Source organism: Haemorhous mexicanus, chromosome 2 (assembly GCF_027477595.1).
Source record: "Haemorhous mexicanus isolate bHaeMex1 chromosome 2, bHaeMex1.pri, whole genome shotgun sequence".
In the NCBI taxonomy this organism is placed as follows: domain Eukaryota; kingdom Metazoa; phylum Chordata; class Aves; order Passeriformes; family Fringillidae; genus Haemorhous; species Haemorhous mexicanus.
In genome coordinates, this window is record NC_082342.1 from 111,274,936 (window position 1) to 111,329,600 (window position 54,665).

Consider the following 54,665-nt stretch of genomic DNA (forward strand, 5'->3'; position numbering starts at 1 on the left):
CTAAAGCTTTAAAAGATAAAAGAAGCCACTTTGGGGATGTATCATAAATACGTAGAACATATCTCGGTCATGTATGATCACTCAGCCTTGCACAGTTCCTCGGCAGCAGTCGCCCTGAACAAGACTTCCACGGATACCCAGGCTTGGCACTTCCCCAGCGGGGTCCCGCCTCAGAGAGCGTGGGGTTTCTTTCCCCCCTCCACGATAACAAGCGGGACACGTTTCGCTCCATGGAACGCCGCCTCAAGGCACAAGTGACCCCAAAAATGTTCCCGCTGCTCTCCCGGAGCGGCCAGCGCTGCCCTCAGCACCCCCAGGGCTCTCCCGCCTCCCCTCCCGCCGCCCGCGCGCCGCCGCCTCGGGGGCTCGGGGGCGGGGCTCGGAAGGGGGCGCGCCGCGCGCCGCTCGTCACGTGACACGCCCCTCTCTCGCCCCTCCGCGAGCCGGGCCCCGCCCCCGGCGCTCCGCCCCCGCCGCGCCCCGGTCTCTGATTGGCTAAGAGCTGACAATGCGCGAGGCAGCGCCCCCCGCCCCGCCCCCCCCGCCGGCTTCACCCCGGCAGCCACGCGCCGCCGGCCGCGAGCTGCCCGCGCGGCGCCGGCGCGGCCGTTACGGGAGCGCAGCGGGCGCTGAGGGAGCCCCATGGCCGCGTCGCTGGGGCCGCTGGTGGGAGCCATCGATCAGGGCACCAGCTCCACCCGCTTCCTGGTGAGCATAGCGCGGTAATCGGGGCGGCACCGGGGGCAGGCGGCGCCCCCGCGGCCTGAGGGGAGCCGCGGCTTCCGCGCCTTCATTCCCTTCCATCCCGGCGGGGGCCTCTGCCGTGCCCTTGGGGAAGGGCAGGGGAACGGGCCCGCAGGGCCGGGCTGCGCTGCCCGGCTGCAGTCTCCTGTCTCCCGGAGAAGCGACGCCGCTCGGCCCAGGGCTGCCGGATCCGGCGCTGTCCCTCAGTCGCGTTCCCGCCGCGGCGCGGGGGGCAGCGCCCGTCCCGCGGGGAGCGGTCCCGGGGCGAGCCCGACACCAGCGGCTTTGCTGCTGCTCCAGGGCACTGCGGGATCCCGCGGCTCCGAGCAGGCTGCGTTTGCAATCTGTCAGGCTTTCAATCTGTCGGCTGTCTCGCCCGGAATGGAATCAAATGGACGAGGTCCTGAGGCACTGGGGAAATAGATCCGTGCGAGTTCGGTGACTGTGATTAGCTGGTGTTCAAACAATACGATGACTGCGCTGTGTTCCCCACTGAAACCTGCCCGGGGCCTGCTGGAGTGACTTTTGCAGCTCCAGCCCTAATGTCAGTGCCTCTTGTGCACTGAAGGTATTCAGGCGGCTGAACCTGCACGCCTTGTTAAACACTGATTTGTTTAAACACTAGAGGAGGATAAGTTTAAGGATTGGAGAATGAATATATTAATCATACATTTGACCCTTTAGTTGAAGGATCTAGTTATTTCTGTATTATGCAATAGGCTGTAAGTAATGTTGTTATGTATGAAACTTACTATAGATACTTCTGGCTTGCAAATCTCTACAAATGTACTGTCCTCTAGTCAGTTAAGTCATGGTAATTTGATTTAATTAAAGCCCTATGACAGTTTCCTCCATGAAAGTGGAATAGAGATATTTACTAGATATAAAACATTATCAAATGTGCAAAGTATGAATTGGGAAGATGAATGTTTTGGTTTACCCATGCTACTTTTTTTTTTTCTAATGCTTCTTCTCCCATGTGAAATGTTCCTTCATGAAGCAGGAGGCTAGAGTATCTTCTTGACCTATGTTACCATTATTACTCAATATCACGACCTTCATGTGATTGTCAAATGAGAAAACACAGCTCTGGGGGTGGAGAGAAACTCCAAACTGACAAATGACACCAGTGGGCTGTCTTGGATACCAGTCAGGAGTCCTTTTTGGGAACGAACTTGAAGAAGGTCCCTGTAATGCATTGAGATAAAGTCTATCTGCTTTTATGTAAATGCCAAGTTAACTTTTTTCTTATCCTCAAAGGATAACAGTAGAAGTTTTTACTATTTACTAGTAGAAGTAAAACTTAAGCTTTTTTTACAAGTGTTTTTACAAGTTCCTCTTAGGAGGAGTTTCTTATACTACATACATTCATCAATGGTTTTTATGCAGCCAGGGAGATTTTGCCTGCCTACAAGAGAATTAAGATGCTTCCTAATTTTTTCAATAAGTATATTGTGTCTGCCACTTTTAAATTCTTGTATTCGTCTCAGTTTCTCTCAATTCATGTCAACATACAGCATTGTCTTAAACTTGGCAATGTGATCATGTCATTATGATAATAAAGTTGCATGGGCTTGAGCAAATAAGATGCATGATCACGGAGTTAAATCAGAACACAGGGGAGAAGAGGGAGAGAAGTGGGCAAAATGTGCAGAGTTATGTTTCAGCTCACCTCAGTCATTCAGATGACAACACCTGTAAATGGAGAATTCTGTGCTGTAAAGGGATTGCTGCAGTTGGAAGAGAGATTTTGCCTTGAAATATTTTAAGCCAGAATATAATGTATTGTTGTCTTTGCTTAAATTATTTCCTTGGCTCTGTTGATCTTTTGCTTTTAGTTGTTTTTGTTACATTTCCCAGTGATTTCTCTACATTTTTTTTTAAACTTAGTGTTTCCAACAGTTTTTGTCTTCACCAAGTCACAAGTCAAAATCAACTTGCTGCTTACTTTGCACTTGTGTATTCAGTAGTTCAGTGCAACTGTTGTCTAACTTTTTTATGTAAAACATATGATTTTGAGCAGGTTAAAGAGTTCTTGGTGAAAAACTGTCTGGTCTAATGGGGCCGAAGAGTAGAGTCAGCAGTCCAGAGTGTAAATTTACAATTTCGGGTGGCAGATTTACGAGTGGTGTCCATAACAGTCAGTAGTGAGGGCTGATACCCCACAGTATTTTCCTGGATAGCCATGGGGATGGGTTGGGATGCTCTTTCTGATGGAGGCGACCAGTTGACTGAAGTTCCAGTTGGAGATGGGGCTGCCAGAATATTCATACAGTTAAGCCAAGTTTAGCACTTGAGACAGAATGCTAAGAAGCTGCTTAGTAAAAAAAGACACATTCCTGCTGGGCATCGAGTTGGATATATGTGAGCAATGCATCCTTGTGGAGGTGCACATTAGGAAATGTTCAGAAAGTAATTGTTGCCATCTGTGTAGCACTTAGGAAGCAGCATCTGGAACACTGGGTCTGATATTGGACCCTGCACAGAATGAGAGTTGGAAGAACTGGATTTCATCTCCAGCCAGAGGAATCCCTGTGCTGCAGCACAAGGCCATGGAAGGAAGGTTGGGAGATCAGGGGCTCTTTCTTCACAAGAGATGCTTAAGGGGTGTGCTCAGTCCACAGTTTGTGGAGAACACAGAAGCAGCCTTTTCTCAGACATGCACCGGAAAAGACAGTGGGCAGTGAACACAAGCTTCAGCAAATGGAATATCCAATAGTTGTAAAGAAACAGTGTTTCACTATGAGGGCTCCACATCTGGCGATGAGAAAGGTGTGTGGAATTTCCTTCTTTGCACATGCTCAGTGCCTGATTAAAAAAGGCCCTGAACAGCCTGGTTTTAAATTCAGGCTTACCTGAGTGGTGAGTTAGGCTAGGTGACCTCCTGAGATTTGAATTATACTGTGTCCAGACACAAGTTTTGTTTCTCCTGCTTGTGAATGAGGAGGCTGTATGAGCACAGAAGCTAAAGAAGCAGCAAAACTCAGGTGCATTTCTGTTACTGTTACTCCTTCTTTAGCCTTGCCTCTCACACAGCACACATACAGGGGTAGTTTTATGCTGTAGCTTTATCCTCCACAAACCCTATTTTGGATCTTTACCTTTATTAGCTAATTTTGCAAAATGAACTGCAATTATTTTTGAGATTGTAACTTTTCTGATAAGTTGGGTTGAACATGGGTAACAGATTCAGAGTTACGAGGGAGAGCACAGTGCTCACAAGACAATTGTTTAAGGCTCATTTTCTTAAAAATATCAAGCAGGAATATAAATTGGATAGGCTAAATAAGTGTACCCAGATGACTGAATTCTGGCCAAGATGTTTCATTGAATATTTTTGTCAAATACTTTCATCTCTTTTGTTCCATCTTGTATTAGTCAAGAATCATAAAAATACACTATAACTTCTTTTGTGAAAAGTCTTAGGATCAGGAGGTAATGGCCAGCTGAACCATTGTTTGATCTCTTGAAAGGTATTTGCTGGATAGTGTTTCTGTCATTTTATCCAGGAACAGCAAGAATTGAAGGACACAGTGAAGTACCTACACAGTACTTTAAGTTATAAGTTTGTCAGTCAGATGCAGGACAGTTTTTTTCTACCTCTGCAAAATATTTATTTTTTCCTTTACTTTGTCTCCAGAAGAAACAATCAAATAAAACTATATTACACTGTAAGCATTCTTTTCAATAAACAAAACCTGATTTTAGGTAAGAAAAACCTTCCTATCCATTGAGCTTTCTCTTCAGAGGGGCGTTCACTTTACCCCTCTTCTGAAGTAACATGACCTTTTGGGAAAAACTTGATTGTATAACTAGCAAGAAGGGTTAAAAATACTGTAAATACAGTTTCCCCCCTAGCTCTTACCACTTAAAATACAGCGTAGTTTTACTTTTAAATCCCATAATTGTAAACACCTCCTAGATGGCGAGGGAAATCTGTTCATCACAAGCCTTCCAAGAAAGATAATTTCTAGGAGGCTTGTTAAACTTGGACTTATTCGTAAATTCTGACTGTGCAACTCCTAGTTAAATACTGGAGAGGGAAATGATTGTTTTCGTCTTTTCCTTGCCCCAGCAGGGTTGATTTCAATGCAATTTCAGAACTTCATCTCTGAGCTTGTTTGCCTACAAAGGCATGGCTGTTCCTGCTTGGCAGAAACTGATGAAGATACAGCATAGAGTAACAGAAATAGCTTTTCTGCAGGCAGAGTTACATGACAAAGCTTGAGAGATGTTAAAAGTTACTTCTAAAATCTGTTTTTATTATTGTCTTTTCAGCTGTGCAGCTTCTTTCATCACTTCCATGAGCCTCATATTTCTGTTAATTCCTTGAAAATTGTTACAACTCATTGATATGAATTCTTTTCCACTAAGATAACAAAGCATAAACGTAATACACAATAATATGTAATAATATGTAACTGTACCCCTTTATGTGATGTATTATATTAAAGACCCTATAAAAAGCTTGAATTAAGTGATCAGCCCCTGTGCCTCTGTGCTTGTTCACATACAAGACACCTATGCACGCCTTTCTTCTCTGAGACTCAAGGCTCATGCTCTGATTTTCTGTTGGGAGTAGAGGGAGAATGTTATTTATTCCTTTTCTTTAATCTCTCACTAGAGAATTCAGTACATATCTGGTGGCTTTCACTTTCATCTCTGTTCAAGACAGCTGTACAAGTCCAAATAGCCTAGACAATTCTTCATTACTACTACTGATAAAATTAGGGCAAAATTGAATTTGGCTTTCCCCCACACACAACTGACAGATCAGTAGCATAAACTTGAATCAGTTCTTAAGGAATATGAAAGGATTGAAAGCCTCTAGTCCTAGCAAATTACGGAAATAATACACTTCAAACCTGTTTCAACAGGGATGTATTGACCTTATCTGACTTATTTGTACTTACTTTCGCTTATTTTTTAATCTCTCCACTGTCAAACAGGGACTGCATAGGGAATATTTTTTTTACAACAGTAGTGTTTTTTTGGAGGGAGTGGGAAAGGAAGGCTTTGAGGTCCCATATTTTCTATTTATTCCCTATGTTATTTATAATTTTGTAGGTTTAAATTTAGTGACTCATTCATCTTTCCACATATCAGAATTCTGTCTATCAGTGTAGATGTCATAGAATCATAGAATAATTTGGGTCAGAAGGGACCTTAAAGATTACCTGGTTCCACCCTCTCACCGTAGGCAGGAACAGTTTCCACTAGACCAGGGTGCATAGGGCCCTGTCCAACCTGGCCTCAAACAGGGATTGCTCCCAGTGAAGCTTTTTAATCCCTTGCCCTGAATGATGGGGAGTGTCTGTTGCTTTTGTTGAGAATGTCAGAAGCTTGCAGGTTTGTTTGCGATGGATTAGCAAAATGTTTGCCTAGTTCTTCTCTATGGATATGCAAAAATCTGTGCATTCATAGTGTTATTGCTTCCATTGAAAATGTATTCCTGTCACAGTTTATTGCTGTGTCTGCAACCCACGCACTCCACATTCACTTGATGGCTTTGTCTAATTGAATCTGTGCTTTCTGCTACCAGTAGGAATCCTTAGCATTACCTTCTGTTTCAAGAAGTACTGAATGATTAGTGGTGAATGATTGCCACATGATATTTAAATTTGCTAGTATGTCAGATACATAACATATTAACATACAGGTTAAATAAAAAGTCTTCTATCTCTCTGTCTTTATTCTAAAAACCTAGTAAATTTGAATATGCTTTTGGCAGAAAGGCAATTTCAAGTAAAGAAATCTTAATGCATACAGGCAAAACAACCTCTCCATTAAGTATGTTGTGTAGCATTTTGAGATCCATATCCCATTATGCAAGTTGCTTCCAAATGTGTAGTACTGACACAGAGCTTTCTCTTTAATAGGATAGATTCCTGTCAAGCCTGAGCTGATAGATGAAACGCAGATAAGTAAATAAAGTACAAATAATTGAGTGGTGCTCTTTCTATGTAATCTTTTGAGCTGATAGCAGAAAAGAGTGACCATGCAACTTTTTGAGACTTCTTTTCTGGGCAATGGAGCTTTCAATGTTTTCCAGAGTTTGTGTTGTTTTCATCCTTGGAGGTTTTCAAGACTTGCTTAGAAAAGTTCTTGAGCAACCTGATCTAATCTCATTGCTGATCCTGCTTTGAGCAGGAGTTTGTACTAGAGATCTCTCAAGGTCCCTTTCAGCCTGAATTATTCTGCAGCTCTAATATATAAGTCAGATGTTTCTAAACTTCAAAGTTTCGTTCTCAAGATGCTCTTTAAGGTTCCGAAGAAATTGGAGAATCAGAATTTTATCTCCTTTTTGTCAGAGTTGTTCTAGTAGTTTCAGGGTAAAGTGTACTGTGTAGATGATACCAAGAGTTTATGGATTAAAAACTTTAAGAGAAACTCCTAAAATTTGTGGTATGAAAAGAGAGCATTAACAAGTGTAGAATAGGTTCAGCTGTATCCTAGAGGGAGGACGGATATGATATAGCTGAATTTTGTTTCTTTAGCATGCGAGTGGTTTCTAAATCTGGCTCAGCTCTGCTTGCCATGAAAAGGTAGGATGGTGTCCTACTGACATGTTCTGCAGTTCACCTGAACCTGCTGCTAGATTTTACTTTCTAGGTCCCAGAAGGTTCTTCACACAAAAGATTCTGCATGGTGCTGTGGAGAAAGAGCCCTTCCCCCAGGATTGCCACCACTGCCCAGCTAGGCACTCTGGCTCACTCACTGTACATTTCAGTTGAATGTTTCACTGGGTGTCCCTCAGCTTGGCCTCGGCAGAGATCCCTTTTGGGAACAGGCCACTGCTGGTTAATGAGGGTTGTTGTGCATTCTCCATGGGCTTCTACTGCAAGGCAGAGCCTCTAACTTGGGATTCCTTGAGAACACCCATTGATAGAGTCCTCGTGATTCTCTACGCTGCTGGTTTTTATTGTAGAGTATCCAAATTTAAGTTACTTTTCTGCATGTTCTCTTTTTTGATGGTTAGTGTTGCTGCAGTGGCATTCTTTTCTTGTCAGATTGCTCATGAGCTCTGTACTTGTAGTTTGTTTTGAAACAAAATGTGTTTTGCCTAGGTACTTTCTTGTTCTTTAGTTTGATCCCTTCTATGTTTTGTCATAGATTTTCACTCTTCCTAAAGTGTGCTAACCCAAGAAAACACACAGATAACTCTGCCAGTAGAGTGACACAACAAGAGCTAAAGAAATGCTATTATCAACAATAGTGGGTATTTTACTGAGTAATGTTCTAATATGCATCAGGAGTTTAACTTCAACAACCACCACAAGAAAAAAATCTGGCTCTTTTCCAACCCATTAAGGAAAAAAAAAAAACCAGTTAAAATTGACAGAGTGACAGCAAAGTTTGCTAAAATAATCCTTACCTACCTTAATTTTAAAAGTGCATATATCCGAGTCCTTGTTATATAGATATTGGGGTTGACGATAGAAAATTATTATTTGTTGTCACAGCACTGCATTTGTTCCAAATAATAAATGTTAATTATTGTTGTTTAAACTTCTGTGTTCGTAGAAAATTCAATTGTGTAATTTATTTGCAGGTTTTTAATGCAGCAACAGCAGAGCTCTTGAGTCACCATCAAGTGGAACTAAAGCAAGAATTCCCTAAAGAAGGGTATGATTTTTTTGTATTTTTTCATTTGTGTAGAGTTTGGTAGAGCTTATAAATTTTTATCTATGAGTCGTCAAAACTGAAGCTGATTAATAATTCTTAGTAGCACAGCAACTGCTATAAAAGGCTGGGCAAAAAAAATGGCATGAAATAGCTCCCACTGGGTGTCCGGAATGTGCCTGAGTTACGGAAACTAAAAGTACTTGGTGTTTGGCTCTGGTCACTCATTTACATATTTAACTTCTAAACTTTAACATCTAAACGTTGAAGTTTAAAACTAAAGTTTAAATGAGACTTAGCATCTCATTTAAGGTAATAAACCAGATAATTTTTACATTCGAATCACAGTCTTCAGCTTGATCGAAGAAATATCTTCCTTTGTTTTCTGAGGTTTTGTTTGTTTGTTCCTAAATGACCTACCATTTGCTGCCAATGCCCTCTGCATAGAACAAAACAAAACTCTTTGTTCGTAGGTATGTAAAACATGTTTTGTAGCAATATTTGTATTAAAATGCTCAGCTTGTTTTTCAGACTAGTATTATTTTTTCTTTTTATGTATGTTTTTATTTACTGGTGTTTACTGTTTCTTAAAGATGGGTGGAACAAGATCCAAAGGAAATATTAAACTCTGTCTATGAATGTGTGGAAAAGACCTGTGAGAAAATGAAAGAACTGAACATAGACATCACTAACATAAGAGGTACTTACGGGTAGAGGGCTTTAACATGCTATGGTTGAGCAATTCGGATACCATAGTTTTTAAGTGAATAAACAGAAAGGTGGCAGCATGTGCCAAGCTCAAACAAAATGTTAAATTGTATTTGAAAGTAGTTTTTTGGGAAGAGTAATGAGAAATTAAGTGTGTGTATCAGCAATGCAGAATCTACAAAGTAGACTTAACCTAATCTTGTAAAATCACAGTGACAAGTGATGAAGAAAATCTGAAATTACGTTTAGGGCTTAAGTTTAGGAAAGCTGTTTTCCCCTGTCAGTGTTGTTGCTGTCTCAGTTTGTGGCTGAAAAAGAGAGAGGTTTAGAGCATATAGGTTAATCAGCAAAGATGAGTTCTTAGAAGTAATATTTCTAGATTATGCCTTGAAAAAATTGGAAGCTTTTTATTTCCCATTTACTTTCCTCTTCTGCTTACCTGTTCCTCCCTCCTCTCCACCTCTCCATTCCCTCCTTCACCCCCCCAAAAGGGGAAAACAAACCTTCTGAAAAGGATGCTTTCTGTTTTGTTCTGAAGCCATTGGAGTCACCAATCAGAGAGAAACAACAGTGGTTTGGGACAAGACAACTGGAGAACCTCTTTATAATGCTATTGGTAACTATGCTTTCTGAATATGTAATATCATAATATGATCATGTTGTGGAAAAAAATGCTTTTGCAATTTCCTGTGCAAATCTGGTTGTGACCTAGCCTAGTAATTTCTTGGATTTTTTTGATATCTGTGTTGTAAGATGTGTATTTGCATACGTACCAGTGCACTTTAAAAAAGCCCATTTCATAAAAATTGTTACTTAATAAATCATTTTATTGGTTTTCAAAAAACCCCACTATGTTCCTGATGGGTTCCTGGCACAAAATGCTCCAAGTTGCACCCAATCACTTTCTCTGAAATTTTCAGGATGCTGGTGATTTATCTTTAAAGAAAAATCATGTTAAGTAGGTTTAATTATTGATGACTTAATGAAGGCTTATTAATACTCAGAGTTTTTTTTTTAACTTACCTTAGCTTTTCAGATATTGTCAGCTGAAAAATGGTAATTGTCTAGAATTTTTTTTTAGGTCAAGTGCCAGATATAATTTGACATAGTATGACTGTAAAACCAGGACTCTTCTATAGTCAAACAAATGTAGTTAACAGCTTTATCTTAAACCCAGCTATACCTTGATAACTACAACACAGTCTTTTAGTAGAAAGTTTACATAGAAATAGTAAATAATCAACTTGCTATTTGTTTTAACCTTTTTGTTTAATCACAGTCATCTGCTGTGAAGTAGCATTAGTCACTGGCTTATATTCTGATAAAGTAAATACCATACTTGTGGAAAATGCTGGTTCATTCTCAAATCATTTGATCTTCTAAATCAAATTAATTTATCTGACCATTTTAATTTTTACAACAGTGCCTTTACAATACAATGGCAATATGATATTCTTTCAACTACATGAAAAGATAAAAATAGACAGGAATTCATTGGCAAGAGCTGTGGGTTCATAGAAGCAGGCTGAACATGTCACTTTTTGTGTATTAAATCACATGATCAATTAATTTTATTCATGGTTTTAGTGTGGCTTGACCTGAGAACCCAGTCAACAGTTGATCATCTTCTTAAAAGAATTCCTGGGAAAAACAAAACTTTTTCAAAGGTAGGAGACATTCCAGAGCATTTAAATTTTACCTGCTTCAGTGCATAACGTTTTGAATATATGTGTTTAAAATTCTCCTAAACAAAGTCACTTGTAGTTTCTAGTCTCTTCTTAGCTTGTTAAATAATAGAAAATGAGCACAAGACACCAATCTGAGATGAGAAAATTTTTAATTTCCTTAAAAGAAATGTTTAACACTTATTTAATATCTCACTATGGAAGTGAGACCTAATCCTCCGGTATCTAGCCAATATAAAATAAGTGTTACACACAAAAATTAGGACCAAGTAGGAAAAACAAAAGGGAAATAATTTACCAGTATGAAATGTATTATCCATTCTTATTCCTTAATATTGAAATTAATTGCATCCAATCTGAGAACAAGGAAGATAAAGAGCAACTTCATTCTTTTTTTGTGAGCATATATATAATAAATTGGAAACTAAATGCTTGTAAAAAAGTGTCATAATTGTTTGATTTGTGTTGTCCTTTACTAATAGAATAAATATTATATATTTTTTATATTATATGTTTTCCCACAGGCAGGAAACGGATGTCAAAAAGTGTATAAACTTACTTGATTTTCAAGTTCTAGTAGAATGCAATTTTCATCTTTCCTGTGTTGTCCTGCCCATTTTTGTTGTTGTTACTTTTTGTCTAGTCATATGGAGATATCCTAGATAAGACAGGCCTTCTGCAAACAACTTTTTCCACGTAAATGATCTTTGAACTACATTTCGATCTGCTTTGATCTTTAACCTATTATTGCACTGGTCATTTGATTTTGATGTTTTCAGACTTGTGTGTTGTATGCTTAGTACTTATTTAAATAATCACAGAAGTTCATGGAATTTTTCTGAGTTTTGTGTATTTTCTTTTCCCCTTACTATCACCATTTTTACAAATAACTACAGTATTTATGGAAAAGATACTTGCATGATATTTAAATTATTTTGTTGAATTTTACAGTTTAAGACCGGTCTTCCACTTAGCACTTATTTTAGTGCAGTGAAACTTCGGTGGCTTTTGGATAATGTGGAAGAGATTAAGAAAGCAGTTGAGGATAGAAGAGCTATGTTTGGAACTATTGATTCATGGCTTATATGGGTATGTATTTGTGAGTTTATTATCACTCTTCTTACAATGAATTTCCATGTCATGTAAATCTCCATGCATGTGATACTTGATGCCCACTGATGACATGATGATGTCAATAAAAGCTACTAAAGAAATTCCAGTGAGGTTCCTTGCAAGATGAACTTTTACTGTCCCTATACCATTATATTTTTTTCTTGATTCTTATGTGTAGTTTACCATTATAGTTTGCTGTAAAACTTCGCTTTCACTTTCAGAAAAATCTTGGACTTTAGAAAGTTGTATTAGGTTTGCCTGTTTAGTTGTTGCAGAAATACCAGAGTTCCTAATCCCAAGGTGAAAACTTTTTGATTTTGAAATTTTTTGGTAAGTTTTTGGAGTAAGCCTATATTTCTTCTTGACAAATGCTGTGATTTTTTTGTTCAGAGTTTGACAGGTGGAAAGAATGGAGGCATTCACTGTACAGATGTCACCAATGCCAGTAGAACAATGTTGTTCAACATTCATTCCTTGGAATGGGATCCTGAGCTCTGCAAGTAAGCTCAGTTTTTCAGTAATACTATCATTTAAATAGTTTCTAACTCATTTAAAGGTAAGAATCTCTTATCTAAACTAACTAAGATCAGCAGGTACTGCTCTATTTGCTGTTGACATTAATAACTAAGATTCATTGTTCTCCAGATGTCCAGTTTACAATGGTCTGGATTAAATAAAAGTAGCAGAACCTGTAGGTGGAGGCCTGGTTCATGGAAATAATTTAGCTGAATTGATTAGAGCATGATGCTAATAATGCCCATGTTGTGGTTTCAATCCCTGTATGGGCCAATCTTTTCAGACCTTTGTGGGTCCCTTCCAACTCAGAATATTGGGATTTAATAGTGTCTTTATTACTAAATCAAATTTGTACAGCAGCTGGAATGATAGTGTCTCTATGTGAGATTTTAATTTACTAACAAGTGTATTATTAAGATATTGTTGGAAGAGGCATGAATTTCTATGTAAAAGAGTTGGATAGGTCTTCAAAGATTGAAATATATGCTGTTTTCCTCCAAAATTCAGTGTTCACTGTAACAAGTGGAAAAACATACAGATTAAAACCTAGAAACAAAAGTTCCTTTTATAATTTTGTTTCTTTATGCTTAAACTTATTTAAGAAAATAAATGCAAAATGCTTTCTGACTTAGTACTGATTATATAATATACATTATTTTTTGTTGTATTCAGGTTCTTTGAAATTCCTATGGAAATACTTCCAAATGTACGAAGCTCCTCTGAGATTTATGGCGTGATGGTATGTTTTCCAATATTTGTAAAAATATAACTGTGTCCATTTGGATTTGGCAAATTCCATAGATTAGGATTAATGGCTTTTTCTTGACCAGTATTGTTTGGTTTATGATTAGTAAGCTGTTACCTACTGTTATATAATATTATAGGAAGTTGAGTATTTGATTACTTTAGTGCGGCACCAATTCTTCTGACACAGTGGCATCTAATTAATGAACTTCAAGATTGGATAAACTGGATGCTGGGATTTTGCATTCTTTTTTCTGGTAATTTGAGCTATTGTTAATAAGAATACGTGTATTTTGTAGTGAAGACAAGTTACAAGATGGATTTTTTTAAATAGAACTCTAACTTCTCTGAAATATTTTTGCTAATGTGTTAATGGAAATGCCACTAGAAGTCATTGCTGACATTTATTTATGTGAAGGTTGGATAAGAGTGAGTTGTATTAAGATGAATGAGCAAAGTAAATGGAAAAAGATACTGCCTGACCACCAGAACAGAATTGCTCTTCACTTTAAATGTGAACTTCTGTTTCTCTTCCCCTTTCCATTTTTTTTTTTCTATTTCTTCCTTTTGCTGGCTGTAGAAAATCTGTCCTAGCCGGGTGAGTAGAGGCTTCCATTAGGCTGACCACCTTACTCATTCTGCTCAGATGCTGTGCATTTTCATTGGTTTAAGGATTAGAAAAAGTGCACTCCTAGGCCAATAAATTTGCTGTGTGTTTCCAAATCTGAGATAAAAAAATTAGAGTCCGTGCCAAAATTATTTCTAAAATGTGATCTCAGTGTATGTGTTTGTCCTAATTTCCACACTGTTGAATATTTATTTTTATAGTGAGCTAAAAAATACAGCTATTGGCTAATAAATGTTAGCTATAACATTTTATAAATGAGAAAATTCCATTCTGTCCATTCTCTCTAAAAATATGAATTCTATGGTAGCTAAACATCAGATTCATGTAGAGCTTTTTAGTACATTTATAAACACAGTTACCTTAACTACAGCTAATTAAAATGTGAATTAATTCAGATTGGAAATGCACTTGCATGGCTTTACTGAAAATTCGTTTTCACAATTGCACAAAAAAACAATTTAAGGAAACATGCAAAAATTGTCAGGAAATAGTTAAATAATTAAATAAAATTTTCAGGATACCCTCACTAAGTTTGCACATGACACTGAGTTGGGCACAAATGTTGATCTGCTGGGAGAGCAGGAAGGGTCTGTGGAGGGATCTGGACAGGCTGGAGCGATGGGCTGAGACCAATTCTGTGAGGCTCAACAAGTGCCAGGTCCTGCCCTTGGGTCACAACAACCCCAGGCTGGGGGAAGAGTGGCTGGAAATGTGCCTGGAGGAAAAGGACCTGGGAATGTTGGTCAACAGCAGCTGAACATGATCCAGGTGTGCCCAGGGGGCCAGGAAGGCCAAAGGCACCTGGCCTGGATCAGCAGTAGTGTGGCAGCAGAACCAGGGCAGGGATTGTCCCCTGTACTCGGCGCTGGTGAGGGCACACCTCAAATCCTGTGTCCAGTTTTGGGCCTCTCACTACAGGAAAGGAATTGAGGGGCTGGAGTGAGTCCAGAGAAGGGCAGCAGAGCTGGGAAAGGGTCTGGAGCACAGGTCGGAAGAGGAGCAGCTGAGGGAGCTGGGGGTGTTTGGCCTGGAGAAAAGGAGGCTCAGAAGGGGACCTTACCACTCTATAACTGCCTGACAGGAGGTTGTAGCCAGGTGGGGGTCAGTCTCTTCTCCTAGGTAACAAGTGATAAAACAAGAGCCTTCATGGCTTGTCAAATATTGGAACAGGCTGCCAAGAGAAGTGGTGGAGTCACCGTCCCTGGAGATGTATAGATGTGGCACTTACGGACATGGATTAATGATGGACTTGGCAGTGCTGGGTTAACAGCTGGACATGATGATCTAAAAGGTCTTTTCCAATTTTGATTGATTTTATGATTCTGTAACAGGAATGCAAATGAAAAACTCTGGTAGTGTTTGGAAGAAAGCCTACCTGAAACTTAAAATGCTATATCTTAACATCAAGCATCTGCCTTTGCTTAGGATGTCACCACAGCCATGTTTTTTTCCTGATCACTTTTCTGTTTTGCACTTTTGCATTTTACACTTGGCATTTACTGCACAGATTACACTGAACTGGATTTTCTGTATAGTATTATTTCAAGAAAATTTATGCTAGGAACTTTTGAGGTCACATAAATTATATTTGTAAACCTTCCTGCTCTTCATTTTTTAGTGGTTTAGATAGCAGCTGCATTAAGCTGAAACAAAGTGTACGCCTGAACTGAGCCATGTTGCTTTCATGACCCTTCTTTGTTTTCCTTTGAGCATTAGAAGTTTAGCTTATTTTTCATTGCCTTCAATTCTAGTCATGGAAAACTAACTCTGAGTTTTTCTTTCTCTTTTTGCAAAACAGGAATCTGGAGCTTTGACAGGTGTACCAATTTCTGGGGTAAGTCCTACTTCAACGTAGATTTTGGCATGACAGCCTGGAACTGTATGAACATAGGTTCACAGGAAAAAGTTTAAGGATGAGTGAATCCTGCTGTGAATTAAGTTTTTCATTTTTTTTCTTCAGGTTAAAATAGGAAGTAGACTTTTGTAGGTGAATCACTATTTGGCTTGATCCATTATTATTAAGGTCTGGCTGTGGAAATACAAATGAGAGCTCTAGTTGGAAACTTGGTATCTCTAAGTAAATGAGTAACATTACAAAATGAAAGCAAGCTCCGCTTCATATATAAAAAAGAAGTATATACATAATCCAGAAATGCTGGGCAAATTCTCAGCTTTTTCCAATAAAATGTGTAAAGACAGTAAATTTTAGTTTCTATTTATATAAATTGCTTACCATAAGTATCACAACACATTTCATTTGCAGTTCTTACAGAGGAAAGAGTGATAAAAAGCATTGCTTTTCTCTGTAGGTTTTTCCTTGCTTTCAATTATCAGTGTGTAACTCTAATAGATTAGAGTTATAGACAAATTTTCATGTGAGGACATAATTCATGTGAGGACATTTGCTAAAGGAAAAAATTTTTCACTTTCAGTGCTTGGGTGACCAGCATGCTGCTCTTGTTGGGCAAATGTGCTTTCAAGATGGACAAGCAAAAAACACGTAAGTTATTAGGAAAGTAATAAGATAAACACCCTGCTCTGTTTTGAATTTAGTATTATGTTCTCTTTCAAGCAACTGCCAAACTCTTTTGTAATTACAGAGCTACCTTTTGAGTGTGTTGACCCACAAAGTAAACCATGTCTTGACTCTTATATAAAGTAATAAAGATATTAAAGTTACACGGCTTGTGAGGTATATTTTGGAACACAGTCACTGTGAGGAAAATCTCTATGTGACAGTGGGGTTTTCATTTTAACATTCTTCAAAACACAGATTAAAACAGTTGCAATGTCATTTAAATGGTGACCTAATGTTAAGCAAATACAGTGAGGTGAGTTAGATTGCATTGACTTGAATGACACAGCTTTGCTAGATGGGAAAGGTCCATTTCAAATGCAGTGCTTAGTTTTGCTTTTATGTCTAGCTCAGTGGAGAATTTTATGTTTGCTTTTTCCCGTTTCTCAGCCTCTTAGTGTCCTTTGTTACAAATAGCTGATCAGTTAAATCAGGCAACTGGGTATAATCAAAAAATCATTGGAGGAGAAGCTGTCTGCTGAAATGATTTGCTGTTCCATTTACAACCAGGTGCTTAACTAAGCGTGTAGGGACATACACACACAAGTAAGGGAGTTTCACAGGTATGGTTACATATTAGTCTATCTTGTTTCAATTCATTTCTATTATTGCTTTACTATTTCTTTTTCTAAATGTAACTGAAGGCTGTCTCAGGACTGGTTTAAGGTATTAATTTTGAGGGGTTTAAAAAGGTAAGGAATATTTTTCTTGAGAATAACTTCTTAGGGTAAGTAGGAGTGGTTTATAGTATTTTGTACTCCTTATATTAAACTGTGTTCTTGTATAAGTGTGTATGTGCACACATATATTATTTGGTCTTCAAATGGGAAACATGCCATTTTTAGAAATTTTTGAATGGGATATGTCTAAAGAAAAGCCTCTTTGTGACAGGAACAAAGTTTCTTAAAATTTACCATTTAAGATTGTGAAATATTTATTTTATAAAGTTGATCTCATAATCAACTTTAATTGAAGTAGGTAAACACTGCCACCAAAGAGGAGTTTACACTTAATTTTCAGCCATATCTCTTCTTGATCAAGTGTTAGACAGAAAAGAGAGAGAGAAAGAGAAAGATATGTGACTAGATTTTTCAGCTTCAGGCTGCATTCAGATTAACTTTTTGAGGATAGTTGTATCATCAGTTAATGGTAGCAAAATCTTCAAGGGTTAAAAAGTGGTGTCCTGACTCTTCACAGGGGACTCATGGATTGCAATAACAGGTTATTCTTTAAACATTCTGGTTTTAACTTTGCTTTGCTTTCATGCTAGGTACGGAACAGGTTGTTTCTTGCTGTGCAACACAGGTCAGAAGGTCAGTTGCATTTTTTAGTTGTTTGCTTTTTTGTTTTTCACAATCTAAGTTCTGAAACAAACTGTATGTTAGCCATTCTTAGACTTATTAACAACATTATATTGCCAGACAAAGGCAAAAGCACGTACTGAAATCTGAAAGAATGAAAGTACTAATTTTTTTCAAGGTGTTTCTGTAAGGCTCCATTTCCTACCTCCTTAAGTTTCCAAACAGAACTTTGCTTGGGTTTCTTGCTCTTCCCTTGTATCTGTTTCTTGTTGTCACCCAGACAGGATTAAGTGTTATGTTATTTAACCATGTGCCTTTTTCCTTGTCTTGGCTGTTTTATTTCTTCTCTTCATTTTCTGTCATCATTTCTTTGTAGTTGGAGTTGAATAAATAGCACAAAACTGTGGCTTCCTTCTCATTTACATTTCCCCCTAAAGACCCCCAATCCTTTTCTATAAGAAAGGTGGAAAGATCTGCAGCAGCTTGTGGAAACAAGAATTACCAACAGCAATCTGTGTTCTATCTTAGGTGTTTATTTAGAGTTACTGATAATTTACTTTATTTAAATTTTGTGTATTTCATTTGAAGGTTTGGTGCCTTGTTTATTATAATTTGAATGTTTTTATTTAAATATTTTCTGCCTCTGTTCATGCTTTACCTTTTCTTTCCCTATTTAGTCTGTGTTTTCTGAGCATGGTCTTTTAACCACAATAGCTTACAAAATGGGCAAAGACAAACCTGCTTTTTATGCACTAGAGGTAAGTTCTGTACTTTCTTCCTTTTTGTAATGATACATGTTCTTATTTACTTCTGTTATCTGGTATTTTTATGGTGTCTTCAGCTGTGCAGAAATGAAACTAGCTCTGTGTTATGCTTATGTGCCTGAAGGTTTCTGTGTGTTTTTGGTTATTCCTGTCTCCAATCTATATCATGAAATCTAATAAAAAATATTTCTTCATTGCATCATTTATACTTTCAGAGCTAGATGGCTACAACATTTTTTCTTTTCTGTTGCTCAGTCTCTCAAATGTTTAATAAGTACTATAAATAAAAAACCACAAATTTTGTAATACTAAGTGAGGTTTTAAAAAAGAAGAACGTACTAATGTTTCAGTTATTACCTCATAATAAAGTCATAGCTAATTTTTTTATTTTGTTCTAATGGATTTTACTTCTAACTTCTAAAAATGGGAATCAAATTTCTGGGGGAAAAATCCTCTAGTAACTTAGCTTTTTTACCTCTCATTTAGGTGCCTACTTACAGAATTTAGTTTCTCAGGTCTCCAAACAAGCCTAAGGGCAAATTATATAGAAAATTTTATTTGTTTGTACACTTGTTAAGTTTACACTTAACAAGTGTAAACTTTGGAGTTCATTGTTCTAAAGCTCTGCTTCTGAAGCACAAATTAACTTAGCACCTATTTGGCACCAAAGCTTTGTTTAGAACAACAAAGTTATTATTCTTCCATCTGTGCTGCTTAATGTGCTAAGTATTGTAATATAATAATTATTCTCAAATCCCATGCACTGAATGCTGATATTGAGCTTTTGTAGACAGACTGTGTTTTCCATGTGAAAGACAACACAGGATTTTCTTCACTCCAAGAACAGTTTGTGGCTTATGGTACTTTATTAGGATGTGGGATGCTGCATTTATTTCCTTTTCCTTCCCTGAGGACAGTTAATCTTGCATTCGCCATGACCTGGAAAACTCTGGGATTTTTATTTTGTGTGGGTGTGTTAGAGTTTTGTTTTATTTTTAACCCTTGTTCTTAAAGAAAGAAACTGAAACTGTCTTGAGAGTGATTTGAATTCCTGCCTGCTGAAACCCCCTGCACTTTGCTTCTTCTTCACCTCCAAGTCTTTAATGATATTGTCTGAAAACATGGCTTCAACAGAAGCTATTAAGTGTGCTTTGTCCATTCTAGAATCATCTACAGTCTGCTGGTTGAGACACTTCAGAGAGACAGAAAATGTGGATTCAGCCCTTTCCTTTAATCAAACTGGTATCTTGTAATAGCCAGCTGCTTAGAAAGCACCCCTGCCCCTTCTAGCAGTGGCTTGGAATGAAAATATAAAGTTGCTACTGTTTTACGTGAAGCTTAGTCTACTGGACTTGGCTTTGGGGTTAGATGGGAGCCATGCCATCCATCTGGGGTGTGATGCAACCCTTCTAGGCCTTTTGCTGAGGCAACAGAACAATTTTGCTGGCAAATGCACAAGTGCCTAAATTTTCTGTCTTTCTGGATGTTTGTATTTAGACTAGACGTAATTAGACTTGTTTTTTTAAATCAAAACATAAAAATATTAATGTGTCAGGAAAAGAAGTCTGAGGCTACTGAACCTCATAACTATATATTCAGAAGACATAAATTAGAAAGACAAGAAGACTACTTAGGAAATATCTCTGTAACTTCCCCTTATAAAAAAAAGCATACAATATGCACCTTTTCTACGTGGGTCAGTGTAACAGGCTGCCCTTTTTACATGGCAGTTTTCAGATGCCAAGAAACTCTGTGTTTTGGTTGTGATCTGTGACTGTAAGCCTGAAGGTGGAGGCCACAGCAACCTCTCCTCCTCAGGTTTTTTAAAAGCAGCACAAAGCTACCTGTTGCTGTCTCCTAAAGGAGTGGCTTTGTTTCCTTCAGGGATCTGTTGCAATAGCTGGGGCTGTTGTTCGCTGGCTGAGGGACAATCTGGGTATTGCTAGTTCTTCACTGGAAGTTGGTGAGTATGGAGCTGTACAGTTTTTTAAGTTTTCCAATGTCATGATGTCTCTATCAGTGAATGAAAGCTCAAAATATTTAAGTAAAAAGCTGGAAGGTGCATATATTTTGCTGGTTTTAAACACAACAAAAATTTACTTTGCATCCATGAGCTCACTGTTGTTGATACATGTATTTCATGGAGCCTATCAACACAGTCTTAGAAAGGCTTTGTCAGCTTTGTTCTGTTGCAATCTGTACTTTTTAGTAGTTTCCCTGGTAAGCAGATATTCTGGAAGATACTATACTTACAGAATATCTCCTGGTTTTGTGCAGCATTGAAGTTTCCAGAGCCAAGAGTATTTAAGTCTGTATTACAGAAACCAGCATATATCTGATCCTAAACTTACATATTCTTGTCACAAACATGAGAACCTGAGGCCCTGCAAGTGAATGTAATATTTATGTAGTAGGTTTCATATCCATTGAGTTAGGGATCTCAGTTTGCAAAGTTGCCTCTTAAAGAGATGTAGAGGAGGATAATCTGTTTCAGCTGAAAATGCAGTAATCCTTTAGCAGTTGTGTAGCTGATGTTTTCTAATTCTGATGAACTGAAACAAACTGGATTGTAACATTAAAACTAGGAACATATCAAAATTTGGAAAATAAAAAATGTCAGAGGCATGCAAAGGCAAAAATTTGAAAGTGACTGATTTAATGAGATTTAGGATTGAAAATACATTAATTACATATTTTTAATAAATTTATATCTTATTCAAAGGTGGGAAAATTAAAATTAAAATTTAATATAAAACTTCAAAGATTCAGCAAAAACTTGAGCATCAGTCTGTTTTTCTGAAAGAAAGCTTTGAAGATCATACAGAAGAATATAAACTAAATTAGCCATAAACTAAATCACATAAATTAGTCATTTGCTGAGACTACAGTACCTCTTCACAAGTTTGTCAAGACCTTTGGTAGGTTTGAGTTTCAGGGCCTTTAACTTTGTCAGTGTTTTTAAAGTCACATAGGGATTTATCATCTCTTCCTGTTTCACTGAACTTGTCTTTCCTTCTGCCTTCACTCTTTTTTTAAAGTGGAGTCTGTACGAAAGAATCAATTTAGAAGGACTTCTTGAAGATGTTTTACTACTTCTTTCCTATCCTGCGAGGTTTCTCTGATCAATGCAAACAAAAGAAATTTGCAAAAGCAGAAGGAAAATGCTCGTTTCTTATTATAGGAAAGAGCTGTTCATTAGCAATTATCTCTTTTGTCATTCTAAATGTCTTAATATATTATTTTTAATTACCAATACTTTGGTATTGAGGAGTTCATATATCTACAGTTATTATTCTCATATCAAGAAACTTCAGATTTCCTTCTAGCTAGCTTTGTAATTAAATACATAAGCTGACAATTTGGAGCTCTAAATCCATTTGAAATTAATGGGAATTTAGTTCTTTACTCCCTTTGGTCTGGATCCAGTTTCAGTTGCTTGCCTTGACTTAACTGCAAGTAAAGTGTGACCTTTTGGACTGCTTTGAAGGTTGCACTCTTTATTCACATGATAGATAACATTTGAAAACTTCACAAAATCTAGGTCAGAATAATGAGTACACCGTTTTGGGTTTCAGTTTTGATTTTTCATTTTGCATTTCCCACAACTCCTTATGCTCCATCTTCTGTTCATATTGTTGCAAAAGAAAAACTGGTTAGCAAGGCACAGAGTGCCAGCATTAGCTGAATTTTATAGTTGTATACATGGCTAGATTAAATTTGTAGCTACCCAAGATATCCTGAATATTTTTCTTAATTAAATAATAACACTTTTAAGTGCTGCATTTAAGTGTTGGTATAGTTGTGAAAAGCTAAGTAAGTGTTTTGTGTGTGCATTAGAAAAACTGGCTGCCGAGGTGGGAACTTCCTATGGCTGCTACTTTGTGCCAGCATTTTCAGGACTGTATGCACCATACTGGGAACCCAGTGCAAGGGGGTAAGGATCTGACTGAACACTGCGCTTGCAGGGGGATTTAATAATTTTACAAATATTCCTTCCAGGTATGTGAAATTTTTTTTTTGTTGCCTTGATGTGTCCGGATAGATCATTCTCTGTGGTATTTTCATGAGCTACTGTACTTCTGTTCTATATTTAACCTGATCAAAACAGCAACTGCTACTGGGAGGAAAGGAAGGATTAGCTAGCCCAGCTATTGATCCTCCTCTCCTCTCCTTGTCCCCCTCCTCAAAAAACAAGCCAACAAAAAAAAAAAAAAACAGTGTGGGGCAGCAGGCAGAGAAAAAATTTCTGATTTTGAAAGGGTTTTTATCTCACTACAGTAAAAGAAGAGGTCTGCATTCCTGTGAACTGTCAGGCAACAAAAGTAGTAAAGGAAGAATTTTGTGCTGATTAGTGTTTTTGAGTTCAGTTTCAGGCCATGTAATTCCTTCCCACTTGGCCTCCTTCCCCTTGTATAGTGCTTTCTTTCCAGTCTATTGAAAATTCTTTTCTACTCCTTTTTTTACAGCCCCTTTCCTGGTAGTTCAGCCTCAACCACCTGGTAATAGTTCAAACAATAGGTTTTCATTTGTGTTTTCTGCTGTGGTGAGCTTGCCTACTGTTGTTGGAATCATAACATGCCATAGCAGTCATGGAAGCATAACAAATATAATTAAAAAATAACTTTCCTAGAATGGGAAAAGAAGTCTTAAAGGCTAGATTGTTCCCAAGGTTTCAAGTAGTTGTATCTTTAGAATTCAGGTGCTTCTGGTATGTATCTTTTTCTCTAAGGAAAAAGAAAAATCTCTGAATTAGATGTTTTTACAGTTTTTCATATCAGAATACTTAACTTTTAATGATTAAAAACTGATCTTTAGAATGGTAACAATAAAAAATATCCTTTAATATCTTTGAACTTGCATGTATCCAGCAGTATTTCTGTGTAGTACTGTGCTGTTCCTCAGCTGTTGAAATAGAATAAAAGATGGTTATTTGCTCTGCTGTTCAGAATATATTGGCAGAATTCAGCTTACTCATGGTGTGATGTAGCATAATTCCCCTACCCAAAAATCTCTTTGAAGGTTCAGAAGCAACTAATTATCAGACTAGATATGAAAACCATTTCAAGCATTTAGAGAACAGCAATGACCCATACAGTCTTTTCCTTAAGAAATGAAAACATTAGAGAATTCTTTACTATTTTAGTGATAAATTCTATTATTTTTTAAAGAGAAATCAACCTTAATCAAGCCTTTTTTTTTTTCCTTAAAGACAGACTAGAATTAGTGGGGCTATTTGTGTGTGTACGAATGATTTATGGCAACTGTATTGATTGGACCCTTGAAAACACTTTGTCAGGAAAATGAGAGTTTAGATTTTAAAAACCAAGCTTTCTAGTATTAAAAAAAGTAGTCTTCATACAATAGAACTGAATGAGATTTGAAGAGGACCCAGGTGTGAAGTATAGGTTTATGTCTGATAAAGAAGAGTGTCCTAATTGTTTTTTTTCTCTCTCTTCAACAGTATCATCTGTGGCCTTACTCAGTTTACAAATAAAAACCACATTGCCTTTGCTGCACTAGAAGCAGTCTGCTTTCAAACACGAGAGGTAAAGGCAAATTAGGTCCTAAATTCATTGTAAATTAGTGTGATAACAGGAACTGTAGCTCTTCAGGAAAAGAGGAGATTTAAAAAATTTAATGAAGATTAGTCTTATGCTTTATATTGTACTTAGATGCTATTATTGTCTTTACTTGTTCCTAATGGTGAAAAATTGCTCCTGTGGACTTATCTAAAATTGTGTGATACATGTTTTTGGACTGGTAATGCTGCTTTTTACCAGCATGTAAAATAAGGTGAGCATATTTTGTGAATATTTTGAGGGGCAGAACACAGAATGTTTAGAATAGCAGGGCCAGTGACATAACTACAAAGCCTCATTGGTGTAGGAAACTACACTTCATGGTCTGTTGTGATAGAGATGGCTTATGTCACTTTTGATACACAAGAAAAAAAGGGAGTTAAGGCAAGACAGCAGCAAGCATACCAAGGGAAAGCTGGCTTCACTTCCTGCCTGTTCCATCCTTCACTGCCTCAGCTGGCATTCAGTAGCAGCCAACCAAAATTCTCACAGAGGAAATTAATTCCCCAGCCAAATTAAAGAGGTTGATATCAGTATGAGCATTGAATCCTTACCATCTACTCCTCCCTGTGTTTGCAGTTCCTGGGTTCTGTGCAAATACAGGAGGAAATGAAATCCCTAGACCTTGCAGGATAACAGTCTAGCCTTAATTTGATTACCTGAATTAAACTGGTGATATTTAAACATACTGATTTCTAAAATAGCATCCCGCTCAAACCATGTAAGATGAGGGAAGCAGTGTGCTGTTTCTGTAGTGATATAGAATAAAGTACTTATTGAAAAAGACTGACAGAGATTTCACGCAGGCTTCTGCTTTTGAAGCTGTGCTGACAGCCTCTGAGTCCTCAGAAGATTGTGAAGGAAATTGAAAGTAGCATTCTAATTTTCTAATTCTTGTGCTAGAAGTCAGGGTAAAGTTACAGGCAACTGAACTGATTTGTTGTCTGCTTCTCTTTCCTTGTCCATCCTGCCATCCATTCCCTCTCATGTGACAGCTCAGTGAACTTTCCAGCAGAAAATTATCCCTTTTTTTGCTGGGCTATTTTTCTGCTGGATTAATGACCTCAGCTGCCTCATAGAAGCATTCAGCAAATGTGGCTGGAAGTAGGAGAGAGGGGAACAAAGCTGTCAGACTGAGTGAGGGTGAAGTTCACTGTTTGAACAGACCTAACACTTCCCCATACTTTACTCACTCTGATTATATCACAATGACAGGAGTGCCTGATCAGGCACTGGACCTCTTAAATGAACAGGTGAAATCCTAGCGACACTGGTAAAATATATTTATGTTTTTCTAAAGATACATCATTAGTTCTGCCTTGTCAAAAAACAAGTTCTTTCAATTCCAGTGAAAATGGAAGTCTTCAGGAAAGCCCTTCATTGGAGGTCACCTTCAATGGAGTTCTTGCCTGTTTGTGACATACACTCCTTCTGAGTACCTTGTTATCCAAAAAGCTTCTTCCTTATGCATATAGATGACACTTGTTACATTTTGTCTTCCAGAAGGAATTTTGGAAAAATAAGCCATTTTTCAGTTCTAAGAGCTGTACAATGCTGTCATGAGGCAAAATCTGCATACTTGGATCCTTGCTCCTCATCCCACCTTTGTACAATAGAGATAGCAGCAGCATGACCATGATTTGTTTTGTTCCTTCATCCCTTCCTGGCTTCTAGCATTCTTTTTATTATTTTAATCTCTGCTGAGTGCATGCTGATCCAACATGCTCTTACACAGTGGTAAACAAACCCAGAGCTTCCAATAGTGCTGAAGTTCTGAATGGTAAAAAAGGCAGATAATATCACCTTAGACAAATGTGATGTATGTGAAGGAAATAAGTACTAGTATAGTACTGCCAGCAAACTTTGTGCAAGAATCCTGGTTTCCAGTTTATTTCTAGTGTATTGAATAGGGTGGGCCCATAGGCAAATGCTGCCACCACGAAAACTGGTTTTACTCTTCTTACCTTGTAATTTTTAACCTTTTTTTATCCTGGGCAGTTCCTTTGGTTCCTTTAAAGATTTTTCTGGTAAGGGACCTTGCTGGCTTACTTTCTGGAAACAGGGAGGATCTCCTTGGATAGTTCATCTCCATGTAGTTTTCACTATCTTGCAAGCCTAAAATTTTTTTTGTTCTTTTTTTAAGTAGCATGTTGACTTCCTGGTAAATATGGTATTACTGGGTACTTTGTGAGCTACACTACAGGGCAGAATGCACTGTAGTTTTAGTCCTTTTTTTGTGGTCTGTGTTGCTTTGTCATTTAAAGCTGAGAAAAACACACCTCTTTTTTTATTTAAATACACTGAAAAATTACAGAGAGAAAATCAAACTGTACTTGTTAATGCCTAACTTGTGCACTAGCCTTATAAAATGTAAATAAGTCATTTAGATGACTGCTTTTCAAAACCCTACAGAAAACACTATTCTGTATTTATTGGTGATTATGGGACAATGCCATGTTACCAGTAACTAAAGTTTGAGGCAAGTCTTACGTTTTTAGGAAAGCCTCTAAAAAGCATATTGAGAGGTATCAGTGAATTAGATACTTCGTCTTAGGTTATTATCCCTTGCAAACACTTCAACACTTTTCAGCTAGAAACTGGGCCCAAATGAAGGTAACATAATTTTATTAAAAGTTGCACTAACAGTTTATTTTTGCTCTCTGTCTTGTTTGATATAAAATTCTCCATTTTCAACAACTAATTGAAAATATTTGAAGAGGCTGCTCTTTCAAAATATTTCAACATTCCTCAATTCTTATTGAAGATTCTTCCAGATTGCCAGTTCAAATGTTTTAATTCTTCAATTCCTTAATCCATCAAATAAGAGAAACTATCCAGACAAATGATGATCATTTGAAGGACTCCATTAATTATTTCTGCTTCCTTTGTTAGCTTTGATTAATGTTCTCATCAACTTTTCTTATAATTCCTCTCAGGCTACATAAGTAGCACATCCAGAGCACCTGAGGAGAGAGGTGTCCTATACTAGGAATTCTGTAATGAAGAGAATGCACGTGTTGTGTGTTAGACAAAACTGTGTTGTCATTATGTCTGTTTTGCCTTTTAATATATAGGAGAGAGGATTGATTTACTTAACCCTCTTCAGGAAATGCTGTAGTATCAGTGTTTTACACTCAGAGGGTATCAGAGCATTTCTGTGCAATTAAATTGTACCATGTATTACTCTTATTTAAGATTCTAGATGCTATGAACAAGGACTGTGGGATTCCACTAAGTCAGTTACAAGTAGATGGAGGAATGACCAATAACAAAATCCTTATGCAGCTCCAATCAGACATTCTCTGTATTCCAGTAGGTAAGATGAATTTACAGCTCCTGCTTTCTTTTTAATGCTGAAAACATTAGTTTATAATGGCTGTTGAGAGCAAATTGGGTAGCTTGCTTTGTTGTTGTATCTTGATAGATATGTCAATCTTTAGTTCTGATGTCATCAAAGGGACTTCCATCCAAAATCATTATGGTCTTTGTGTTTTGCTTCAGTAAAGCCATCAATGGCTGAAACAACAGCTTTAGGAGCTGCTATGGCAGCAGGAGCTGCAGAAGGTGTTGAAGTTTGGAGTCTGAATCCTAGAGATTTGACAGCAGTGACATGGGAACGATTTGAACCACAGATAAACCCAGAGGGTAAAACCTTTTTGTGTTATCTGAGTTGCAAACTTATTTTTCTTACAAATGTGGAAAGGACTGGTTTTGGGTACTCTTCTTTTGGCTTTAAAAAGTCTATATTAATCATTGCTTTTTAGCTAGCTATCTTTCTCATCAGTTCTTAGGTGCTTGTAGAAATGAAAAGTGTGCACTTGACATAATTAATCCCTGTACAAGATAAATGCTTTTTTATCTTTTCAATTATTTCTTTATTTTTGGTACATAATTTTGTCTTACTATTTTGATTATAATTCTTCTAAAATCCCTTTTTCAAGACAACATTTGAGGGGTTTCTACATAAATATCAATTCCTTAATTTTGTCCTGCCTATAAATCTTCTTATTGGCGAACATGAAGAAAATCTCTTTTATTTCTTCTTACAATGCATAACTGTGGGGTTTGGAATGGAGTTTTTTTGTATTCAAAAAAGGATTTTATATTGCTTTCTTTGTGCAAACAAATGATACTGTGCAAAAGAATGAAAAATTCATATTGCCGTATCTGGTTCTTAAATATTTGGGGTTGCATTCCTATGCATTGAGAGGCTTTTCTGTTTTCTGATTTCTTAATTTCAGAAAGTGAATATCGCTATGCCAGGTGGAAGAAAGCTGTGATGAAGTCTATGGGATGGGAGGCATCTGCCAGTTCAAATGGTAAACCAAAAATTAATGCAGGTCAAGTGTTATTAATTAGCCAGTTAACCTAGGGAGCTCATCTTGCTTTTGTTGACCTTTTCTGTTCATGCCATCTCTGGACTGTTTTAGTGATTTAAAAGTCATTACTTAAATCCACTGTGGAAACAAAGCAGGAAAATCTGGGTCTTCCTCCTGAATAGCTGCAGGTTTTGCAGGATGGCACTATTTTGCAAAAGAAAAAAAAATCTCACCTGCAAGATGACATACAGCGCAATGCTTAGAGCACAGAGACTTTTTAAACCTTCTTATACCATAGCCTCATGCTGCAAAGGAGAAAAGTTCCATCCTGTGGTTTTGCTTGCTGTATCTGCCTTCATTATTTGCTGTGTAGGAAGGAGGGATTGATATCCATATTAAAATCTATTTGACCCATAGGGGGTAAGAGCAAGGAGTTATCATAAAGTAAAGAATTACACAGACCTATTGTTTACATACAGAAAATATGAAAGCACTTTTGAGGGACTGCACAAGAATTTTCTTCTGTAGTAGAGGGCTTTCTCATCTGTCACGTTTGGGTTAATTAAACCTGCAGTCTTCCTGTGATCTATAATTTGAATGTTTATTTTACTACTATTTTGGGAAAAGTTTTTAGTCCTGAGTAATAATATAACACATAATTTATGGGGTTTCTCAATTATATTTAATTTCCCTTTTATTGGAAAACCTATTAAAATGAAAAGTATTAAGTAAAGAATCCTCAAAATTTAAACTCTTCCCCACAATCCAAAATCCACAGTTGGAGCCCTCAAGCTGCATGTGGTCACTTTCTTCTTGAAAGCTAACATTTTCCTTTTGCCATCCTATATGTTGGTTTAAATATTTTATTTAACACTGTGGTTTGCAAACAATTCTGCCAAGGCTATTGGGAAGGGAAACAGGTAGATTAACATGAGCAATATGATTCCCTTCAGTATTGACCTTTATGATTTAATACCCTTACATCTAACCTGATGCTTATCATGCTAGGATAAAAAATTCTGCCTTGCAGTAAATAAATCTAGATGGATTTTTTTTCAGTTTATGTGAAGAGATATGTTTATCAAAACTTACTTTAGTGATTTTCTGGTCTAACACCTGGGGGGCAAATGTTCTTTTCCTTTGTTCTTTGATACTTTAGGGGTAGGTTGGGATTGGAGAATACTAGAAATGGGCTCAACCTAGATTGTGCTGATAGTGGAATTTGGACTTGAACTCTTACAGAGAGAACCTATTTTAAATTATTATGGGGTTTATGCATAATATTTTTTTTAGTTCTTCTGCAAATGTCACTACATTTGTTACTTTTTGCTTTTCATATATATTTAACACATATACTGCAATTTATATATATATTTCTCTTTTGATTTGCTTGACTGGAAACACCATCCCCTGGATGCCATCAGGTGACAGTAGTATCTTCTCTAGTCTGCCTTTCAGTGTTTTTATTATGAGTAGCATGCTAATGTTAATCGGAGCAAAGTACCTCTCAGGTTAGTTATTATTTGAATTAGATCACTTTAAAAACTATCTTCACTATTTTAAGTTTTGGGGTTTTTTGTATTCCATCTGTCTGTTTCTAGCAAAAATGACTGATGCTTTTTGTTGTTCATGCACACAAACGTTTGAGGGTGTGAATCAGGCATAATGTGCCTAAGGGAGCCAAGGGAATGCCATCTCAAATCCATCCTCATCTGCCATTTAATTTGTAGTTGTTGGATGCACATGAAACCTTGGACTCTCCTTTGTCTGTCTGTGCAGATTGCACAGTTTATACAAGGGATACAGGTTGGAGCAGTCTAGCAGAGTTATGCATTGCCTGCTTTACAGTGTGCATGGCAGATAGAATAAGGTTCCATCCTTTATCCTGTGTTTCTTCTTGCACTGTTTTTAATTATTTTGAGGACCGTGTTTAAAGTAAGTGAAAATTATTTCTTCTGTCCCTGAAAGGCTTCATGCACCCATTTGATTTTTCTGGACCCCTTGAAACTATTGTATTGTTAGAAATCTTCATCTACTAAATCTATAAAACTTTCTTCTTGTACTTTGCTCTTGATGGACAAGTGAATTAATTTAGTCTAAAAAGAAGAGACCCTAAAAGGCTTAACTGCAAAACTGGGAAGGGACTGTGTGCATATGCAATGAAGATGCATCTTCAACCTGTTAATGTACAAGTTATTTTAAAAGAAATCTCTTAATGTAGATGACAGTTACTTATGCCAGAAGTAAGACATTTCATTAAGATATTCTTACAGTAAGAAAAGGAAGTTTGCTTGATGATGTAATTTATTCCTTATCTCAGAATTTCATTGCAGAGATACTATTTTACAGTATAGGCATTGTTGCTGCTTAGTAAGCTTGGGGGTTGCTTAGTTTTCTTTTTTTGTTTTGGTTTTGGAGGGATAAGCAAGGAGGTGTTAATTAAGCAGACAGTTGAGGACTCTAGCATGCTTCTGGGGTGATGTGTTTGTATTTTGTTTCTACTCATTCAGCCTGAATTAACTATTCAATTTTCCTTGCATGGAAGAGATGGTTGCAGCTTGTAGGAGAACTAAAATCAAGCTAAACAAGTGCTAGGCAAAAATCAAAATGAACAAATGGATTTTCAGTTATTTATTAATTCTGGAATGTATCTGTGAGTGAAAAATGTCTATATTATGTAGAATAAAATAAAGCCAGCTGTGAATAAGTGGGTAAATTTTTAACAAGCTGAACAAAGTAACATGAATATAAATTCCAGGTCATGTGCTTCACCACATAAAGGGTATGTAAAATTATATGGAAAATCAATGATAAATGAACAAATAAGCAACTTAAATTCTGGGATTGCTTTTTAAAAACAACTAATCAGTAACCTGCATATTAAACTTGCACTGCTGGAACTCATAAGAAAAGATTTCTTTTTCTCCCTTCTTTAAGCTTGCCAGTGCCTTTCTGACCCACAATTGGGAAACACATTCATCTCAACTCACTGCCTTAGACCTTTAGAACTCATTTTTGACCTTGTTTTCAGATAACAGTAACTATTGATAAGGTTACTGTTACTATGTGCATATAGTTGTTAGACACACCGGTATAATTACTTTTTATATGAATATATTGCTTCCCTATTTACAACCTTGGGAAGATGAGAAGTTTCCTGTTCTTTGTTTTAAAAATGATGAGGTCTCAAAAGGAACAGCAACAGTGATGTTACGAACAGGTTGTAGTTTTGCCCAGCTATCATTAGTGTAGAACGTGAGATACAGAATTTGCATTGTCAATTGGAGGATGGCTGCTTCCCCCTTAGACACTGACACTGGTAAATATCCTTTTGCTTTTAAAAGCTAGAACTTGCTGACCAGGCTTTCCTTCTAATTCAGTGCAGAAACACCATTTAATTAATTTGTTACATTTTATATTTTAGTGAAACACTGACTCCAATGTAGTCATCAGAGTAGTAGGTTTGGGGATTGAATTTAGGGAGGATTGAATTCATCCTTCATGTGCTGAAACAGCAGTAAGTCTCACATGGCAACAGTGCTGATGTTGAACGTGTCTCTCTAGGGCAGGGCCATGATTTTACAGCTACTGAAATGTGAAGGAAAAATCTGCTGTGCCAGAATAGAGAACACTAGCATAGCAAAACCCCATTTACAGAACTGCTAAGCTGCCTTTTTATGTGGCACCTGATGACTGAACAATACTCTATTAATTATATAATTTCATCAAAATCATAATCTTGTACCTTATTTTATGATCTTCATTCTTCTCTCCTGGAGAGAAATGGATGATATTTTTCCCTATTGAAAAAAGGTGCATATAACAATTGGAGTCCTTATGCTAAGATGTTTTTAAGTTTTTCACACTCATTTTGGAAGTGGACATCATCGAGATTACAATGTATTCCATAGCTCTAGTTTTTTGGTTTTGTTTTTGCACAGGGTGGGTAGGAGTTAACTTAAAATTATCCTATATTTTATTAGACTCAAATTTAAATAAATACCTTTATGGGCTTAAATTGGCATCTCTCAAGTCAGGTATAGTTGGGATTGGCTATATATGGGGTCTTATGTGCCATCTGGGGTATAAAGTTATTTGACTTTATTCTCACAGAATGAGACATCAGTGTTGATCAGCAAAACTATATTGTCCCTGCTTAAATACCCTGTGGTTTTTGGGGTGTTTTTTTGTAAGATTCTGGTTTTTCTTTTTAGTTTCTTTTGTTGTGATTGTTACTGCCAAATTGCTTACTAATTTATATATAGGGATCACTGTGCAGTTCTGCAAGATAGTTGCAATAATATTTTCCAAATCTCTGAAAGTTGAACTCATATTTAGAAGAAAATAAGCTTAAATTACCTTCTTTCATTCCTTCTACTTGTTAAAAATTTACTTATCTTAGTAGTGTGGTCTCTACTCCCCCTACTGTGCACATCCCACACACTTAAGAGCTGGCTTATCTGGTGTCACAAGACATATCTAATTTATAATTGCAGTAGCTGAAAAGAAAAGTTGGTTTTACTGAATTGCTCTTATGCTCAGTTGTGTTATAGAGTGTTACTAGTGCTTTAGAATAAGTTCTGTATTCCTAATGCACACTTTTTTTATTTAAGGTAAATGAGGCTACTTAGTGGACTCACTGGATGCAGCTGATTTTTTTGTTTCGGTTTGTTTTGTTGTCTGAAGAGATTCCACCACCAACGTGATTATGCTACTTTTATGGTTCAATATATTCATGAATCCATCTGTCACCAGTCCCTGCGTAACTTCCCAGTGGTGCACTGAAAATTCAGTCTTCAGCCCTGCATTACTCTGTTCCCTTACCCAAATCAGCTCCAAATGCACTGGAAGCCTTTGTGTGGACGATCTCACATCATCCTCTAAAATTTCACAAGCCCTAGCTTTGTCTGAGAAAGTGGTATGAAAAAAACCTGCAGTCTCTGAGGTAATGATGGCAGATGTTTAGCTGTCGTTTTCAGGAGTTTGGTACTTCATGCAACATACTTCAGAAAGTTGATGCACTGTGGAACTTTATAAACATCTTACAATTCTTCCAGCTGCTGTGAATTACTTTTCATATGCCAATGGTTGCCAAAGATGTTTTATTGTAGTTGCCACTGGTGTGAAACACCTTCCATGGTACAAACCTTTTAAACACTAGTCCAAGATGGATTACCATAGCACACATTGCCTCTGGTTTGGCAATGAGGAGTTTGCTGCTATGGTCCACAGAGTATTGCTGAAACATTCAGTTGCAAAGTTAAAAAGCTGGGTTTGGTTCTGACACATGTAGTCACTTGGCCCATCATAAGTATTTATGACACCAAATCCTGTAGCTGTACCTTTAAAGAGATGAGAGAAAATAGTGTTTTGGTTAAGGCCATGTTTCATCCTGTGGTTTTGTGCTAGCTTGGAAAGACAAGTTTGATGCAGCATGCTATTGACAGGACAGCTGCTTGATAACTCAGCAACTGATAACTTTTCAAACTGCTCTGTACAGTGCACTTTCCTTGACCAATACTGCATATATCCTGTCATCCTGCTTAAGTGACTATTTGTTAAACTTTAGAAAGTCGAAGCTGACTTAGTTTTCATTAAACAGGGTCCACTCCAAACGAGTAATCAGTTCTTGATTTCATTTAGTATATCTCAGGGACCAAAATCTCCCTTTCAGTTTCCATGTCCGTAGTTTTAACTTCAAGATGTTGCAAAATATGCTGGGACAATCCAAAACCTTGGCTTGGTAGAGTAAGTCTTGGCACCTGAAATGTGCCACTGGAATTTACAGACAATGGTGACAGCTGAATCCCATCCACTTTGAAATCCTTTGTTTTCCACATGAAAGGAGCGAGGTAATAATCTTATCTTCAGCTTTCCTGTTTGTACCAACAGCATCCTAAATGCCAGCCTTATTGGTTAGGTCAAGGAGGTGTTCTTGTGTAGTGTTTTTAGACCAGTATGGAATGGCAGCAAGGTTAAATGTGGGAACAACACAAAGAATTTCAAAGATGTGTTTAAATGCACTAGGAGTTAAAGGGAGAGGATTTTTGTGTGCATTTTTTCTTAAAGATTTTTGTCTTTAACAAAGTTTTTCTTTGATTAGAGGCTTAGTTTTTAAAAGGATGTTATATGTCTGAAGCAATGAATTGCACAGAAATTCAGGTCTGTACAATATATTTAATATCAAATGCATATTAATTGCCTTTTTATTGTCAAGTGCAATGACTTTTGAAAATGTGACTTTTAACTTAGAAGATAGAGAAGGAACATTTTTTGTCCTGTGGTTGCATGTACAACTTCAGCAGAGAGAAGGGATTTTGTGTACAAGTGAAAATATAACAGCATAATTCAAATACTGTCCCTCCTGTAAATATTCACATGTGAAGTGTGACAGCCAAAATTTCTGGTGTTTCTAGATTGTATTGGAGAGGTGAAGAGTAAAAAAAGAATATGATCCCATAGAAAAAATCTCATACTCCTTACCTTTACTCTGAGCTGTTTCTGATCCCACTGTACCCTAAGGAAGAGGAATGGAGCAGCCTGTGGAGCACAGGGAGCAGGGGCAGCGCACATCTCAAACTCTGGACTTCTGAATATGACCTCTGAGTCTTGCCAAAACCACTGAAGTGCTGGACCTGGGAATGAATAATGCTGAAGTGTTGCCTTTGCCCGTGATAAATGTGGCAGGGGGAAAGCTTGTACCTAACAAGTAGGAGAGGGAATTTTTGCTGCTTTTTTGACTTATCTTTTACTGGGAAACACAATTCCTATTAATTTTTCACTGAGTAAAAATCATTATTTTATTTTCAATTGCTGTTGCAAATGTTTTTTAAGAGTTTCACATCACTGTTAACTTTCTACCAACATAGTTGAAATATATTGTAAACTTCTTGTTGGCGGGGAGGGGACAAACTGTTAAAGTTAGCTTTTTCTGAAGCTGTGATTTATTTTTTTTTTATGAATTACCAGTTTATAAATTCTTAATTGAGAAATGCATTAATTTGGTATTAAAGTACCACAAATGAATTGATGGAAGGTGTCAGTTTATTCTTGCACATCATCTTTCAGACATATTGTCACTAATGTTTTTACAGGAGGCACAAGTATATACTGATTTATATAAAGCAGTAAAGCAGCCACTCTGAGACATGCTTTAAGTTGCTCAGATGTACAGGTGAAATACATGCAGTTCTGCATTCTGCTTCAGTGATGCAAGGACTCAAGGACTGGATTAGAAGTTGCATTTCCTAAAGTCCCTCCATGTTCAGGAAAAAGCAGGAAAACACAAGTAAAATGACAGGAAGGAACATGGTAGTACAGGTTTGATGTAAAGGGGGGGTTGGGGCCAATACACCAAACAGGTTTTGGTCTTATACCATAGTCTGGCAATTGCTACAGAGTCAAAAGCCTTTGTGAGCTGTGGGGAGAAATGTTCATGAAATAGCAAACACTGCTGGGGGTGGTAGCTGGGAGCAGAAAGTGCTTCTGTTATTTTACAAAAGCAGCATGGGATATGTCTGATGGGTACATTTAAGGAGTGCACCTGCTGGATTCTTATTCTGTCTCTTTGTGGCTTCCAGTTGCCTTCTACGCATCCAGTGCTCCATGATGATCCAAGGATATGGCCTTCATCTGTAGTCTTTACAAATCCTTAGTCTCCTCTATGGAAATCAGTCGTGTGTCAGAAACAAAACACACACACCGACACACACCTTGGAAACAAAAACGCGTTTAAGTTTCACATCAGCACACAAACACTTATCACTCAATATCAGGCTTCTCCCTCTGCCCATGAGACTCCAGTGTCTTCCTTTCACACGGCAGAATTGCAACCTTGCCCTTAGCTGCCCTGCACAAGAGTGTACTCATATTTCATGACTCATCAAACTGGAATATTATGATATTGGAATTTTATTAATTTAATTAGTTTCAGAGTCTTATAAATATTTTTTTTTTCAACAAAAGCTAATACAATGTCTGTTACTGGGACTCTGTGCAGTATAAGCAAGCTTCTTAATATCCACGTCAGCATCCAAGCTCTAATCTTTCCGTCTAAAGAGCCCTAGATCTGTATCAGCTCTTGGAATGCTGGGCCCAGTACGATTGCTGCATGTACATGTATGTTTTTTAAATTACTATATATATTATATAGTAATTACTGGAATTTATGGAAGTGGTATTCATCAATCGTGGAGATAAAGATGGGCAAATGAGTGGCAGCCCTTTAAAGCTGGGAAGTGGCACAGGAGCATTGTTGGAATGATTTGTCCTGAGGGATCTCTACAGGCTGGAGAAGTGGGCTGAGAGTGAGCTCTGCAAGGGGAAGTGCCAAGTCCCACCCCAGGAGGGGCAAACCCTGCACTGGGACAGGCTAGGGACCTGCCTGCTGGGAAGCAGCTCTGCAGGACAGGTCCAGGGGGCTCCTGGTGGACACCAAGATGAACCCTTTTTTCCAGCAACTGGACAAAGAAGGCAAACAGCACCTCGGGCTGGGTCAGGCAGAGCACCAGCAGCAGGCAGGGGAGGTGATCTTTCACTCAGCCCTGCTCAGACACAGCTGCTGCCCACAGAAGCTGTGGATGCCCCACCCCCAGAAATGTTCATTGCCAGGTTGGATGGGGCTTTGAGCAACCTGGTCAAGTAGAAAATGTCCCTGGCCATGGCAGAGCAGCTGGAACTACATCGTCTTTAAGATCTTTTCCATCCCAAAGCATTCCGTGATTCTGTGATTCCTGGAGTGCTACATCCTTCTCTGGGATTGCCAGGATGAGAGAGTCACAGACATAACAGAGGGAGACCTGTGACAGGCCACAAAGATGGATGAGGTGTTAGAGCATTTGTCATGGGTGAGAAGTTGAGATGTCTGGGCATATTCAACTTGGAGAGAGCTCAGATATAAATTCCTGATACAAGGATGGAAAGCCAGACCATTCTCAGTGATGCCCAGTGACAGAACAAGAGACAAAGGACACAAGTGAGCACAGGAAATCTCATTCAAACCAAAGAAAACAATGTTTTACTCTGAGGGTGGTCGCACAAGGGACCAGGTTGCTCAGGAAGGTAGGATCTCATCCAAGATACTCAAAACCTGATGGGACACAGCCCTGATCTCACTGACCCTGCTCTGAGCAGAGGGTTGGCCCAGACAGAGGTGCCCTCCTGCCTTGGTCCATCTGTGGGGCTGGTTAGATCAGCCACAGCTCAACCCCAGCACAGGCTGGAGCCTTAGGTCAGCTCAGAACAAAGACTAGGGGAAAGTCCATGCTGGTTTATTTGGGCAAAACCAGTTCAGGTTGTGTGAACCAGCTGTCACCCACTGTTGTATTTCAACATTCTTCAGCTGGCAGTCTCACTGTGTTACCCTGTGTATGGGTTTGCTTTGGAAGAGTCAGCCCAACTGTGGGGGCTGGTTATCTTGCTTGGTTTACTCCTGAGAGACGTTCTCTTAAGCAGTTGCAGTGCAATTTTAAAGTAAAATTATTCTTTTTCAGATTTCTGACTGCTTTAATCTAACACCCTCTTTTTTGTAGGGAATTACACCACCAGGTGGTTCAAAGGAGGCTAGGAGGCAAGCATGGGATAATGTGTTTCCAAAGACATCACAGTTAAATTGCAGTTAGCAAAATCTAAAAGTATGGGTTCCTTAGTTTTTGTAATAGGAAGACATCAGTATGGGAGTAATTAATTTTTTTTTTTCTGTAGTATTTTTTTCCTTCAGATCTGGTGGCCTGCTGGTCTAGGAGTTCCTTCTCTGGCTATCCTTCAAAGTACATCCACTTCAGCTGGAGGTATCTCCCACACTGTTCCTTTTCAGTTCTTCAGGAGCATGCTGAGAACTGAGGCTCCAGCAGCTCTAGCTTCCTGATCTCCTGACACACTCCCTAGGTCTTGTGCAACAAGAAAACAGACAGGATGGCACTGGCCATCAGTTGTCACCATCTAGAACAAGCACCTTCCCTCCCACCCCTACAGCCAGTTGCAGTTGTATTCTGTTTGTTTTGGCAAGAGGATGAGTTAGCATGCTCAACAGCCCCCACAGTTCCTTTGCTACTTCATAAACACCTTCAGGAGTGGGGGGTATATCACTTGAGCTGCTTTTTTTTCCTAAGCTTTCAGTCCTATCCCTCCTTCTTGCATAGGTTGTCTTGCAGGTGGAGCCACTGTTAAAAAAATTGCCACAGAGCTTATTGTTTGATACAGACTTATGAACTCATTAGCTTTTATGAGCACAGAAATCCCTTTGTTATTACTTCTCACTCTGGAACACCAGAAGTCAGTTGAGAGGATACATAACACAAATATTAATATCCTTCCCCACATGACGTTTCAGTATTAAAATCACTTCCACAAACACTAAAGTTGGGTGCTGCTTCAGTATGAAGGGAGGTTACTTGAAAAACTATGTAAACTGCTTCAAACTCTATCACCTTATAACTCCAAGTCTTCTGTGGACAGCATTTTCAGGAAATGAAAATGTACCATTGCAGCTTGTCAACCTTGATTTCTCAAGGACAATTGATTCATCAGTTGTACAATTCTGAACTGACTCTTCAGCAGAAGAAAGTGCTTTAACAAAATAAAATGCTTTTAGAGATCTCACAGTAGAAATACTGGAGGCATCAGATATTTTCCATTTCTTGGGGGTTTTTTAAGGAAAAAGAAGAAAAGGGGGGAATCTGGAGCATGCAAGAATCATGTTGTCACTGTGAAGCAAAATATAAGATGAAAGCTATAATATTGTTCTCAGCTAAACTTCAAGACATGTATTTTTAATTCTCCCCACCAGGTATGTATCACCAACACAAGTTATTTTTATGTGGACCCTAGCCCTCTAAAAGGTGCAGACCACTTAAGTGCAACATGGTGCCTCTATCCTGTGACTCTAATGCATAAACCTTAAAACAAATTGCACCTTGTCTTGCTTTGGATTTCAGCTCACTGATGAATTTCCAGCTCAAGTCAGGGACTGCCATACACATGGCATCATTACTTTGACTCTTACCAGACTTTTTTGTTTGACTTCTGATATCACTGATATCACACCGACAAAGAACTGCACACAAGGCAGGGTTTGCCAAACTTGGAAATGTTAAGCAATGTTCAGCAATGCTGAGCACAATTCGTGTTAATAAATGATTAAATTAATATGAAACATAATTGTGCTGAAAGATTTTATTGGCTAATCTTGAAATAGCTTATTTGCTTATTCATGAAGATGTGAAATACTGAGTCACAACTGATGTGCAGATGAGCAACTCTGTATATTGGAATATGCAGGTAGGGTTTTATTATTCAGGGTGTGAGGTAAGCACTTAGGAAAGGTAGAAAAAAATACCTGAATTTTTGCAGTTCAGAACACAGTGTAACATAATAGTAGATCAATATAACAAGCAACAGGATAGTTAAAGGTCATTACAGCAGGGTGACACTGGTTTACAGAATATCCTTGATATATCTGAAATTGTTGGAAGAGTTCATTATAGCTTCGTTAAAGAAAGCAAATCGGTTATTCCCACGTGCTTTTCAAAATCTGTTGAAACTATCACAGCAGCATTTGGCACATTATTGTCAAAATGAAAATGTTGAAATCATGATTTAAATATTTATGCAGCAGCATGAGTCACAGCTGCACTACCTTACAATAGAAACAAAGATAACATCAGCATGCAGGCTGCTCACTTACACACTGTAGATCAGCACTGCCAAACAAGTTTGCACTAAACATGTGGTACTAAACACTTATGAGGAAAGACAGTGAGGTCTTTCATAATAAAATTTAAAAAAATAAGTGGTGTGGTAATTCTTGTTTACAGATATTCCTCTAAGATTGTTCATATTATGAATTTCTACCTAAAGGTCAGGAAGTTCCAGCACCAAGGTTACACACAGACCTAGTAGTCCATATCCATTGAAGTATAATTAGCAATTTCTTTCTCTCAATGGATATTTCATTTTGGACACTGCCTAGACTTTGAAATGACTAATGTTCCATAATGAAGAAAATGGATGTGAGATCCATGGATGTCTCAGCTCTTTTTTATTTTGAAGTTAGAGTTTTTGTAGAGCATAAGACATGGAACTGAAATGACCCTGAGCCACGACCTTTACAGACACATCTCCAAGGTACCTCCCTCTCGTTCTCTTCTGGCACTGTGAACAACACAGACATGTTCAGGACTGCTGGCAGATGTTGGTTTGTTATTTTGGGTTTGCCTGTGTACTCCATCACTCTGTCTGGACTTGGTGTTGGTAAAAGCATTTCTGTTTCAGAGCAGGAACAAGGAGCTGGGGTTTCTCCATCTGTCCCCCTCACCCTGCTGCTGTACTGATATAATGTGTGGCAGTCTTAGGGCATGTGGAATCCCACACAGATGTCGGGTAACATCCTACTTCCAAAGCACATTTCAGACCATGTTTTCCTTTTCCCACCTCTAGCATGTATCCCTTCTCTTGCTGGACATCCCTGTAGCTCCAGCCTAATAGAAAGAGGGATGAGCTAAATGAGAGTTCTGCCAAAGTCCACACATTGATTGTTTGCTGGGGGTCAGAGTAGTATCTTAAGGATTTTTTGACAGGTGTGGCTTACATCATGTCAAGAACAGAGTACTGCTTCTGGAAAACAGCATTTGGAAGTGAAAAAATAAGTGTTTGATATACTGTATTTGTATAAATTCAAGCACTCCCTCTCTTTGCCAGGCTCAGTGCTGAAGCCAGGCCCACACAGCAGCCCCTGGCAGCAGAGCTGTGCTGCCCATGGCCAGAAGGATGCTCTGCTGGGTTGCTGTCCTGGTGCCTGCACACCCCACACAGGATGGCCCTGCTGTGCTCTCACTGCCTTTGTGGGCATTGGAGTGGGCACGGATCAAAAACCTCTGTATCAGCACCACAAAGTTGCTCTCCTGCTGTCTTCTTTCTCTGCATTTAGCAAGGCTTTTGCAGCGCTGCCCTTGGCATCTTGGGCCTGAACTAAACCAGGCTGTTATCAGAGCTATTTCAACAGCTGATATCTCAGGGCAAGTCACATAATGCTTCTGATTTAAACAAATAAGAACAAATGGAGTCTATTCAAAACTAATCTTTCTTCAGTGAAGACAAATTACAAATCGTGCAAGAAAATAGTTAATGGTGAGAGTTTACAAAGGCCCCCAGTGACAGAATCCCTTCATTTTGGGTGTGTGCACAGGTAAGATCAATCAATTCCTCAGCACCCTTTGTCCTTACATTCAGCTTGAATAGCATCCCACATGGTGGAAATTTTCCAAAGAACAAAAAATAGATTTGTCACCACTGTCATTTTCTTACCAGAGCAGATGTTAAGGAAATGGGGTCCTGACTTAAATATGAGAATACTGTTTGATAAGTCAGATAACCACATTCCTGGCCCCATGTGTGGGGCTTATTATTTAGCAATGCATGTTTCCTACACAGAAGTCATTAGCATAGATATTAATTATGCTATTATGTTCATTTTCAACAAGCCTACATTCGTTTTTGCTTCTTTGACATTTTCATCATTTGCAAGTGCCACCTGGGTTAACATTCAGTTAATGACACAAGTGACTTGAAACAGTAAATAGTTGTGCAATTTATAAACTGCAATATAAACAAAACAAAACAAAACAAAACAAAACAAAACAAAACATGTCCACATGGTTATGGTAAGTTCTGCTTTGAATCTGAAGCTTTTGATTGATTAAAAGTTTAAAGCACAAATTGTATTTTCTGAACAGAGGAGCTTTCTTAATCACATTTTGCCTTTGCTGAAAAGTACCATCTGTTTATAATTTAAGAAAAGACACTTGTTGATTGTGTTAATTTCTCAAGAAAGCTCAATTCAGTTGTAATTAAGGGTGCTCACTTGGCAGTTTGGTGAACAGAAGTCCTTTGTTTATTCACAAAGCCAGCCATGTGCAGGCAGCACACTAAGTCCGTGCTCTCTTACCCTTGTGCATCACATACCCAAGCAGATTCTTGCTGCCAATTAAATCTGGGCCATCTTTTTGGGCAGAGGATGTGTGGTGAGATTACAGTTTGTCCCTGTGTAGGTCCTTTTGGATGAATATGGAGGAGTGTTTAACACCATCAGTGGGCAGGCAAACACCTCTGGCTTTATGTCAGAACCCTGTGGCTGGATCTGTCAGGCAACAGCCTGGCATCATCCTGGATCTCCTCTCCTCTCCTCTCCCTCTCCCTCTCCCTCTCCCCACAGCAGTGGGGTCAGCAGCTGGCCCTAAACCCGTGCCCAATGTGCACCACCAGCTGGTACTTTGGGAGGACTTCAGGATCTTTATGGAATGATTTTGGAGCTTCAAAGGCAGCAAGGCTCTGGGCTTGCAGTAGGACTGAATGATTCACCTGGGGTTACACCAGGATTCTTTTGCTCAGGCTGTGACTCTCCAACAGAAGGACCTGAACAGGTTGGTGTAGCCTGATCAAAGAGCAAGTCCTTAGCCAGGATGGCAGCCACAGGCAGCTTCCTCTCAGCCATTCCCATCATGTCAGCTTTACCCAGGTGACATTTAGAAACCTGCCAGGGTCTTTGACAAAAATAAAGCCTATTTAAAAATCCAGAGCACTGCAATTGCTCAGGTTTATCAAATTCATCAAATAAATTGTGTGAAGGAAGTGGACTGAAAGCACTACAAAAGTTTTAATTAAAATTTATTTCAGTGCGTAAAAGGAAACCACCAACATTTATAATTAAATCTTGGCAAAAGGATTTCAATGAAAATGCCAGTGCACAAATTGCATTAATTGTGTAAAGCTACTCAATATGGCTTTCTCTGCTGCTTTGCTGATAGAGTAGGAAGAAGGATGAAAACACCATGCCAAAACCTCTCTGCACAGGAGTGGATATTAGTCACTTCAAATTCTTTCCTGTTTAATAGAAGGCATTAGCTTAACTTTCAGAGGGAGGAAAGTAATATTCTCAGTGGTGGAAAACAGCTGGGTATCATTAATGGCTTGAAAGTGGAGGTGGTGCTTTCAGCACTTCCATTTCACTTCCTCCTCCCTTCTGCCTCCTTTTCAGAGTCATATCTTTATTTTCTCTCTTCTCACTTAGCTGACTCCCAATTACAGCTTTCTGGCAAAATGAAGCTGGGTTTTTGAAGGTTTCCTTCTATATCTTGTCAAGCTGGATTTTTGGAGGTTTCCCTCTGTATCTTGTCAAGCAAGGCACTGGTGCATAATGTTCAACAGATTTGTTTTTCCTCTGGGTTAGGTTTCTTTTGTTGTCTGAACCACCTCACAAAAAATGTGAGAGAAGCTCTTCTACATCACATGTGCTCAAACCCCCTCACTCCTGACTCCTCCACAAGTGGAGCTGTAACTTTGATATCCAAAGGACAGACTTTTGTTATGTTCCCTCTTTTTCCATCAATGACTCTTTCCTCCACACTGGTGGCTGCAGCCCCCTGTGCATTCCGCTCTGGAGAGCCCTTGTTCTCTCCTTGCCCTGCCCCAGAGCCCAAGGCAGGCTGTGTGCTGCACATCCAAGGGGACATTTTCCTCCTCTTATCCCAAATCTGTTCGTTTTTCTCTCTGTGATCCGCTGGCAGGAGGAAAGGCAAATAGAAACATTTTTTTAATGTGGCCTAGCCATTCTCTCTACTACTTTTTTTGCTTGTCTTTGCAGATAAAGAAATGTTGATGGTTTAGAGAAATAAGGAAGGGAAAGGCTCTGCCTCTTGCAGCAGCAGCTGCTTGTTGCTTTCCCCAGAAAGAAGTTGTTGTCAGGCAAAGAGGAATTTCTTTGGGGCAGTCCAATAGCTGAAGACCAGATTTTGCAGGGCTAGCTCCAGTCAGAGACAAAATGCCATCATTAAGGATATGTCTGGAAAAGGTCACAAAACAGAAGAGTTGTCAGCCTGTGTCTATTTGTTCCCTCCTATGGCCAGGATCCAGTGTTATCTGGATATTACTGTACAGTCTTATATTAAAGATGAACTTCCCTGTTCCCTTCCATACTCCTCCACCTGATACATTCTTTTCTCCTGATTACTGCTCATTCCTCTGGCACTAGGAGACCTTGCTGCCCTTTGTTTTATGCATTAGGAAAAGCCCTGGTGGCACTCCTGGGTGATCAATAAATGAGTCCCAGCCTGTGGCACTTAATTATTTACAGCTGTGCCCCAAACAGGTTTCAGTGATGCAGCTGTGGCTGAAGGTAAAGCTCTTAATTAATAAATTGCTCATGGGGATGGGGAGGGATGTTGTTTACTCCACCAGCTCCTCTGTTACTGCCAGCCTTTAATTGGTGAGGAAAGTCATGAGGTCTCACCCTGCCCCAGGGATGGAGCATGTACCAAATGAGGCAGGGGCACATCCCAAGGAACACAGGCAGCACAGAGGGTTTATTCCCTTCCTCCAGGGGACTACAACTGGTTTCTCAGCCACTGAGGCTTTGCTTTTCTACTTTCTCCTTCCCTAGGGATCTCTTTTCCACTTAAGGGGATTACCCTTGTTAACTTTAATTATCTTAATACTAGTTTCTCAGCACTTGGAGTTCTGGATCAAAGCTATCAGTTGCAGGTATAGTTATGTGTATATGGATGTATTTTATAGTTTCTTCCTTTCGCCTCTTTGCAAGTTTCAAGGAGAAGATAAATATATTTTTCAAATCATGTTTGTGTTGTTGGACTTGGCAGCATGTTTGTGTCCTCTAATTGGACTTTGGAAGACAACTCTCATATAGGTCTGTTGGGTATCAAGGGATTATCTTCTCTTTACATAACTTTTCTTTTTCTCTGTGATGTAGTGTGAGTATGTCAGGATTATTCTACTTGAAGTTTATTATTTTTCCATTGCCTCCCTTTGTGATGTGTTGAAAGAAAATCTTACAGTTTATAGTGCTTCATACAGTTGTAATATGTCAAACAGGTGATTTTTATTTTTGACTCCCTTTTAAAATTAAATGGTACTTTCTGCTTTTTAGGATTTGATGAGTAACATGATGACTCATGGGGAAATTGTATTTTGATTTTTTTTTTCTGGTGGGGGCACAGGAAAGTGAATACAGAGATCCTTATTAGAATGCAAGAAGTTCACAAATTATTCTAAAATCAAAATGTGAGTAGGTGGATGAATACACAAACTCCAGGCAATATTGTGCTTTCCAGACTGCATGGTGGGACTTGTATTATTTATATTCTGTCACAGCTCTATTACCTACTAACTGTGATGAGCCATCAGCTCCAGACTGACTTTGGAGCCAGTGTGCTTTTCCTTGCATGATCATTTTGGTTTCAAAATAACCCTCATGCTCTTCCTGCTGCTCCTGATGGGGCTGATGAGCAAAGCTTGTCTAAAATACCCCAAATGCAGTTAAAACCCCAGAATTTAATTGCTGGTTAGAAAAAAACCTTTAGCTGAGAACATTTCTATTCCAAGCCCTGAATAGTCATTTACAAATCACCCAAGTGATGTTTTTGTAACTCCTTTGGGATAAATATTTTATAGTGGGCTGTTGATTGGGTCCCTAAATGTCTTTGGGGTTTGCTCAGGTCTTCTTTGCTCATGAGTGACCGAATTTACATCTGAATAGCTTCTTTGCTCCTTTTTCAAACACTGAAGCTTCACTAGAGAAAGTGGAGATAAGTGGGAATGAGGGATAAGTGGGAATGAGGGATAAGTGGGAATAAGTTTTGGGGATGTGGGCACATGCTTAGGTTTTGACTGGGCCATGACGTGATCTAATGAAATGTTTGCCCCAGCAGTTATCAATACTGCCAATTGGGATCAAGACAGGATGTTTTCTCCTCATTTTCCTCAGTAGTAAGAGCAGTTTGGCAGTGCCCAAGAACATCTTTTTTCTCCTTCCCATAACTGTGCTGGTTCGAAAGTAAACCAGAGGGAGAAATGGACCCCACACAAAAGCTCTGTCAAAAGCAGTGGTGCTCTTGTGGAAGTCTGGGTCCTCCTCTGGATCTGTCCAGTGGGGGCTGTTCCAGACTACATATGGTCAAATTCAGGCAGGAAGGTCCAGTATCTCCCCCAGGGCAGGGAATTTCACAGTGGAATGATGTACTCCTAGGACTCACAGGATATTTTGGGCACGCCCCGGTGCTCACAGCTGCCCAGTGGGGCCATTGGCAGAGTTAAGCCCCTTAGGCTGGGTGTAGTTGTCACAGCTGGATCCATTTGTGCAGACAAAGAAACGCTGCCCAGCCCCAGGTTTGCCCCTTTCCCTTCTCTGACACCCTGCCTGCAGCCTGGGGGCCAGGGGAGCCCTGGGCATCTGCTGGGAATGCCATTGGGAGTCATCAGGGACCATGCAGTGGGGACAGGAGCCACAGTCTGGTGACACCCCGGCTGTAACCCAGCTCATGGAACGACAGACAAAGAGCAGGGAGTGGAAGCAGAAGAGATAAAACTGATCCACTGGAGGCTTTAGTAGCTCTGTTCCCAGAAATCCTGTGCAGTGGCCACGGGCACAAGACTTGCTGTGTGGCTTTTGTGCAGCCCTGGGGTCACTCCTGGCTGGTGAGACCGGGGAGCTGCTGGGCAGGGCTGACCCTCCAGGGTGGCACTTGCCACTGCCATCACCTGTCATCCTACAGGCTGCAGCAGGCTGGGGTGTCCCTGCTGAGGCTGTGTGTGCACCCCATTCCACCTTGGCTTCAGGTGTCTTGGCAAAGCAGAGTTGAGGGCTGCTGGTGGGAGGATGATGATGGTCTGGTGCCTGAAATGAAGAGAAGCTGTCAGTCCCTCACCCCAGGCACCCTTTCTGCCTGGCATGGACCTCCCACAACAGGGTTGCACACAGGATTTACCCTGCTCCTGCCCAAGCATGAGCCTCAAACGATGCTACAAGTTCTGCATTTACTGGGCAGTAGTTCCATTCTTTTATTAACTTGCTCAGGGAAAAATTTTCCTGGCTGTGTTCTTAGTAAATGCAACTCAGGAAGAGTTTTACTTTGATTTTAAGAGGAAGAAAGTTATTAGCTTTTCAGCCTGGAGAAGAGAAGGATCAGGGAGAATTCAGAGTGGCATTCCGGTATCTTAAGTGGGCTTATGGAAAGGAGGGGGGAGGAGCTTTTTGTATGGGGACAGAGCAACAGGACAAAGGGCAATGGTTTTAAAGTGAAAAAAGGCAGGTTTGGAGCAGAGGTTAGGAAGGAATTGTTCACTGCGAGGTGGTGAGGCCCTGGCACAGGCTGCCCTGAGAAGCTGTGGGTGCCACATCCCTGGAAGTGTCCAAGGCCAGGCTGGATGGGGCCCTGAGCAAGCCAGGACAGTGATTGCTGGCATCCCTGCCCAGGGCAGAGCAGCTGGAAGTGGGTGACCTTCAAAGCCCCTTCCGACCTAAACCACTCTATGATTCCACGACTTTAAATTCTACAAGGTACATCAAAGATTTCCTGACAATTTATAAACTCCTTTCCTCCAGCACTGAAACACTGATGCACCTTTTCTAGGGAATGAAACTGGAGTTGAAATCACAGAGATCTGTTCGTTGCTCTCTGCTACTGCATCTCTAGCTGAAATTTGATTTTTGCAGCAAACCATTGATGCCATTTGATAGCTTAAGAACCTCATAAAAAACCTATAAAGGAATAGTTTATTTTATCTATAATTTAATCATTATTTAAGAAAAATATCTGTAAATCAAAAGATGTCTAGCCATTACTTTTGTTGTATTCATCTTGTGCTTTTCCCATTGTTTAGATGAAGGACACTAAAGGATTTTAGTTTTCCCTGACAGTGCATTTTTTTCTTAAGGACAGGAAAATGAAAAAAAAAAATAATACCCAGGACAAAGTGCTGGATGTAATAGCTCTGATCCAGGGAAATGTCTTCATTCAGAAAAGGATTTTAACTGTATTTTAACATTATCATCAGCTTCAGTGAGAAAGTAGGTGTGCTTTTCCAGAATAAAAAATCAGCTTGGAACAATTTGCATGCTTAGTCCTTCTCCCCAGGAGGGACAGGAGGTCTGAGTTCCTTGATGAATGAGAACAATGAATATGCAGATCCAGTGCAGCAGCCTCTTAAGTCCTTCCAGGAGACCTGGTAAAAATAGATCAAATAGAAGTAGGGGAAATCTCAGTGTGTATCTCACATCACTGCTCTTTGAAATACACTGGCCTGAAGCAAAGTGAAACCAGTGAATGTAAGGACAGGATGGCAAAACTGGAGTAAGAATTTTTCAGGGAACAAAAAGAATAAGAAGTTTGAAAAAGTAAAAAAATGTTTCATTGCCTTAAATTCTGAAAAGTTTAATCAATAATGGGAAGGGTACCAAAAATTTCTGTATCTCAGTATTGATTTTTATGCTATAATTATCCTTTGAAAGGCACAAGCAGGTCATTACCGAATCAAAGAGAAGAGCCCTGAAAAGCTGAGGACTTTTATCACCCTCAAAAGCTGCATATTTGTCACTCAAGATCACAGTGAACGTTTATTTTTGGAAAACCATTAGTTCCTCCTAGCATGCAAGGGAGAGCAGTCCTGGCTGTCAGACAACAAGCCTGATGTTTCTGTGCCTGTCTGTGAGGTTCATACATCATCCTTGCTGTTTGAAAAGAAGATTATTTTTCTAGTCTAACAAATAATTTATTAATTGGTTTGACTTTTCAGTTACTCATTACCCAGCATTGCACCATTAGCAAGTTTGTGACCCTCTTTTTTACAATTTTATGTACAACCCGTGGCATTTCCATGTTGGACATTGTATAAATAAACTCTGGACTGACCAGAGGCTCTGTAGAAGAAAATAAATACTGTCCTGATGGTTAAAAGTTTCCCCCTCCCCTGAGGAAACTTGCCAAGCTCTGCATTTGTGTGAGGTTTTCAGGGCTTGGACTGTTCACTCCTGGGTTTCCCACATGGATCCTCCTGCCAAAGGACAGTGTGCAGCCCCTTTGCAGCAGCAGCAGCCAAAATGCCCATTGTGCAATGTTTATTATACAACTTCTCTTTATGAGCTTGCCAGCCAGCCTTCTGTTTAATTACAGTTTGAACTTAAGTGCTTGGAAAAAAACAAACAACTCTATCCCTTTTCCAGTATCTCCTTTTCAGTGCCCTCTCTGCTTTATGAATACTTTTTCTTAGCCCTTTTTTGTTTTCTTCTATTGCTTCTTGAGGAAGAAAACATTTTCTTTGAATATTAGACATACAGTAGGACATAAAGAACAAGGAAATCTCCAAGTTTAGCCTTCTATCTCGTTATGCTTTACAACTTCATTTCAGTTTTTCCTCTAATAGCCTACCAAGATCATGACAAACTGCTCCAGGTAACCCTTTTTTCCCTCAACAGAGATCAAATGATTGTGTTGGGGTAAAAACCAGGAATTGTTTAGGGAATGATAAATTAACAATATGACAGTTCATCATAAATTTCCTGGAAAAGCTGACTCTGTGAATGAGATTAAGGGGAATATGAAGGGCTGGGCAGCACCACAGTGGTCAGACCCCCAACTCTGCTTGGCTCCCCCTGGATCTTGTGAGTAAAGCAAGACTAAACTGGTTAAATTCATTCTGTGTTATTCTGGGGAGATGTGAAGATCGGAAAAAAGAAAAGAAATAAAACACCAATTCTCCAAAACCCCCACAAATTTGGTTCTTCTCTTTTGCAGGTGAAAGATGATGGGGATGTTTAAAATAGCATGGTGTCTATAATTTATTCAGTTGTTTTTATTTCAGGTTTTGGTGCCCCAGTTAATAGAGATGGTATTCAGGCTGTCTTTGAAAAAAAAAAAAACAAATTCAAACTTTCCCTGCAGAGGGGGATTATTTGACAAGGGCTTTGTGATGAGAATCTGCTTTAATAATTCTTGAGCTCCAGTAAAAGAGAGTTACAGTGAACCTGAAACTCAACCCCAGCATCTTTTATATTCTTCCAGTGTCTAATGTCTGTAATTTACATAGAATCTGCTCTGAAGATTTTTTTTTCTCTTTGTGAAAAAATGCTTCTTTTGCTCTTTTAATCAGACAGCTGCTTCCTCTTGTATTATTGACAGGTTTTGCCAGACAAAGTGGGGAAAATTTAGGTTGTACATTTTAATTTCTTCTCAGTTTTGAAAGATGTGATTATTTCTGTTGATTTTTTTCTAAAGATTATACGTCTTCAGGTAGAGAGCTTTAAACAGTAATTATTCCTGTCAGGATGAAAGGGGGAATAAATGGACTTGTAGGTATTTGCTATTTACATTGATGATATTCACCCTTGCTCTAAATGTCTTGTTGTGTTTGCAAGATAAAGTCACCTCTCTGTTTTGGCACCAAATTTTGCTGCCTTTCTTAATGTACATAGTTCAAGCTGTCAAAACAAGTAACAAATAGAATGAAAAGAAAGCACTGAAATGTGTAGAAGACAGGGACAAAAACTCTTTTTTCTTATTGAAAAGAGAACTGAGCACATGAAGCAGAGAGACTTTTTTTCCATGAATATTCTTCCCTGAGTTTCCATTATTGAAAAGGCCCTTTAGTGCTGAAAATCAGAACTTGCATTAATATTAGAGCTGATTGATTCCACATTTTCCAGCTAAATAAAATTGGCTTCTATAAATAAATAGACCTGTGTGTTCCAGGCTAATACCCTTTGACTCTGTGTTGAAATCTCTGTGAGTGCTGCAGTTCAGATATTCCAGGAATGCACACGGAGCACTGCCTGCTGTCCACTGTGCTCCTTGCATTCTCATAAATATTCCTGTAAAGCATCTGAGGAGTTGTCACACATCCAAATCAGCACTAGGCAGCTCTTAGTAAATGTTTTGCTTGTGTTCTAAGTTGTTTCAGGCAGAATTACATGAATATCCTAAATTCAGATATCTTCAGATAACATGAGACAAAATACTATTGAAACCTGTGAGATTGTTGTTTTATTTACCCCAAGGCTCTAATTTGGGGCAGCAATACAGAAGGCATACCTGTGACAAACTGGATTCTTGCAGAAGTTTTGGAGGAGGCAGATTTTTTATTTTCCTTTGTAGCTTGGTTTTGAAACCTTCTCCTTGTACCTTACCCTAGGAATTTTAATGAAATCAATTTCATGCCCAAGGCTGTTTCAGTGTGAATAATGCCATTGCAGGCTTGACACTGAAGCCATGATTTCTTGTGAGCACAAACTCATGCACTAATAAAGTAATAGTTCAATTAGAGCTGCTCTACACAGGCTCAGTCCCAGCAATTTCACAGCTGTTTTTGGCTGAGTTGGTGCATATCCATTGTGGGGTATAATTCAATTTGAATGGACTGAAGGCAAACATCTTTTACCTTGCTCTTCTGTATTTATTAAGACTTTCCATCTACCTGTTTTAATTTCATGAGAAATGGTAATGACCAGCTAGGCATATTTTATCTGTCCACAGAGAAGGTCATGTTTTTTTCTACCTCAGTACATTAATAATGGTAATTTTTTTGTTTCTAGTTTTGATGTAGGAAAGAATGTTTTCCTTTCTTTTCAAGGCTTGTAGTGTACTGAACCTTTTCTTTAACCAGTTAACATATGTAAATCCTAAGGAACTGGACTTGGATGACCCTTGTAGATCCCTTCCAACCCAGGATATTCTATGATTCTGTAATTCTATAAAGTAGGTAATTCACATTATATTGGCATTCGTTAAAGTGGATTTTTCTAATAGCACCTAGAAGTTGATGTAGGTGCTTTTAACCATGAACTATGACTTGTTCTCAATGATTTCCTCCAGCTGCTGCCCAGTAACTTGTACTAATACTGAGAGGAAGAGTGTACAGTATTAATTTTGGTTCATAGGACTGATCAGGATGGTGTTTTCTGGCAGGGTGCCCAATGCCATGGCTGGGGCCACACCAGGGTGTGACAGGTTTGGGCCAGGGCAGTGTTTGTTCCTGTGGTTCACCCCTTCAGGGGGGCAGAGGACATTGTGGGAATGTGCTGCCTTCAGTGCTGTCCTCTTGAAGGTCAGCTGCTGAACTGCTCAAAAATAGCTTCCTTCCCTTGTTTTGCAAGGAAAATATTTCATTATTCCAGCTCAGGATTAATGGAACTGTTTGATGAGTCTGCTTGGGAGAGAGGGAAAGAAAAGCTTTCCAGGCATTCCTTAGGCTTATGGCTTATCTCAGCTTTAACAAGTGACACAGCAGCAGGGCTGACCTCCAGAGAAGGGTGCTCAGCAGGTTTGTTCTTGGTAATTTTACTGCCTCGAGCAAAGGACTGGTGATATCAGCAGGTTTGCTGTGCACAGGGGCTGTGCATGTGGATCTTCATGAAACTCAGTAAAACTGACCACTGAGCCCCTAGAAAGATAAGACATCACCCCTACAATGCCTGTCCCTGAATTTAAATTTATTCCACGACATGATTAAGGTGCACTTTGTCATATTCCAGAAATTTACCCTTGTAATGTGTGGTTTTGCCAGGATTTGGAATGGAAAGCTTTGGCTGAGTGGCAGCCTTGGTGTTACTAGCAAAAATTGGTGACTGCCTTAGCAGTGGCCTGGCATGGCTCCAGATTAATGCCCACTGCAGTCTCAGGTGCTGAGAACACAAACGATATACAAATTATAAGCACCAGAAGTCAACTCCCAGAAGGCAAAAAGTTGGTTTCTCTGCAGTTAGAACTGAACAAGAAGTTAAGAAGCGCAGTTGCTGTATCCTCCTTTCCCTGACTTTCAGGCTCTTACACAAACATTGCAATGATCAGGTTTCTCTAGACACTCAGACCATCCTTTACCAATTTTTCCAGGCCATTCTGGTTTATTTGGATGTAGGATCAAGTATTTGGACACAAGGAGAAGTGCTGATTAGTCTTAGACACCTTCAGAAGCTGGGGATGCTGCAGAGCAGATTGTATGAGGTCATCTCCAGGGCTTCAATTCCTTTGAATTACTTTGTCCAGGTAAATCTCCAGACAGCTGCAAGCCCTTTCCAGTTCAAGAAATCTTTTACTGATAGTTCTTAGGTGCTGCAGCTCACTGTGGACACTGACATGTCAGTGGAAATGGTTCAAAACTGCACTAGGAGAGCTTTAGACTGGGTATTAGGAAGCATTTTTTATTTTACTGAAAGGGTGGTGAAAACCTGGACCAGGCTTTCTGGAGAGGTGGTGGATGCCCCAGGGCTGTCAGTGTTTCACAGGTTTTGGACAATGCCCAGAACAAAGTGCTTTAACCTGCTCAGCTCTCAGGTGGTCAATTCAGTGTATGCAGATGATCAGCCCCTCTGGGACCAGCTGCAGGCTAGTTTATTTGTTTAAAGCTGTACAATAGCTCCAAGCTATTTGTGTACACACACATCTACACTCCCAAACATCCTCCTAGCAGGGCAGGTAAAGATCAGGTAAAACTATAAATATTTTTTTATCAGCTGTCAAGAAAAACAAAACAGATATGAGTATCCATCTTGTGGTTCATGTCATGGACACTCCCTTTGTGAGGAACGTCTTTGTTAAATTCAGTAATTCAGCAGCAGGGGAAGGACACCACAGCAGTCACAAAACTCTGTGTATTGGAAAGAGAGGAACAAAAGAACAAATTACCTTGGAGGGGCCTGTGCATCACACCAATGTGAATTGAGACTAATTCATATTGGTTTTGCTTTCAAAACCTGTCAGGGATGATAAAACTGATGGATGCAGAGCAGGTGCTAACTGCTCCCATGGCCACAAAGCTGGAGATCTTGCCTCCTACTCCTCCTATTTCTCCTCCTGGGAGGAACAGGGCAGTGTTTCAGTGCTCAAGTAATACTGTTGTTCTTTGCAAGTAATACTGTTGTTCTTTGTAGGGGATGTCTGAAATCTTAGAAAAGGGCTTTGGGATTAACCTGACAGAAATCCTGAACTACTACAGTGTGGGAATAAATGTGACCTGAAGACTAAGAAGTTTGTCTTGAAGGAGTTTTAGATTTTACCAGCATCTTCTCCTGTCAAAGCTGATGAGCAAAGCCAAATCATATAGATTTAATCTACTAGTTCACCTTTCAGAACTAATGCAGCACATCTGGCAGCCTTACCTTAAAAAAAAAAACCCAAAACAAAAAAGAAAAAAAGCAATAGGGTTTTCAGTGAAGGTGCCACATATTTAGGGCCTTAATCTAGATTATATCTCTCCCTACAGCACATGAAGGGGCTTAATCTGCTGCAGACTTTTCATTCCTGATATTTGAAATGGTGGCAAACTGAATATACTACTTGGTAGAATGTTTATGTTGGTGCATTCCTGAGAATCATCCCTGAGCTAATGAGCTGCATTGTGCTGTGCACCCCCTTGAGTAGAAAAGAGGAAATCAGAGATAATTAGGCTGTTTAATCACTATTTATTTATTACAAAATAATACTGAAAGTACAATTTATATTTTATCTGACCCTTTTTCATGGCTTTTGAGAAGAGGACAACAAGGGCACAGTGACAATAAAGGCAAACTTGGTGATCAAGTGCCCCCTCCA

General features: G+C 39.0%; 1 protein-coding gene across 2 annotated transcripts; it reads left to right on the top strand.

Annotated features, from left to right (window-relative positions):
- The first annotated feature begins 557 nt into the window (after positions 1-557).
- GK (glycerol kinase) lies at positions 558-35,329 on the top strand. Of its 2 annotated transcripts, XM_059839932.1 has the most exons (20): positions 558-708; positions 8,297-8,370; positions 8,961-9,067; positions 9,614-9,691; positions 10,663-10,742; positions 11,712-11,849; positions 12,264-12,373; positions 13,062-13,128; positions 15,560-15,595; positions 16,194-16,261; positions 17,607-17,649; positions 18,315-18,395; positions 20,286-20,364; positions 22,239-22,335; positions 23,863-23,947; positions 27,176-27,296; positions 27,482-27,625; positions 28,222-28,299; positions 29,724-29,810; positions 32,913-35,329. In XM_059839932.1, the coding sequence occupies exons 1-20, from the start codon at positions 643-645 to the stop codon at positions 32,918-32,920; spliced, it is 1,647 nt and encodes a 548-aa protein (XP_059695915.1). In that variant the 5' UTR covers positions 558-642; the 3' UTR covers positions 32,921-35,329. The 2 variants fall into 2 exon arrangements, with proteins under 2 accessions (XP_059695915.1, XP_059695916.1); XM_059839933.1 differs by lacking the exon at positions 29,724-29,810.
- The last annotated feature ends 19,336 nt before the right edge of the window (positions 35,330-54,665 follow it).

Coding starts and splice junctions, on each gene's coding strand:
- GK (XM_059839932.1), top strand. CDS start 643: ATGGCCGCGTCGCTGGGGCCGCTGGTGGGAGCCATCGATCAGGGCACC. Junction 709..8,296: donor CCAGCTCCACCCGCTTCCTG/GTGAGCATAGCG, acceptor ATTTATTTGCAG/GTTTTTAATGCAGCAACAGC. Junction 27,626..28,221: donor ACCACAGATAAACCCAGAGG/GTAAAACCTTTT, acceptor TCTTAATTTCAG/AAAGTGAATATCGCTATGCC.